The 69,645-nt window shown below is 45.5% G+C and overlaps 6 protein-coding genes and 1 long non-coding RNA gene across 8 annotated transcripts in view; 4 read left to right on the forward strand and 3 right to left on the reverse strand.

The window, feature by feature from the left end:
- Positions 1-6,719, forward strand: part of calm3a (calmodulin 3a (phosphorylase kinase, delta)) — a 7,144-nt gene extending 425 nt beyond the window's left edge. Inside the window, exons 2-6 of the mRNA XM_076141276.1 lie at positions 3,674-3,704; positions 3,832-3,975; positions 4,447-4,553; positions 4,763-4,898; positions 5,005-6,719. Of these exons, the coding sequence (XP_075997391.1) occupies positions 3,674-3,704; positions 3,832-3,975; positions 4,447-4,553; positions 4,763-4,898; positions 5,005-5,033 (447 nt within the window). The 3' untranslated portion in view covers positions 5,034-6,719. The remainder of the gene's footprint in view (positions 1-3,673; positions 3,705-3,831; positions 3,976-4,446; positions 4,554-4,762; positions 4,899-5,004) is intronic.
- A 7,021-nt stretch (positions 6,720-13,740) lies between these two features.
- ptgir (prostaglandin I2 receptor) lies at positions 13,741-34,720 on the forward strand. 2 transcript variants are annotated; one of them, XM_076141296.1, is made up of 4 exons: positions 13,741-14,020; positions 14,438-15,402; positions 23,187-23,298; positions 32,975-33,064. In XM_076141296.1, the coding sequence occupies exons 2-3, from the start codon at positions 14,581-14,583 to the stop codon at positions 23,286-23,288; spliced, it is 924 nt and encodes a 307-aa protein (XP_075997411.1). In that variant the 5' UTR covers positions 13,741-14,020; positions 14,438-14,580; the 3' UTR covers positions 23,289-23,298; positions 32,975-33,064. The 2 variants fall into 2 exon arrangements, with proteins under 2 accessions (XP_075997411.1, XP_075997403.1); XM_076141288.1 differs by lacking the exon at positions 23,187-23,298 and having other exon boundaries at positions 13,755-14,020; positions 32,975-34,720.
- Positions 15,731-17,949, reverse strand: LOC142991245 (uncharacterized). Its single transcript, XR_012960876.1, has 2 exons — positions 17,522-17,949; positions 15,731-16,382 (listed from the first exon to the last, which is right to left on the reverse strand). It is a non-coding gene; the product is annotated as an uncharacterized LOC142991245 (long non-coding RNA).
- Positions 34,721-36,033: 1,313 nt separating the features above from the next.
- On the reverse strand, positions 36,034-38,937 carry LOC142992532 (amino acid transporter heavy chain SLC3A2). The gene is made up of 8 exons (XM_076143004.1): positions 38,559-38,937; positions 37,702-37,866; positions 37,539-37,614; positions 37,341-37,416; positions 37,204-37,262; positions 36,941-37,133; positions 36,761-36,868; positions 36,034-36,525 (listed from the first exon to the last, which is right to left on the reverse strand). The coding sequence occupies exons 1-8, from the start codon at positions 38,935-38,937 to the stop codon at positions 36,142-36,144; spliced, it is 1,440 nt and encodes a 479-aa protein (XP_075999119.1). The 3' UTR covers positions 36,034-36,141.
- A 2,720-nt stretch (positions 38,938-41,657) lies between these two features.
- Positions 41,658-46,308, reverse strand: ppm1na (protein phosphatase, Mg2+/Mn2+ dependent, 1Na (putative)). The gene is made up of 6 exons (XM_076143017.1): positions 45,903-46,308; positions 44,867-45,441; positions 42,341-42,458; positions 42,115-42,229; positions 41,961-42,024; positions 41,658-41,690 (listed from the first exon to the last, which is right to left on the reverse strand). Exons 1-6 carry the CDS (start codon positions 46,306-46,308, stop codon positions 41,658-41,660), a joined length of 1,311 nt encoding a protein of 436 aa, XP_075999132.1.
- A 2,274-nt stretch (positions 46,309-48,582) lies between these two features.
- On the forward strand, positions 48,583-58,944 carry rtn2a (reticulon 2a). The gene is made up of 10 exons (XM_076143028.1): positions 48,583-48,613; positions 50,126-50,179; positions 50,314-50,850; positions 51,565-51,795; positions 56,364-56,571; positions 56,655-56,793; positions 58,364-58,433; positions 58,566-58,612; positions 58,712-58,770; positions 58,869-58,944. Exons 1-10 carry the CDS (start codon positions 48,583-48,585, stop codon positions 58,942-58,944), a joined length of 1,452 nt encoding a protein of 483 aa, XP_075999143.1.
- A 3,100-nt stretch (positions 58,945-62,044) lies between these two features.
- On the forward strand, positions 62,045-69,234 carry rhoub (ras homolog family member Ub). The gene is made up of 3 exons (XM_076141316.1): positions 62,045-62,470; positions 64,348-64,406; positions 65,906-69,234. The coding sequence occupies exons 1-3, from the start codon at positions 62,245-62,247 to the stop codon at positions 66,359-66,361; spliced, it is 741 nt and encodes a 246-aa protein (XP_075997431.1). The 5' UTR covers positions 62,045-62,244; the 3' UTR covers positions 66,362-69,234.
- Positions 69,235-69,645: the final 411 nt, after the last annotated feature.

A 69,645-nucleotide genomic window follows, 5' to 3' on the forward strand; every position in this document is an offset into this window, starting at 1 on the left:
CTAGCTCGTCATTTCATCCGTAATGTTGCGCCTGGCGGTTTAAATCACATTAACAGGCAAACACCGGGGGAGAAGTAGATTTTGTTGTTACCATTTTTGGTCAAATTTTCACATTTGAGTGTTGTGGTTTCTACGTGGACAACAGCAGATGGCAAAAATCGCAAATTTTTTATTTTTTTATATTCGGAACCGTCAGTGCGCAACGCGGCCGTCACGCTCCGGGCAGCGGATTGTGTAGTTGCGCCGCGTTATCCGCCACCTCGCTCCTCTGGTGATCCGCTAGTCAACACCGATCCATCGTAGTTTCAGCTGCCATGCTCCAATCGGGTCTTGCGGCGTTCATGTTCAGAGCGGAGAGTGGGCGTGGCGCTGGTGAAGGGGCTGCCGTGTAAAAATAGTCCCTCCGGCGTTAACGTGAGCCCGAAGCCCATCTTGTTAACGCCGCAAACCCCCCGATATCGCCTCCCGCTACCAGCTCGTTCCCTCCCGTGTCTCCACAACGCACAGGCCGGCTTGGTGCACCGTCTTCGGTCGCGGTGTGATTGGAGTGCGGTGTGTGACATGCGCAACAAGCGAAGACGCCTGTAATCACCACCGAGAGCGATTACATAAGAGCCCAGCTAACTGTGATGTGTTGAGGCTGTAATGGGCTACAATCGCTTCTCGGGAGCTGCTGTGAAGTTTGTGGCTGTGCTTGTCTTATCGCCATTGTGGTGCCCTCGTTCTAGCCAAACGGACACAATGACAGCATCTCCTCTGTTACGTATTGCGCCATAACGTTGAGCCGCATTCTGCTCCTCCTGACTGATCCTCTTTGCTACCCCCTCCTTCCTTGCCTCCCTTCCCCCCGCATTGAACCAAACCATGCTTGGTGCAGCAGGCTGCCAGGACCCGCAGTGCACCTCCAGAACAGGAATGGATTTATTACCAGGCCCGAACGTGGGAATGATTATTGTGCCAGCTGTGGTGCAGATGAATCCCTAATATGCCTGCCAGTCGTCTGTGTGTCACAATCGTTTGTTATATTTTGGAATTGTAATAGATAAACTGCGGGAATTTCACACCTCAAGTAAAGAGAGCCGGAACGCTCCACACGCCACAACATCCTACATGACAAACAAGCTGCCAAAGTGTAATCTCTCTGTCCAGGATGTACGATGACAACAATGACTTCCAGCTTATCTGGTTTGTTTGTAGCATATGCAAATGTGAAGTGAAATCCAAATTTTATTTACCCATTATTGAAATGCCTGCAGCACAGTGAACACGTTTCACCATAGCTGCTTTAATCCTCCGACACCGTGCTGTGCTCTGATCCAGACACTGCTTGCTTCAGCACCAGTGGATTGTTTGGCTGGATACTCTGCAGTCTGTCTTGCCCCCTACTTCTGAACCCCCCCACCCCGCCCCCACTGCCCAACGCTGACTCACTGATACAGACCATCCTGAGCTACACAAAGAGCTTTAATCTCTTGATTTGACAAATGCAAGGCAATAGAAATGACAGATTTGTTTTGCCATACTATGTGGAAATAAGATTTCCCCTCCAGTGTAATTGTGTTTGCGTGATGCATTAGCTATTAAGCCTTAAAATGTGTCCTCGGGCGTCTGTAAGCTCATGACTCGGCTAACATCAATAATAGAATATTGTAGACATGCAGGGCTTTTATGCAGCAGTTAAGTTTTGTTGTTATTCCCGCTCGGAATTGGACATTCCAGTCACCCGAGCGTGTCGTAACACAAGGCAGCAAACACTTCAGAGCAACAGTTGGCACTCAGGTCGGTCTATGATAATGAACTGCGGCCTGACATCTGCTCAGTAAAAAGATACAAAGTGCTGGTTAGTGGCGGTGATATTCAGTGTGCTACATTGGCGACCCTGTTCACGTCTCCCTAATTATAGCAGGCGCGTGTATTTCGGGCGGTGGAGTATTTATACCCGTCCCTCATCACACTTTCTCAGCCTGAAGTGGGCATGATGACTGACTCAGACAGGCCTCGTAAGACCTCACGACGATGCCAGAATGGAGTCTCGGATGAAGTTTTAAAAACCATTTGGTGTTTGAACGCAATAGGGGCCTTTTACTTGTTACAACTGCAGATAGCTCCCAGGAGCGGAAGGTGCACACAGTTCTCAGCACAACCAGGCTGAGTAAATAGTTAGACATGATCTGTTCTATTAATCAATCGCACTAATAAGTACAAAGTTTCTCCCTCCGCAAATTATACAGGGCCATCTTCAATCTATTCTAAAAATCCAGTCTACAAAATTTCATATCTGAACACCTCAAAGGAGAGGCAGGTCTTGTGCGTGATAACTTGTTTAACCCTTTCAGTCTAACAGTCAAACTGTCTAATTTTTAGTTTTCACTTGTTGGCATTAGCTTTTTTAATAACTCGATCGCAATGTTTTCATTCACGCAGATTCATTGAAATTACAACTTCTTGATAGCAGTTTATAAGCTGACAGCTTATTTGACTGTTATATTTAGAATTTATGATTTTGCCCTTTGCTCACACTGAGTCACCACCACCATCTGGTAACTCTCTGGAAATAATCCTTCTCAGATCTGTCCATATTTCTTGCAAACTGGAGGACTCGAGTAATAAATTAGTTTGATTTGTATCCAGGTTGTTGTTGTTGTGTCTGTTTTGGATTGGTGTATACATCGTTGTTTTGCCTATGCATCAATCTGTCTTGGTTGTTTACACGGTGGATTCTGCTGCAGTTGTTCCTCATTAGGCCTCCTGAAGGTTTCCAGCCCTTTCATCATCCCGTTGAGATGTAATGCAAGAACTGTGACGGTCTGACATCACTGGCCATTAAGATTTAAAAGATCGCTGCGAAATTGGCAGAATTATACTTGTTTACAGTCTGACGAGGGGATCAGTGTCAGATTCAGGTCTAGTTAATGGTTCCAGAGGGTAAAGTAGCTGCTGCTTAAACTAATGTCTGGTTTCAAGTCAAAGTTCTACACATATTTAGTGACAACACGACAGTTGTCGATGCGTTCAGAGACCAATCTCTGCTCGATCTTCCCATGGAGACTTGTAGACGCGGCGACAAACAAGCTCATCTCCCAAACACACGGTCACAACCCTCAGGGTGCTTTTGAGAAATCGAATCGAGCTTTACAGGCCAGAAATGTAGTAAAAAATGAAGTTGCTTGTTCAAACCTGTTTTACTGCCACTGTTTTTTGTCCCTTTTGCAATCGTGGCAAAATAAGAGTAAACGTGTAAACGTGTATATATACATGTTAAAAATTATGAGATTCCTCCGATACATGTGACTCATTGTGCAATGGCCGCATGATGACTCCATCTCGTCTGAGGAAATGCAAGCAGATGTCTCTTACTCTGATATAGTTTTTAATTTCTTAAGTTTTGTGGGCTAAAGGTTTTCATTATAAATCACAGAAATGTTAAATGACAAACTATGCATCACCTCATTAGAGTCCCACAGTGATGCAGCAGCCAAGCCCAATGTGTTTCCGTCAGAGCAGCTTATTTGTGTGGTAGGGATCGCGGTCACTTCTCAAATTGTACCTAGCCTTTAATCCCTACAAGTGGCTGCTGAAGCCATTGAGGCCTCTATTTTGTTAGACCTGCTTCAAAAACATGGTCCAGGCTCCAGCATGTAAACTGATGTGGCTGCCCCTCTTCTCTTCACAGGCCGACCAACTGACCGAGGAGCAAATTGCTGGTAAGTGTAGACCGTAACCACGGTTGGGGCGGCTTTGATTTGAGGCTTTAACTCCGCATCCATAGTCGGTATGTGAGAGGTCAGAATAGCGTGGAGCTGAAGCGTCGTGTCTTGTGACTGTACACAGAGTTCAAGGAGGCGTTCTCGCTGTTCGACAAGGACGGCGATGGGACCATCACCACCAAGGAGCTGGGGACCGTGATGCGCTCCCTGGGACAGAACCCCACCGAGGCCGAGCTGCAGGACATGATCAACGAGGTGGACGCTGACGGTGAGGAGACGCTCTATCATATTGTTCCGCAGGGTAAAATCACGCAGCCAACGATCCTCCAGCTACAAAGGCACAAAGGAGCCGCGTTGACATCACACCTGCTTGTTGCTGTGAGACGCTGCTGTTGCTGGTTGTGACCTCGTTTGAATGCAGAGGCTGAATAATCACAAGTGCTGGAAAACGAAAAGCGTCTGATTAGTGAGTTTAACCATTAACAAGGTGCACTCTGACTGATGAATGCTCTGGCACTCCAGCACCGACCATATTTAATTAATCCTGGAAGCCAAAATCATGAGTGCGTGTGGATTAATTGTAAGACCTCATGCACTATTAAATGTAATTGTGGCTTACCTGCCTAGTGTCTTTTTTTTACTACAACTGGTAACCAACCTTTAAATGCATCATGTATACAGATGTGGGTGTAAAGGCTTCATCAGGCCGCTTGGGTTACACCGTCTTCTTTGTGCTCAGGAAACGGCACGATCGACTTTCCCGAGTTCCTCACCATGATGGCCAGGAAGATGAAGGACACGGATAGCGAGGAGGAGATCAGAGAAGCATTCAGAGTCTTTGACAAGGTACAGATGCAGCAGCAGTAAACCCTGCAAGGTGGAGGCGGCAGTCCCAGGTTTGACTGTGAGAGAGGGGAGCAGGCATGACTGAGCCTTAGAACACTGCACAGGGTCATTTAATGCTATGTTAGTTTCACTAATATCACTACAAACGTGCCGGTTTAAAATGGCCTAACTAGTACTCTGACAGTGATGCTCCTTGCTGCCCCCTGCAGGATGGTAACGGTTACATCAGTGCAGCAGAGCTGCGGCACGTCATGACCAACCTAGGAGAGAAGCTCACCGACGAGGAGGTGGATGAGATGATCCGTGAGGCTGACATCGATGGAGACGGTCAGGTCAACTATGAGGGTGAGATGTTGCTGGTTGCTTTCTGCGTTTCCAGTGTGAAATGCAGCCCAACTACTTCTAGACTCTATTACGTCATTTTAAAATGCATTCTTCTGCCCCTTTGTAGAGTTCGTCCAGATGATGACTGCCAAGTGAGGAGTGCGCTCACCTTTCTCTTAACGTTGCTTGTCCTCCTCAGATCACCGTCTTTAAGAATGAAAAAAGGAACAATTACAAAATGACAACACCCCGTCCACCACCCCCACCACACACACACGCACCAAAATAAGTATTTGTAGAGTTCAGAAATTTGCTTCGATAAATCCACCTACTTCTAAGGTCTCTGTGTAGCCTACACCAGCAGAATAATCCCTAGAGAAGTGAATGGACCAAGCTTTACCAGGGCCCGGCCCCCAATTTCAGACCAAGACCCCGCAGCTCCTGACTAAATTAGAGGAAACGGCAACACCGAAGAGGCAGAGGGACAGGAACCCATGCCACAGATCGTATAGTAAAGTCGGCTATTTGATTCTCTCCGATACATTTCAAAAAAGACAAAATTGTCATCTCACACACACCAGTGGCGGTTCTGATCCTCTTTAATACCGAATTGGGTCCTAGTTCTCTTCCTGCATGCATCGTTTCTGTGGCGACTTTCTTGTCACGACCAGGGGGTTCTGATCCATCAGAGGTAGCGGCCAGACTGTATACACACTGGAGGTATATACATAAATATATAGCTATATATCTGTACAAAAAATAATAATTTGTGTCACTATTGGTTATCGCAAAAGTATTTAAAAGAAGTTGAGTGGGATGTTCATCGGCGCTCTGTTAGAGATGAGCATCCCCGCGGCCTCGGTCGCTTTGGACAGGAACACGAGATAGAAAAGTGCAGAACTTTTTCTGTTTGTTTCCTTCGGGACGTCGTCTGGTTTGGAGCGGCGGGCTTCAACTTTGCCCGCCGCGGGGTTTTTGGGTTGTACAGGTTCAGGATGATCGCCGTGGAAACACCTCGAGGGCTGCAGTTGAGACTTTCACTCTGCAAACAGATATCCTGATCATACAATATCGATGTAATGCTTTATAAACGTGTTATCAAATATTAATGTATTAATGACAAACTTTGGTCACAAAATATATCTCTATATATTAGTGTGTCGTAAAGTTTGCATTGCCTATTGTTGTAGTAAATGACCTGTGACATGTTTTCTCTTGGTTTTGAAATGTGCCATAATACTCTAAACGCCTCAACCTTGCAAGACAACCTGTAGTTCATTAGACTAATAAACCTATTTAATATAAATGCATACTAACATACATGCAGTATGAACATATTTGCACTTTGGTGTGAACCATATTGATATTAAAAATGTTTTGTTCTAAAAGAAGAAAAAAAAGAAACCAAACTTCACTGTCGCTGCTGCTAGAACTTCACTTTTTCCGTCCTCGTTGGTGTCTGATCTTCACTTTGTCGTCCAGTGATTCAAACTTTCGATCTGCTTGCTGTTTTACTTAACAGAATGCGTATATCGTATATTCACACTCTACTTACTTGCGGCTGAGGTTGACGCGGTTCGGCGGGGGGGTTTTAAGAACGGAGAGTTTTCAGACGTGGATGGAATGAGGCGGTTGCAGTGGTTCGTGTTTGGTGGATTCAATAAGCAGGTTAGCAGAGGTTCTATCAAAGCTCTTCACTGTAAACTGCTCTGTTTGACTCACTTCAATCCTCGATTCAGATGTGGAGAAGGAAACGGTACTGGACTGTTAACTACTGAAGGTGTCTCAAAAATGTAAAGATGTGATATATTTTCCATAAACCAATAAATCGACTGAGCTTCACTTGCACCTGCTTCTCCTTGTTGTGTTTTAGATCTATGTGAGCATAATGTGCCGCCCTGGGAACATCTGTAGTAAAGTAGGATCTGGATAATGAGATCACATCTTGATACAGTCTTGACATGTGAATGCAGAACACACTGATCAGAATGTTATTGATCTGTCAGACCACACACACAGATGATGTGATCGGATCCCTGACACCGTTTTGAGTGAGAGTTGGAATGTTGTATAAATGGAAGTGTGGGCTGAAGTATTTGGACGCACATTGTTTTCCCACCCACATTCCAACAAGGAGGCGCCAGCCCCAACATCTGAAGCCCATATGGAAGAACTTGCAGTCGAACCTCAGTCACATCCTGGAAGTGAAGAAATCTGATCAATACTGAGAAGTTTGTACATTCCCAAGGCTTCAGCTGTGGTTGGAGGTAAACAGAATTTACAACTATACCAATAAACAAGTTAATGCTGATGTAAGATGCCATGGTTGTCAGATGGTTTAAATCAACCATTGATCACTCTTAAGTGATATACTCTTAAAATGCGGCAGGAACCATCACACCATCTAAAGAGTGTAACCATGGAGACCAATGAGACTGAGCACATGTCAAATGATAGAATTGAATATGACAATAAGATGGATGAAGTAAAAATGGCCAAACAAATAAAATCAGAAAAATGCAATGTACTCTCATCACGCACGTTGGGTCAAAGTCCGACTAGAAGACAGACTGTATTAAATTTGCCCTTAAATGATAAAGGACATTAAATCTGGAGATGATGTCGTGCAAGATGGAATAGCGAAGAAATTCCGATTGATGAGAGGAGTTTTAGATTTATTCCATGTACAGTATGAATGCGGCGCAAACACACAGATCTAAAAAGGCGTTCTGTTCCGTTCCTTTCCTTTCCCTGCCTTGCTAAAGGAGCGCAGTAATCCCCAGCAGGAGCGGACGGCCTCAGCTTGGGTCAGGGCAGGTCGGCCTCTTCCTGTGCTGGAGCACTTATCTCATGGCGCGGGCTTTATTTAGTCGCTCATGGGATTGATATAGAAATCTGTGGTAATCCAGGTCAGCCAGGGTCGCGACCTCTCACCTACACGCTCCAGACACAAAGGCACAGGCAAAGTCCAGAGCCAATGAGGCGACGGTTTATGTGGAGCGGGCGGCTGTGATTGGTCTGCGCGTCCACTCTGTTAAGTAGATTTATTATTATTATGTTAATGAATTGGGAAACTCAGCAGGACGCCGTGATTATCTCTCTGTAATAATGGACAACTCCCACAATGCAGTGCAATAATCTGCAAGGGACGAGAATAACGGGGGAATATTTAGTCGTGACACAAATCTTTTTAACACACACACATAACATTGTGTTACCTGTCGGCCCGACGGTGGCGCTGCAGTTACCACTTTTCCCAGCATTCCTTTTTTCTATCCACATCCGTCCATCAAGACCACGCCCATAAGATTTCCTCCAACCTCCAACAATTTTGGCACAATTGTCACAACATCTTACCTGTAGAACATCTGGACCAAGACAGACACAAGTTTTAGTTTCTTGGCTTTACTTTCTGTTTTTCAGTGATTGGCTGTCAGAGCTGAAGGGGCGCGGCTCATTCTTCACCTGCTTCGTCTCATTAATGACTCATTCTGCCAATCGGATCGAGGAACAGCGTCTCAGCACAGCTTCACCACTAGGTGGCGGTGTTTCCTAAGTGTTTTTTTTGCAGGAGTCAGGGCAGCGTGGCTGACATGAGGGAGGATTTACTGTATGTGGTTCTCTAATTAAACCAGCTGGGCGCGGGTGTGAGTGTGTGGTGTCACCCGAAGCTCAGTAAACACACGAAGAACCTGAAATACTGGTTATTAATGATATTGATCAACTTAATGAAAGCAAACATGATTTAAGCATGTGTGTTTGCGAGCGTGCACCACACCCACAGCTCCAGTCACAGCCACACACAGGCTAAATCTTAAATTAGACTCAGATTAAAGTTGATTTGTCAGCGTGAATTAGCATGAATGAGCATTAATTAAATCGTGTTCACGTTGAGTTACAGTTGGATTATGTGATTGGGACCTCGATCATGTGAATATACGCTGTATCGCCAGAGAACCACATAAATCCGATTGATTAACACTCAACCATGAGATGAGTGCATGTAAATATAAGTAGTGTGGGTTTGTGACCTTGAACGCAACTTTGACTCAGTCCATTTTGCTTATTAATTCATGAGTCATTGTCTTTTTAGTTGTTCTTATGATTACATTGTATTTTATCTAGACTTATACTCATATATAATGTATTTAAAGGCTCTAAAAGGTCACTGGTCGGTATTTATTTATCACTGCAGCTTTTATCCACACGCAACAAGATGTTCAACCGTTTTCCTCCCCTCTCTGTTTGGCAGTAGCGTTGTGTTGTGTTGTGTCTTGGTTCTCTTTAGCCCCTCATGAATGCTCAGCTGGTTTTCTCTTCTGCCCACTCAGTAATTTGCGGTTAATTCTATTCACCTTGCACACATAATATAAACCAGGTCCTGATTAGAACATCCAGCAGGCCAGCAGGGATCAGAGGAGCAGATTTAGAAAACCGCAGCTGCACAAGACCTGCAAATCATCTTCCGCCCAGTCCAGATGAAACCATCTCGTGTTGGTGTTTCCCTCCAGCACTTGGGATCCCTTGGGAGCAGCCTGGCCAGGGAAGAGGAACACCTGGGCGGCCTTCCCTCACCGTGCTTCCTCTCCTCCCTGACCTGCGTGTGGAGACGCAGCGGGAAAGGAATGGACGCATGAAACGTGATAATGATGATGAGCCTGATCGTCAAACCTGATGATTCTATCGCTCCAAACTGTGACTCGGACAGGAAACGGTTAACTGGACCGCCGTTGCCGCAGGGCGTGGACGCCAGCCGCAAATGTGCTGACTCGACACGACGCAACCCTGGACCACTTGCAACACATCTTTGAGTTTGTATCTGCTGATGTGTGTCTTGACTTGTATTTGAGCTTTGACCTGATAGCTTAAACAAACCAAATATTATGTTTCATGCTATTATGCAAATCCAACAAAATCTGCGTAAATCAATTAGACTGATTGTTACCCTGGCATCCGCTTAGACAGAACGTGTTTTATTATGACTGCTTCACCTGGAGCGGAACTATTTGTCTCAAACATAAGAGCTTTCCTAATGACACAATTATGTTTTCAGTCTAATTTCTCTTCTCTTTTGTGTTTTTCCAAGTGATAGGTAGTGAAAGCTGAGATGGTGATTCACGACTCCAAACTCAACACATGTAGAATTTGAATTGACATTGATTTGTCAGTAAAAGTGAGTTTCTGCCTATTCAGGTTCACACAGGAACACGATGTGAGGAAAATAGCTGATATGAGACGTTGACACATCTCTTGTCTTATCAGTCGTTGTTCTTGTGCTGCTGATGAGGTGGACAGACTATCACAATGATGTCATATCTGTGACCGCCATGATATGTGGTGAAAATCGAAGCAGCTGACGTATACAAAGTCTGTTTTGATGAATCAGATCAGATTCAGTTCGGATCAGATCCTGCACAGAAACAGATGAGAGGCGTCTGAAGTCTAAACCATTCGTCCTCTGAAGGACACCGTCTTTGGTTTTGCTTTCAGAACTTTATTACTTTATCAATATGAATCCATTGAGCCGTAAGACTTTCTAATTACAGACACACAAACACACACACGCTGTAAATGCCGGGGAAAATCCCATTAGAGCTGCAGAACGTCAGCCTGTTGTTGAGCTTTCCTTTGAGATAAAAGCAGTGGCGTGATTGAATCCAAGCTAAAACAGACGGCAGAAACGACAATGTGTTGGAAAAGCAGAGTGAGGTTGAGACACACAGAGTAGTGTGTGTGTGTGTGTGTGTGTCACAGTTAGATTTCATTGCAACATCAGCGCCGGTGTTCTCTGCAAAGAGGAAGCTGAGCTGAAGCCTCTAATTCGCTTCTTCTCGCCCTCAGTGCACACAGCTCACACACACACACTTATTACCATAACAATGTGAAGTGTGAAGACGCCAAAGCAATACCTGTTTAATATATGAATGAACACACACACACACGCACACACACACACACGCACACATACACACACACACGCACACACCGCACACTCAGCATCTCTCTCTGCATGTATTTGGTTGTTGTTGCAGTGCAAACCAGGATCCCGCATCTCATTAAAAATGCATAAACCGGCCAATCTGGCCCCTGTTTTAATGCTTCATACTCTACACGTCCTCATCACAGAGACACAGCAGAGCCGACAGTGGAAGAGGACACTGGTGCCACCGGTGGTCTGTGGACATCCTGCGATGGATGGATGGATATTTTCATGTGATTCATGCTCAGTGTCTCATGTTTTCTGTATTTGCGATTACTGAAATAAGAATTCTCCTTTGCTGTAATGACAAATGTTCAGTGTTGATGATGGAGTTGTTTGCGAATGATTGTGTGTTTGGTTCCTTGTCTCCTTTGCTTCTCCATGCAGCTGCTGGCCTGTATGAACACAGGATTCCACATCTGGAGAACATTTCGCAAAGAAAGCATCCCCTAAATTCCATGACAGGTTCAATGGCATCCAGACAGGTGAGCCGCAGCAGCCTGGCTCAATAGCTCTGCGGTAGCGCTCACTCACAGGGTCGGGAAAGCCCACGCTGTCTCTGAGTCACTTCCTGTTTCTGGAAAAACAGGCTGTAACCTCGAGGCACTATATTCACCATTCTGACTCGTCCAACATTGGTCCTGGTCCTGGTCCTGGTCCTGGTCCTGGTCCTGGTCCTGGTCCTGGTCCTGGTCCTGGTCCCGGTCCTGACCTTGTCCTGATCCTAACACACCCACACAGACAAACATGTGCATGCTGATTGAAAACTTTCCCTATTAACATTTCCATGACTGATATTCATCTCCAAACAAAACCGCATTGGATCAGGGAGGAAAAGCTGCACGTCAAGACTGCGTGACCTGAACGTTTGTTTCTCTGTGTCTCAGTCTCCGCATATGTATGCAAACACACGCACACACACGCACACACTCACACCCCATAACTCATTAGCTGACAGTTTTTTAAGATCTAAAGGCAATCGTACCTCTCTGCTTTCAATTAGGAGTGGAATTCCCTGGAATGTTTCATCGGCCTGGACTTCACACGCTCGTCTCCTTGTGTCTTTGACTTCCAGCGAATCAGTAAAACTTTCAATTCTGCTCTCAGCCCTGCGCATGTGTTCCATGAGGCCTTTCAAGGCAGAATCTGGGACCAGATGTTGTCTGGTGGCACCTCGTTCATTTTGGAGCAAAGTCCCAGTGTTTTCCCAGAGATCCAATGCAAGCAGGAAATGATGCTGACCACACTGAACATATCCATCTTACACTCAGACAGCTACAGACCCAACACACACACACACACACACACACACTGCTCACTTTACCAGACAAAATCTATGGATCATCTATGAGTTTTTCCTATAATTTCATGTAATCGGCATTAAAGTTCCCAAACTGTCAAGCAGTTATGGATTTCATTGGATTTGACTCCAGTTATCAGCCAACTCTCCGTATCCTGTCACCTCCATAAATCATACATATCGCTCTTATATCATCATATCATACTGCCGACCGCTATGTGAGTGTGTGTGTGTGTGGGTGTGTGTGTGTTTCTTTAAATGGATTTGTGTTTTTAGGTTCTAATCTGTAGTTTGGGTGATTAATTTGATCATTACATCACCACTTTAAAGGTATTGTGTGTGTGTGTGTGTACCTTCAGTTTTAGCTGAATGGGGAAAGTGAAGAAAAGAGTATAACAATTATAACAACAGTAACAATGATAATGACATCATCCTAATAATAACATACTACTACTACTAATAATAATATGTGTGTTTAGTATCACATTCATCACACACTCAGCATTTGATCTCCACTCGGAATTGATCATTTCCTCTCTGCCGTTATCGTTAAGCTGCATCCCATTACAGGCGGCGGCGGCGGCGGCAGGAGGAAGTCATGATCTTTGCAGACGTTCTTGCTGAGCAGTGACTGGAGCTCGCGGCTGCTTTCTGAGCTGCGACGGCCCGATTGGTGCGACAGTGAGTCTTCATAATGAAAAGCAGCCATTAGGGAGCATGATAATGGCTTTGCTTCACAGGAACCCCATCATTATTACTTCCTGTCTCTGTTGTGATCTGTTTATTGTCTCTCGAACGTGTGTGTGTGTGTGTGTGTGCGCGGGAGAGAGAGAGAGAGAGATTGTGTCAATTTAGCTCACATTTCTTCACAGCCATTTGCCTTCAGTTCTGATTTTTTTAGAGTAGAGTTTGGGTTTAGATTGTGTTCGTGTTGCTGCTCCAGTTTGACTCCTCACACACTTTGCACCATGCAAACTTAAATGGCACACACACACACATACACCTGTAACCGGACTCCTGATGACGCTCACAAGGGTCCATCAGGTCTAATGGAGAAGTGATGAGTCGCCTCGTCCCCTCTTTCCCAGCTAAATGGTCACTAAAGGTCAACAGGGGTCAGGTGAGGTCACAGGAGTTTCCATGGCACAGGAGCAAAGTCGAGGAGACGCTTTCACCTCCTCTCAGCTCTGCGTTTCTCCATCACGGCCCAGTTGTTACAAAGCTGCGTGAAATGTAAACCAGCTGAGATGAAGAAGACGGAGCCAAAACAAATACTGAGCCAGAGGAAGACTGATTGAGCCGCATGTTTCTGAGGTCACGTGAGAAATGAACCCAGATTAGCTGAGTCCTGGATCCAGTTTGAGCACCAAAAAAAGCAAGAAAAATGTCCATTTAATTCTGTCCATGATGTATTTGTGTCCCTGAGTTCCATCTCTAAACAAGAGGAGAGGATCAAGCAGAGAGAGAGAGAGAGAGAGAGAGAGAGAGAGAGTGTGTGTGTTTATCACCATGGAGATCCTCAGATTAGGGACGTTTAGAGAAAGTTTATAGTAAAATAAGACAGAATCAATTTGGTTGGAGTGTGTGTTTCATTGGTGTGTGTGTGTGATAGTGTTGTGGGCGGGACTATAACTCGAATGGGAGGTACGAGAGAGTGAGAGAGCGAGAGAGTGAGTAAGGGAGTGAGAGTGTGTGTTTGTGTATACCCACACTCGTGAGCTATCGCTGCCGTGGATCAGACCGTGTGTGACAGTGTTCTAGTGTGTGTGTATGTGTGTGAGAGTGTGTGTGAGTGTGTGAGGGGTTGATGTTCGGGCTTTGAACGCGCGGAGTAAGACGGAAAAGAAGCTGAGAAGCAAAGAGGTGAGAGATTTGATACTGTACACATGATGCGATGAAGTTTGACGGCGTGTGCGAGGAGCGTGGACACACACACACACAGTTTGGATGATGTGATTGATGTGATCTGCCGCCATTTGTCTAAAGTGTCATTCTGTGCTGTTGCTCTCTGACTCAGAATTCAAGTGTTTGATGTGGTTTTTGAGTATTTTATTATAAAAACATGAATATGGAGGAAGATGAATCAGATGGTTTTATGTGAGAACAAACTAATAATGAGTCTGACAGGGTTTAGTTTAGTCTGTTTGTTCTGCTCAGGGCCACAAAAAACTCCCCTGCTGATACGGATCAATAAAGCATGAGTCTGTAGTGTGTGTGTGTGTGTGTGTGTGTGTGTGTGTGTGTGTTCCAAGCTGACTCTGACATGGTTCTTCCCCACAGGGACTTTTCCGTGTGTGTGGGAGGGAGTGTGTTAGCTCCATGGCTCCTGTCACACTGCGGAGACGTCGCCTCTCGCCCCGTTTGTCCTGCAGCTCCTTGTTCTCTCTCTCCCACTGAGCGGGCGAGTTACGTCTCCCCTCGGCATGTCTCCCAACGCGTCCTGCGACGACATCACCGTGGTGAGCTTTGGCGGGAAGCCCACCATGAGCATCGCCATGTTCGTGGCGGCGGTGGTGGGGAACCTGCTGGCCCTCTTCATCCTCGGCGTGCATCAGAAGGAGCATCGCGCCAAGTCGTCCGTCTTCTGCATCCTGGTCACCGGCTTGGCTCTGACCGACCTGCTGGGCACCTGCCTGCTCAGCCCGCCCGTCTTCATCTGCTACGCCCAGCAGATGTCCCTGATCGGCCTGACGGGGAACCACCTGCTGTGTGACCTCTTCGCCTTCGCCATGACGTTCTTCGGCCTGGCGCCCACGCTCATCCTGTGTGCCATGGCGGTGGAGCGCTGCCTGGCCATCAGCCACCCGTACTTCTACGCCAAGCACATCCGCCGCAGCTTCGCCAAGGCCGTCCTGGTCTTCATCTACATCTTCTCCTCCGCGTTCTGCCTCCTGCCCGTCCTGGGCTTAGGCCGGCATAGACAGTACTGTCCCGGGACGTGGTGCTTCATCGACATGAAGGCGGCGGACGACGAAGGTGGAGATTGGGTGCTGGCCTTCTCGCTGTGCTACTCCTCCCTCATGGCGCTGCTCATCCTGGCCGTGTTCCTGTGCAACGGCTCAGTGATCGTCAGCCTGTGCAAGATGCACCGCAGCCAGGTGACGCGGCGAGGCTCGGTGCCGTCGGTCGGGAGGAAGAGGAAGATGAGCCTGGCCTGGTTCGGACAAGGGGAGGAGGAGATGGAACACCTGGTGCTGCTCGCGCTCATCACGGTCATCTTCGCCGTTTGCTCCCTGCCGCTCACCGTGAGTGCAATTGACCTTTCTCTAATGTGTGTGTGTGGGAGAGGGGATAATTGACCTCTGACCTGTTCTTTATGTGGTTTTCTGTGTGTGTGTGTGTGTGGAAGCTGTACTGTTTGCATGTAGTTACGCGTCTCAGCCTCTAGTCCGTCTCGCCTGACTGGTCCGTGTTTGTCTGCGTGGAGACGTGAGTGTTTCCAGAGACGCAGCGGGAGCGTCCTTTAGTGTGTCCTTATAAACTTCATTCCTTCCTCAGATTGCGTAATTGCCACCGCACTGCAATCCTCCCTCCTCACGCAGGCTGTGTGTGTGTGTGTGTGTGTGTGTGTGTGTGTGTGTGTGTGTGTGTGTGTGTGTGTGTGTGTGTGTGTGTGTGTGTGTGTGTGTGTGTGTGTGTGTGTGTGTGTGTGTGTGTGCGCGCGCGTGTGTCCCTAACGGCGATTCACTCCGCCAGCTCTGATAGCAAAAGGCGTGTCTGCCTGTAGCCTTTACACACACACACACACACAGAGACACAGCAGGCCTGAGCTTGCACACACTCGGAGGGCGGGTCGTGACTCGACCTTTCCCACGCGGCAAAGCTCGTCTGTCTGGTGAAGTTGAACCTGAAGACTGCAGGATCAGAGCCTAGAGGCCTGATGGGAGATGAACCTGTTTAATCCTGGTTCTTTACTGGCAAATCCAGGGATTTGGTGGTAATGTTTAGATTCTGACGTCCAATAAGAGCATTCCAAGTATTCCTGAAGTGCTCTCCACAATCTACACGCACAGAGAAACCAAGTCCAGTTGTATCATCAGAGAGAGAGAGACTCTGTCCTCTTCTCTTCTGTCCCCTTTGTCTCTCCGTTTGCCTCCCTATTGTTCACTTCTAACGAAATTAGTTGGATTGATCCTGAATGGACGCAGGTGCATTCTGTCCATCCGTCTGTCTGTCTGTCTGTCCTGAGCGCAGTAGCCATAGTGACAACAGTCCCACATTCTACCTGCAGCAGCACACAAACACAACAAACACAACAGACACAATCACTGCAATCGAGTTTTGCCTTAACAGGGAAGCGAGCACCCAAACAGAAACATGCGGTGATCGGGGGGCTTCTGGTCCACACACACACACACACACACACACACACACACACACTTTCCCCCTGTGTGGGAGATGTTTCACAGACAGAAGATGTTGTTTTTCTGCCCGAGTGCTCATAGATTCATCTGAAGGTTTGACAAAACCCACAGGACCTGTGGTGGTTTTTGCTGAGAGGCCTGGAGCAGCAGCGATGACACACACACACCAACACGCACACACATTCTCTGGAATCGAGACCCCAAGAAATTGAAAGTGTGTGTGTGTGTCTGTGTGTGTGGAGCTGCTGTGTCGGCGTGTTGGAGCTGCAGCTTGCAGGTTCACTATGTACCAGGAGAAATGATTTGAAACTATCTACGCAACATTGAATAGTCCAGTGTGTTCTTCTTGCGGAAACGTTTTGATGGTTGTCGTTTAGAAAGAAGAATTTGTTTGTTGTTTTGTGGGGAGGCAGTAGCTCAGTGGGTAGAGCGTCCGCTTGTGAACTGGAGGGTCGCCGGTTCGAGTCCATGCCAAGGTGCCCCTGAGCAAGGCACCGAACTCTCAATTGCTCCCCCCTCTGCGTAGGGTGGTAATGTAATGTAAGTCGCTTTGGATAAAAGCGTCTGCCAAATGCTCATAATGTAATGTAATGTGTGAAAGTTCACCTGGAAGTGGTGTGACGTCGCGTGAGCAACAAGACAATGAGCCACAGAAGGGAAAACCACACCCTCGTCTACTTGCCGCTGCAGTTTGAAATAAGGTTTTGGCTCGCGGGGGGGTTTTCCGCGTCTCGGCTGAGGACGAAATCGAGCGGCAATCGGCGCTGAGCTGCAGTTTCACAGCCCTGAATGTGCCATGTCGCCTCCCATACATGTGAGCTGGAAACAGACAAGACAGTGATGTCGCCTGTGACATAGTGCGAACGATAACGACTGACATTTGAAGTTTGGAGCTCATGTTAACAGCTGCGCCTCCACCAAGGCGGATGAGCACCTCTGTTAAATGATGAAAGTGAACAGGTTATTGATCAGCTGGTAATCAATAAGATTCCTCACCCACATGAGTATTTGAGTCCAGGTGCAGTAATTCATCTGTCCTGACGTAGAACAGAAACCATCCATCTTTCTGTCTCTCTTTCTTTCTTCCTCTTTCTCTCCACATCAATTGGTTATTTATGATCCCGGGCACAGGTTTACAAAGCCCCCCCCCCCCCCCCCCCGACCGCTGGCTGCTGTTCCCACGGGAACCATTGACGCCGTCCAAGGCCCCATGTGTCACAGATCAATATCCAAATTAGTGCATCAGAGGCCTTTCAGCAGCACTGAGCGTCTAAATGGGTTTAGATCCAGATGTTTCCCATCAGCAGCTTAGGCATTCGTTTGGACGCCAAAGATCAAAACCTCTGGGGGGGAAACGAGCGAATAGACGTGTGGGCGAAAACAGCAACAACTTCACATCTTCACCATAAATAAGTATAACACTGATCACACTGAATGTGTGTGTGTGTGTGTGTGTGTGTGTGTGTGTGTGTGTGGGGTCGGGCTGTTACATCCTGTACTATGTTCCTGTTTGTGTCACAGCAGCAAGGCGCTTCTGGCTGTAAATTCTTCAAAATTTCCTAATAGACATTGACATGGTTGCAGATTCCTGTTGTTTATAAGCTAATAAATGAAATTTCAATACGCCTACAGACGCCATAAAACCTCAATTGTACCCCGATAAAGGCAATAAACCACAATTTGTTCTAACATTACGTACACGACACACTGAGACTGAGTAACGGCTCCAATGTTGCACATGGATGCACTTTAATGGCAGTGCACATGAGTCATCAGGAGTATCGAGTGCGAGCGAATGAAGCGAGCAGTAATGGCTCAGTAATGAAAGTTTTGAAAAAGTGCAGCTTCCTGTCACTCACTCAACAGTCCGATACTCGGATGTGTGTGATAGCAGATCGTCAACACAGAATATCGAAAGTATGAAGCATCAGCAAATTCACAATCAACTACAGACACTACTGCTAATATCTGTCTTTAATCTTGCCTAAACATTATGTGTGTGTGTGTGTGTGTGTGTGTGACACCGAGGCCTTGACCATTCTTTATTACCGTGCGTAATGGTTTTAGTTTCTATGGAGATGCGCTAATTGTTTTTCGCTCTCGTTCTGGGGAAGAATCGTCTCCGGATTCTCGCAGGCTACAATGAGCTGATGCAAGTCAGGGAAAAGACACAATACCGGTGTGAAGGTCAAGGCTGAATGGGATGGAAACGATGAACGCCTTCACATCTTCAGCCTCTTATATGTTCGATTGTACGATGGAGGTCTGAATGTGAAATGGGCTCATTCAAGTATCCATACCATGATTGGTGAGAGCCTGAGTTGTGCCACAGTGTCTGAGCTTAGGGCGAAACTGACTCAAGAGACAAACCTGTGAAAGGAAGGTCAAACCTCTGTATTGACAGGAGGACAAGGGCCCCACGGTGAAAGGTGGTTGCAATAAGCTCTGATAACATTTACGGTTGTAAGGTGAGATCTGCCCGGAGACAAGTTGGCGCAGCTCCTCGCATATTTGCGCTGCACGCCAGACTGAACTGACACAATCCACGAGGAACCGTCAGTCACCTAGACTAGATAAACATCCAACGGAGCCAAAGGAGCAGAAATCACATAGAGGCAGACGAGCGTCACAGTCAACAACGCCATGATTACAAGTCAAAACTCAACATTTTCATGCCATTTTGATAGTAGGAGGCAGCGTTCACATTCACAGACGGATTGACGATGAAGGATCTGAGAAAATGTGAAGCGAAAGACCCTGTGACCAGTCTCTGTTTAGTTTCATATATTCAAAAAGGGAACGATGTGGAAATGTACAGTTCACAGTCACAGAATCCCCGGTGGAGCAAATCAGCGTGGAAGAATGAAGGGAAGTCCCCCAAATCCAGATGGACGTCCTGATAAACCAAACCTGTGGTCCCTGTAAAACCAAGCAGAGACGTCTACAACCTGCCTGTGAGTGTAAACACTGTGTCGGCGTGGTGTACTGAAAGTCAGATGTCAGATTACACGTCACGCCACCGCAGACTTTCAGACAAACAGCGGCTTTGTCTCCCGAACTGTGGATCAGAGAAGGACTCACTCTGAGCTCTGTCCAGGTTTCCAAAGGTCCTCCTCTGATGATTGGCAGCCGGCTTTGTGGACCGAACAAAGAGGACTCGCTTTGCGCAACACGCGCAAACATACAACTGTACGGTGCACACACACACGCTTATGTAACAGGTGGGTTTGGTCCTTGGTCTAATGATGAATACTCCTATAGAACCACGAACCAGACATTCCTGACATTAAACTAAGAATTATGAGCTTAACTTGAATGGAGCAAAGATGAACACAAACTACACTGTACGTTACAAAATCATGGCTGTTGTTACTTTATCAACCTTTATGCTAACATGGGAAAGTCCCATTGAGATAAACAAACCTCTTTTTCATGGGAGACCTGACTGAGATGCAGCAGCAGAACGAGTTTCACTGCAGAGGAAAACGCAGCGGAAAGACGATCGCTCAACAAAACACAAACCGGGACAAGATTGGACAAGAACCAAGCAGGCAAACTCAGTCTGTAGTCCGGACCAGCAAAGTGAAGAACTCAATGGCTCTGTATGAACAATGTTTCACCTGGGCGGGTTAGAAACGAATAGACGTTGGATGGGTGTTTGGGAACGGACAGAAAAAGGGCGTTGGTCAGGTGCAACAGGAATTCAGTGAGACCTGAAGGTGGAGGTAGGTGGGACGCGAGCACAGCAGGGTGTAGTTAGTTCACGCTTTTAAATTCTGTGAGATTATACAACTTTGTGACGCGGGTTCAACAGGAAAACGTGACACCTTCCTTTGTTTCTGTAGTCACACGGGCCTGTAAACTCAGCTGAGAGCAAAGTGGACAACAAGGCTACGTGATGTGTACAGTAGCGGGAGAAGAATCGTTAACCTGTCATTAAAGCATGTGGGCGCCACGGTAACGTTGCCTCTGGCCTCAATCAGAGCGCAATAAGAGGAGGAGGTGAGACGACCACAGCAGAGGTCTCTTTCACATGAGAAAGGTCAGGAGGAGCGACGAGATGTCTCGGTCAACCAGAGGTCGGAGATGAGTTCTGCCTTCAGGAGATTCCTCGCCATTACTTCCCATCACGTTCTCTTTGACGAGGCAATGTAATGCTGTGACCATGAACGTGAATCTCTGCTCAGTCGCAAAGCCCGACGGAAAAGGTGGTGGGATTTGAAATCGATAGAATCAAAACAATGTTTAGGAGCAGAACAAAGAACAATGTCCTCTGTGGGGGTCTGTGCCTTTATGTTCCCTGTCCTCCGCCTGATCCCTCGTCTCCTCTTGTCACATTCCTTGGCGCGCAATTTTTGTTGAAACCAATAAATACTCCAGAGAGAGAGAGACAAACCCCAACTAAACGCTCAGTAACCTTTAGATCATGACTCAAAACAAAGCAAAAGTTCTTCCACGTCAATTCATACGTTCTGTTTCCTGTAAATGAATGAGAACTGAATCCATCACAGTCGTGTGGTTTTAGGCTCATGACTCTGATCGGAAGATGACGAGAAGGTAAAGTCACAGTATTTACATCTCGAACATGATTCTTTTGGGCCGATAGCATTGCATGCATCATTTTATCACTAAAAAGGTGATTTGATGTGAGCTATTTCTTCATTTTGTCACTAACAACACAGATACCAAAGGATGGAGTAAATGTATCTTTAAATATATTTTCAAAGCCGACAAGAGATATTTGTGTCAGGGTGTGTGTGTGTGTGTGTGTGTGTGTGTGTGTGTGTGTGTGTGTGTGTGTGTGTGTGTGTGCGCAGGATTGTTTTAGTACACCGACTGGATGATAAAATCAGATTAAATCTCCGGAATAGCATCTTATTTATCTTAGATGCTGTCATGGAGGCTTTTAGCTTGTTTCGAGCCTGCCAGATTCAATGTGTGTTATCTAATAGATCAATGCTTCCAGTCTCAGCTGCGGTGTGTGTGTGTGTGTAGGTGGACAGATTGAGGAGCGTCTCACATGGGAAACACGTTTAAAATAAACACGTTTAATAAATGATGGAAGACGGCTGGAACTCTTTTGTGTTCCACGTTTCCGTCGTAGTTTGTTGAGTTTGATGATTTATGTGTTTGGTGAAATAAAGGTTCACTTCGTAAATTAAAAGTCTGGTGTCACGGACAATAAAACTCTGACATGATTTATTTTCCGACCGTAACATGAAAAGAGGAAGTGATGAGTCGCCAGGGAGAACAAGACTCACCTCGTCTGTTTGACTCATAAGATGGAGTCTCTCTCTCTCTCTCTCTCTGTCTCTATTTCTTTCTTGCTCTCTCTCCCTCTTACTCTCTTGTCTCCCTCTCTCTCTTTCTCTCTCTCTCTTTCTCTCTCTCTCTTTCTATCTAGCTTTCTCTCTCTTCCTCTTTCTCTCTCTCTTTCTCTCTATTGCTCTCTCTCCCTCTTACTCTCTTCTCCCTCCTCTCTCTCTTTCTATCTTTAGTTCGCTCTCCTCTCACTCTCTCTCTGTCTTGCTCTCCCTCTCTTTCTCTCTCTCTCTCTTCCTTTCTTTCCCTCTCTTTTTTTGTCTCTGATCTGCAATGTTTGGAGGGATAGTGTTTGATAATCACTGAAATTAAGTTTGTTTTCCCACACACAGGAGGAAAAGGGAGTGACTGTACGGATGGATGGATGACAGATGACTGTGTTGGAAGGAGGGGTGATAGATGTTTATGTACATGGATGAATGGAGGAAAGTCCTGGCTGAAGCTGAAAGTTGAACTTGATCTTGTTTTTCTCTATTAGTTGTTTTTCTAACTGCTTCTTTTGGGATTTGTTGTCCCAGGCGTCCTCACATCATATCTTGTCTTTCTTCTGTCCTCCTCCTCCGCTTGGGCTCCAAACCCAGGAGCCGCTGACCTACACGTGACGGCCATTAGCCGATTGCACAAAGTCCGGCTCATTCCAGAACATCGGATCGTTACATGGACCTTGTTTTGCACTTGTCCACTTTGAGTGAGAGAGAGAGAGAGAGAGAGAGAGAGAGAGAGAGAGAGAGAGAGAGAGAGAGAGAGAGAGAGAGAGAGAGAGAGAGAGAGAGAGAGAGAGAGAGAGAGAGAGAGAGAGAGAGAGAGAGAGAGAGAGAGAGAGAGAGAGAGAGAAAACATTTGTAATTGTGTTGCACATTGTGTCCAAAAAGAGATTGCCCACATTCGATGCCAAGAAAGACAAGAAACAAAAGTAAGAGAACGTTGAGCGAGTGTTTTGTAGTAAGTACTCCCTCACAATACAACAATACTGGCTAAATATTTGCTCTTGATCAAGGAGACAGTCAGTAATTTGACACGTCCTGGAGTTCAGTTCCTCAATTGTTCTATTGATTTTTATTTATTTATTTTGGCGGGAAAGTCCCAGTGAGATACAGCAGTTCCTCCTCTCGTTTGACACACATGAATGCAACACACACACACAGTTACTGGGGACGTTTGTTAGTTGAGGGCATGAACACTCCTGGAGCTAAGAAGGTGTCAAGGGCCAAACATTGAGAAACCTAAAGCCTCTTTCGTTGTTTGTGCTGCAGTAAATACACTTCGTTAATGAATGTTTGTTTATGCAGATAACTTTAAACATATTTATCTTCATTTGTTATCTGTGATTTGTGAACTGCCAGGTGTTACCCTGCCGACTGCTTTTTCCCGGATGTGTTGGCAAACAGAGAACAATTGGATACTTGTTCCTTACTCCACATTGCATGGAGTCTCCGGAGATGTGACCTAATAAAGGTTGGGTCACGCACACACACGCACACACACACACACACACACACACACACACACACACACACAGAGCGATGAAATGCAACACCCAGTCATCAAACAAACTCCATCCAAAGCAGAATGTGAGGCTCATGTGTTTTCGTGCTTTGCTGCGTGTTAAAAGCCAACAGACATCAGGTTCAATACAGTCCTGATGTGGCAGAATAAAGCAAGAATGATCCGGGCGATACCTCGAGCTGGACGGCGCCTCAGGTCGCTGACGCCTCTGAATTAACTCGACAGAAGGTTTTGTCAAATTGCTTTGTTTTTTTTGCAAGGGAAATTGAATAATTTATGGTCTAACGCAATCGTCAGAAACGGGAACATCATCATTTGAACCCAGTCATAAATTTCCCCGTTTCCCGGCCCATGAAGTGGACATGAGTTGGCACCGCAGAGGTTCTGACTCAGCCTTTGGTTTGAAAAACATGTCAGATCGTCTGTGGATTCTCTGTGGCTGCACACAAACACATTAATCATCAGTCAGCAGCACCAAGCACTCGGCTCTCTTTTCACTGATTGCCATCGCCTGTTGACAACAGCAGGAAATGCTGCGTTTTATTTTAGATCCAATGATTTACTGGGTATTATATTTGGGAAACATTAAATCGTGTTCATGTGAGCCCGAGTGAAGCCTGTAAGCAGAGACTTCACTGTCTTTAATTGGGATTTGTCTTTCTTGACTTAGGACTTAACTTGGACTTGACTTAGGACTTAACTTGGACTTGACTTAGGACTTAACTTGGACTTGACTTAGGACTTAACTTGGACTTGACTGAATGAACTTGCATTTGGACTTTGCCTGTCTTAAATGAAGACGTGTCTGTCTCGTCTTAGAACTTGACTTGGTCCTGACTTGGGACTTGTCTTTCCTGATCCGGGTCTTGACTTGGAACTTGTCTGTCCTGATTTGGTTCTTGCCTGTCTGGACTTGAACAGACAACAGGGCCTGCAGCATTTCCCTGATAATTGGAACCATGCAGCAGCTTTTACTCTGCGGTTTGGCTGATGTTTGCTAGTGCACACAGGGTGGGAATGGGAAGCTTATCCCATTTAAAAAAAGAAGAAAAAACGTTCCTGCTCTATAAAATCACTAGGCATGACATCAGTAAACACACGAGGAACAATGATTTTGTGTACCGACGCTGACAAACGCTTTGTCCCCTGACATGCCTCCACCTCTATGGCCTCCATCATTACCTATTGTGTGGCCGTTACCGTCGCTGCGTCTTTTATGTGCTGAAAATGTGCGTTGTGTTGACATTGAGGCTCCGCCCACAGGTTTTACGAAAGAATCTCACAGTGGGATGATGACATCAGGGAATGCTGAGTAAAACCTGAACGAGGCTCAGCGCCACCAAAAGATCCGCTCCGTGTTTTCATTGTGGTACCACAGAGGGATTTTTCTCTCTGACATACACACACATACATCACTGCCTGCTGTTTATGATATACGCTATGTATGAATGAAAAGCTTGTATAGTTGTGTAAAAGAAGTTAAGTTATTCTAGTTCCTTTTCCCCTTGATAAATGAAAGCCAAACTAATACAATGGTTCTCAAACTGTGGTCTGCACTCCGGTGGTACATGCGATCACCGGACGTTTCTCAAGAGAACAAGAATATTTCATTCTGTGGGAATTGTGTTATTTTTGCAAATTGCTCTCAGATTAACTGTGTTCCAAAGAAGAAGTCTCAGAGGGAACATACCATCTTAACAAAGGAATTACTGCGGCTTTTAGGCACAGAGTGAAATACTGTAGCTCTTCACTGTAACAGAAAAGATGCTCCACGTGTGTTTGGGTGACATAGTTTGGGATGTTCCTTATGTATGACCACAAAAACCTAGGGGGAGGATTCATTCAAATGTACAAAGAACTGATTAATCAGTAAAGTGGGAGAGGAAACTGTATGTTCTTAGCTCGTAAGAGAAGCAGATCATGCAACTGAAGCTTTGCATCGTGTAGTGACGACACAATCAATGAGGTCATACTTTTCACTTGTCTCTCCCACGCATTCATTACTTTGTGGGTAGCTGATCCTGCTTCATGTATACATGTATTACATATAGATATTTAATGATGGTGGTGGGGATAATAACTCTTCCATTGCCTGTGTTGTGTTGTTAAAGTGTGCAGCAGCTGATCCGTATTAGCACTGGATATCAACAATTGCCTGTCTGCACTACAGCTGTGCCTACTTACATCATCAGTGTTAGTAAATACCACCACATTCAGACATTTTAATGTCCCTGGCAGCTGTTTGTAAACTGAACTCACCACAGGCGTTACATTTTTGTGCGACGTTTAAACAAGCAGAGATGTAGTGTTCAGGTAATTTGGATGAAGTGTTGCTAATAATGATCGGCTTCTGTGGGCTTTTAAGACCCGAGTACAGGCGTGAAAGGCAACATGTGTCTCCTCACCATGCTGAGGAAGTGAAACGCTGTTCTGCACGGATCAACAGAAGGTCAGTAACTTAAGACTTCCTGGAATTCTGAAAAGTCAGTCTGGGAGATATTTGACAATTATGGCGACATTTAAAATAACACGATATGAAGGGAGTTTGTGATTGGCTGCTTCCATGTGCAGGATCACAGTGTAGAGTAAAGTGCCTGGAAATTCACTAATGACAGACAAAAAGGAAAAACAGTGTATTTTTAGTCATTGGAATCAACAAACTAAACACATGTCAGAGGTACTTGGGTTTGAAGAGTGCAGGTTCAATTTAGACGTTTGCGGGTGTGATTGCTCTCAACTCACTGTCAGAATAAAGAGATGTGGTGATTTATTGGCACAAACGTTAAATTATGCAAAGTGGCCCAACTGAATTGCTTTCTGTCAGTTGGATGTTTACTGTACATTTGAATGTGACAGCCACACTTAAGGCCTTAATCTTCGCCGCATGCAGCCGACGGCGTTCCAAAGATATCAGATAAATGCAGTCTGCCAGGTGCTTGTGGTCGCATTCTTCCTGTTCCCAAAACAAAACCGGCGACGTAACGCTGCCGGCATGTGTTACGACTTGTAACATCTGCTATGTAAAGTGAAAGTGTAAATGCTGCAGAAAGCTGTTTGCTTGCATTCAGTCCATTAGAGTCCATTATGGAGCAACATAAGTGGTCAGAGGCTTGGACAGGTTGTAAACAAACAAATATTTTAACCTAATTACCTTTTCCTTTGTTCCTTTGTATCATGCATTATTTATTTTTCATTACTGCGAGACACGGTTGTAATGGACCATATGGCTGCTTTCACCTTAATTGTTTTGTGAGGTGAATGGGTTGGACTGGAGGAAAGATTACTTGCGTTTCTTCCCAGATGTCCCAGACCACAGCATTGAAGTTTATGATTCAAATGTTGGAAAAATAACATGAATTCCCCATTTGACACCAAAGTGATTGGTTCATTGCCAATACAAATACAACACTGTGTACAGGCAAGCTGGGTCAGAAAAGTGGTGGCTGCAGTCCAATTCCATTTTCTAAGAATCCAGCTTTGATGTGGTGACCTAATGTGAAAGGACGGGTCACAACCTGTTGTTTTTGGCCCTACAGCAGGGGGGAAAGGATGTTTAAAACACAACCCCAGTGATGCTCCCAAGTGACCATAAAGGGTTGATTGTGCTCGTGGGCCTTTTCCCTGAGCTTAGCAATACTAAATATTATTGTGCAATTCCTTGTTCATTTGAAATCCAAGCTGCTCGTTGATGCTCAATATCAATGTGGCCATTGATCTACTTACTTACTTCACTTGGTCTCCTTCAACTATGGAGTAAGTTAGTGACCAGGTTTCACTCTGCACGAGGGGAAATTGCATTGAAAATATGGGAGAAAAGGTTAAAAGAACTTCTGTTGAACTGGTGATGTTTTAAACCTTTGCTGATACATTGTGAGCATGACGCATATGTCAAATCTGTATGGTCTCTGTAAAGTTCTTCCAAAATCATAGCTAGAATTTCCATCCAACAGTCGCAGCAGTGGTGGTAGTTCATCAGTGTAGAGGAGGGACCCGAGTCAAGCATGTGCCTCTTGCAACAACTCAAATGTCAGGCACTTTGCCCCTGTCAACTCATTGACACATATCGGCCACGGAAAGGCCTCATATTCCCCTGTAGCGACTTGAAAGATGGGTGTTCACCCTTTCAACACAGTTGCTTCCACTTCCCCTTTGTGTGTGTGTGTGTGTGTGAGTGTGTCAGCAGTTCTCCTTGTTTCATTTACTGTACCCTATGGCTCTTAAACAAACATTTCCACTGTATCCGCAACATTCAGGAAGAAAAACTATGGTCATGTATGCATAATGTATACATACATACATACATACATACATACATATTTATTTATTTATTTATTTATTTATTTATTTATACATTTACTCCTTTACACCGTCAAAACGTATACCCACAACTGGGAAAGAGAGTGATAAACAAACAAAGAGTGACATTTATAGTCAAAATGTGTTTTGTGTGTCTTTTTTTTACATTGGTTATTAACTGCAGGAGTGAAGACAACGGTCTGGAAATTCTCTTCTTCACATTCTCTTTCTCTCTCTCTCTGGTACACTGATGGTAAAAGGTCTAATGGCTCCAGGTAACTCCAGCCTGTGGTGCTGTTTATAGAGGAAACTCACTAATGGACTCTCAGACAGCTTAATTCCCAGGATGACACTCATCTGAAGACAAACAGACGCTCTAATCTTTGGTGTTTTTTTTGGAGGGGCTTCAATCCAGACCCTGAGCAACATTCAAACACAAATGAGTATGTTTGGGAATCTAGACAAATAAAAACACGGATATAAATCCAAGAATGATGCACCGCAGAGGCCCTGGTCTGCTTCCCATTAGTGGTACTGTACCTCCGGTTTGGTCAGGTATCCTACAGACACAACTGGCCGCATCCGTGGGCGGGAGGAGGACTTTTCTCTCTGTTTTGCTCAAATATGGCCGTACAGTTGTAAGTTCAGGCAACATAACTCTTACCCGAAAAATGTATAAACCGTAAGTATTCGTGAGTTTTGTTCCACGAACAGACTTCCTGGCTTGTTGTTGAATGTTAGGTAGGAAAACAAATAACTTGACCCCTGCTGGGGCCTGTATTACGAAGCACGATTAAGGGGTTAGTCAGCTATGTTGTTGACTCACTTCTGATCTCACTCGGTAACTTATACTTCACCACAATCCTGGTCCAGAGCAGCATATTTTGGATTGAAGTCGTGCTGAAACATAAACCAACGCCTCAATCACCTAGTTTGGAAAAATAGCAACACCGTTCATGCAGGATTCCCCTTGATCGCCCCTCCTTCCTCGTACAAGGAGGGGTGAGGTGTTTAGATAGGGGCAAAACCCCCAAGGACATTCTTTACCAACACACACAGTCTTTTCTTACGCTTCACACGCGCTTTGTATAAGTTATTTGGGGGGATGATTAGACAGATTTTGTTAGGAATGGAGTTGGGGTCTATGTCTTGTAAATTTGAGTGTGTGTTGGTGTGTAATGGATTCAACTGAGAGGAGAATGTCAGAAAAGCCCCATTGTAGGAGGTATGAAATCTAAAAGAGATAAAGATCGGGAAATTCCTCCAAACACATGCTCATTCTTCCTCTATCTGTGGAATTATGTCTAACACACACACCACCTACTCATCACTCACAGGCCCTTCTCCTGCTGACCTTTACATTAGATTGCAGGCGGCATGTGTGACTCACTGGCCGGCTATCATTAGGTCCATCAGGAACTAAACTGGGGACCAGAGGTGGGGGGGGGGGGTCAGTCAACCCGGGGCCAAACGCATACTGAGCTCTTTTCCTCTGAGACGAAGCTCAGGGGAAACATTTGCAAGGGAACGACCTAATACGAAAGAACAATCTTCCCGTAGCCATTATTAATTAACTGTCAGTGGCAGGTGGATGGAAAATCTAATCAACTCCAAGGTTCTCAATCAATACAGCACTGTGCAGCTTCCTGTGTTGGTGTGAAGCAGCAACAAAACAAGACCGATGCTCACTCAGATGCTCACTCAGATGCTCACTCAGATGCTCACTACGGTCCCGAGTACTAAGACTTGAGGATTTGCTTTTGTGTGAGCGAGGTGCTTAAATGTGTTTGCTCAGCTGCAAGTATTTAAACATGTGCATAGTATACGTTTGAGGTTTCTTTAAGTAGGTTACTATAGGTTGACTTACAAGAATCCAGGGCTGAAGAATGGAAAGTGAGATGCGTTTTTGCAAGGCGTGTGAATGTGTGCATGTACAGTGGAAAGTGTGAGTAAAAGCAAAGTGAGGCATGATGGTAGAGGAAACAAAGAAGCATCATAAACCAAGCCGCTACTGCATTTACTCATTGATGTTATCAATACGCCACAAAACTCACTGCTCTCAGAAATGCACCTAACGAATCCCACACCAGCGTGAAGGTAAAGCCCCACATGCTCTGAACCGTTATCTATAATTTGGCCTCACAGCATTAAAGACTTTTGCGCACACGGCCCGTCCCTCCGGGTTCGTCTCTGTAAACAGTCGTCTCTGAGAGGCCAGTAATCTCCACTCATCCCCTTTGTAATGATCCACAGTGAAACAGGATCAGGAAGAGAGAGGTGAGAAGAGTCCTCCAGGACCTGAGATGGAAAATAATGGCTGAGAGCAGACATCCATTACAGGGTCTGCTTCCTGAAAGTCACAGCCATCACCGACCGCGAATGGCATCCAACGCGTCCACGCCAAGACATGCCCATGTACAGCAGGCACACTTTGCACAACTGCAGATGTGTGTGTGTGCTGCATGTTTGTACTTGTAACCCCAGCTGACGGTGGACATAAGCATCTGTCTATATGTACAGATGCAAACGTTCATACATTTACTTATAAGCACACTGCCGATATTGTCCTCCCCATATTGGCGTTGCTTTAACACGCCTCTGTCCTCTCCTAAATATTCGCACAGATCCTGTGCTGCTGTGTACAGTTTTACGGCCTGCTCTTTAACCACAGGCTCATACATTAATAAGCCGCTGTTTAAGAGAGAGGCAGACATCTCATCAATCTGGGCCACACAGCCTGCAGGGCTCGGATATGACGGCCGGGTTGATTTGTGTCGCTCTCCGCGGGGCTCAAGGTCTGCTGAGACGACCATAAGAGGCAGGGTGGCACACGGCAACGAGCGCTAGGGTTAGGGTGGCAATGTTCAACCAGACAAAGAGGGCAGGGGTTTGTTTGAAATGTTTCTGGAAACGCCAGCTGATTTATTAAGTCCAAGATTACATTGTTAGTGTTTTTATGCCATTGTGATTAATTTTACCCCCGGGAGTTAATTCCAGTAACAAATTGTTGCCAGCCTCTTTCTTGTCCGTGAGGCAAAGCAGGTGAGGAGGCTGTGATTCCTGTGGCAAGTTCAAGTCTTACATATTTGTATAATGTTTCAAAAGGCTTTAGGAACCCTGATTGATCATTTAAGATAAGAATGAAAAGCTACACTGAAAAGGTAATGTAGGTCAGCAGGTGGACGCGACTACATTTGTGTTGTGTTGGCCCAAGTGCAGAGCTGTGAGAAACACTAGACCTTACTGAATAGAGAGGTGATCTGACCAAATTGGACCGGTTTGTTGCTTCAAATAATCAATACAGCCCCTTCGGTTGTATCAATGTAGTCTGCTCCCATTTCCAAGAAGCCTGACCAACACCCAACAGCTCATCGCTGGTTATGCAATTTCAAGAAACTCAATTCCACCTCAAATAGACTGACGACTTCCTACAATGTCAAGAACATCTGGTCATTGTTTTGTTCCGTTTGAGTCTAAACTATGTGATCATGCTGTTCTGGGGTTAGGAGTTGTTTTGCCAGAGCTCAGACATCATATGGTCATCGGTCATGTTTGGCTTTGCATGCATTCTAGTCTTTCTCCTCCGTCTCTCCCCTGTGGGTGTATCTGTGAATCAAAGTGCATGTGTGAGTGACCGCATCTGGGTGAGTTTGGACCAAATTAATCAGCGCAGCCTCGGCTTAGCCAGCCTCATGTCTGAACCCTCTGGTAGTCTGGTTGGTCCGGACGCCTCTCTCATCGCTCTGTCTCCAGTTTATTAGTTTTCCAATCCAGGCCCTAGCAACAGGGAAACATTTACACCAAGGCACGATCACACTCAATCAGCACAAACCATCAATTAGGCTTCTGTTTGTTGGATATTTCATGGAGGAAATAGAGAATTGTTGATAGAGCAGAGGAGTGAGGTGACAAAGCAGCTTCCTGAGCCAGCTGAGGCCTCTGTCTCTGCTCAGTCAGAATGAGTACAAGTACAGAATGAGTACACCCCCACAAGAAGTGTCTGGGGTGAAGGGTGGCGTCTTTTTGCGGTCTGTCATACCTTAAAAGTCACTGGTGGGTTAGACATGTGACCTTGTTTACACTTGTATTCAGGGCATTTTGCACCGCTGCACTTGAAACTGAAACTTTCTCAAGCTGATCTTGTTTCATGAAGAAGATTCAGTGTTTCCAAGGCTGGAATCGGATACGTAATAACAGTCTTCAATCAAAATAAACGTCCTAAAAAACCTGTATCACTAAATTACAAACATTCGATCATAACTAGTGTCAAAGTGTGTCCACCGAATCATTTAATAGAGAAATACTCGGAGCGTCGGAAAGAGAGGAATGCTTATGGGAGTGAGTTAAACAAAAGGGAAAAGCTGGGGATTGGCTAAATATAGAAGATGGGAAATGACTGAGAGAGTGTATGAGACTGTGCCGTCCAGGGAGTTGAGAGTTTAGCAGCGTGCAGTGTCAGAATGCAGAGCACTCGCTGCTGTTCAGGGTAACAGTAGACTGATGAGTGCTGTCTTTGTAAATCCCTGTGCAGGCCTGGGTCACATTTACAACCTCCATTCAAATGCTGCCTTGTTATCTTTATTGGTTATCTAGATACGGAGATCAGGTGTTAATCCGTTATAATGCAGTCTTATATAACATATTGACACGGATCAACGGCTCTCTCACACTATGTCAGTAAAACCCAACCATTATCAGCTTCACAAAGAAGGGACTTATAAGCAAGGATGTTATAATGGATGGTATTTGGATTACACAAGTGAATGTGTTTGAACAAGCCACCTCCAGAGATCACAGGCGGCATCCAGGATGTCCTGTCATGTCGGTGAGATGGCAGCTGAATGCATGCAATGTTTAATGGTTTGGGATGAGGTCAAGGGCTGAGGGATGAGGGGCTTTTCTAGATGTCTCAGATTCATGGCAGGTCTGAATCAGCAGATGCAGTGGGCAGTGACGGCCTAAAGGTCAGAGGAGGGCAGCAGGATGGTTTGAGCAGCTGTGACCGGGCAGAAAGCACCCCTGCATTATTACCATTACTGAAATTCCCTTAAAGGAGGAGGATGACAAAGCTGCTCAACAACTTGTCTCTCCCCTTTCTCGCCGGTGTGATACTTTTTAGGTGCGGTCAAAATGCTTCCACACGAGCAAGAATAACAAACAAGGCAATGTATGATTTTCGAAATCAAGACTGTTATTGCACCAGTGGTTAAACATTCATTAACCACATCAAGGACCCGGGTTTGAGTCAAAATCCAGCCCCAATTCCACATCCTAATAGTTTTCTGTTTATAAAACCAACTCTAACCTCAGCCTTCTCTTTCTTTTTCAGATTGCAGGCTTCATCAATGCTGTTGACCCGTTTCCCAACGACAGAGAGAACCTGGCGGCCTTCCGCTTCTATGCCTTCAATCCCATCGTGGATCCCTGGGTATTCATCATCTTCCGCAAGTCTGTGTTTCGCCACCTCTGCTCTCTGCTGAGCTGCCGTTTCAGCAGAGGGGCCATGAAGACGACGGCTCACTGTGCCCTGTCTTTGCACGCCGACAACCACATACAGCGAATGTCCGCGGAAGTGGCGCCTCCGCAGAACAACGCATACTCCAATTTACCCCTGTGACACAGCAGAAAGGTGTGTATGTGTGTGCACGGTGAAGGACTGCAGGGTGAGGAGGTGTAGAGATTCCGTGGTCTAATCACACGTGGGAGCAAAGTTGTGGAGAGAAACATTTGCCTTTTAGGAGTGTGAACAATGATGACAGGACTCCTGCACTGATTAAGAGAGACACAAAGACTGTTGCCATGGAAATATTGAGATGTGGCCGTCAAGAGTTTCTCTCTGATTTAACTTTGGGAAAACTATTGCACTAAACTAATCTGATGCTGACTGATGGAAATTGCCGAGGATTGTGCCATAGAAGAAACAGCGCTGTAGCGTCCCAGTGAGGAACACATGAAACCATATCATACCTATAGATGATGATGATAATAATCAGAATTAATGCAGATCAGTAAACGTATATGCATGAATGTATAGTGCTTTAACCTTCTCCTGTGGACAGGCAGGTAACTCGAGTCCAGTTTGAAACGCTGGTCACGCTCAGGTCACGCTCACCGTAATGTAAATGACACGCCGTTATCTCGCAACAGCTGTCATCCTTGATGGATTAATCTCAGTTTCCCTTAGTTCAAATATGTCCCCAGGGCCAGAGGAACATGATCCATACGGAGAATCCTGTTTTCTCCCAAGTTTGAGTGAGGACTACACTGAAATGTTGTCATAACTTGTCCGGCAGCGCTGCAAATTTTCCAATTCTCTCTGTTCTACGCATCCTTAAGGATCCAGATTGAGAATCGTTGGTCAAGATTTCATTGGATCCTCTTTTTTTGGCTCCCATAGAGTCTGTGATTCTGACTACATAACCCCTTACCATAAGAATGTTTTTGGGGAATGAAGATCAGAAAGGAGGGCAGAGGATTGTAGAGACAAATATTTGTTCACTTTGGTTGGTTTACAGTTTTGGGTTTACAGTTTTCTACCACTGTCAGAATTTGATCACAAGCTTTCGTCTCTTGTAGTTAAAGGGTCAAATCTGCTGACCAGGACGTGTCTGCGACTGCGATCTATAACAATGTTCTTGGCGTTTCTCTCTCGCTTCATCATTCGCCCCCGCTGCCGTCCGTCTGCAGGAGCCGTTACTCCTGCGATTGCTGTGTAAGCGACCGATAGATGTTCCTTTAGTGGTCTTCTGTTTGCATGATGGTTCTTGGAATGCAAAATGCACCAAGGGCCTCTTTGTTGTTATTGTTGTTTGTAAATACATCCAAAATGTATCTTATCCAGCTTTAATCTACTGTGGTGCTTTGTAAGCTGCAAATTGTGTTTGTTTTGCTGTTGTGCAGTGCAGCTAGTTACTGTACGAGATAATAGGAACAGCTGATGTGAGTCAAGTGTTGTTGTGTTGCACGTTCACTTTATGCTTTGTGGTCTTTGACGCTCATCCAGCTTGGCCGAACTGAAACCAGACGTCGTACTTGCACATTTTGTTCTCTAAGCGTGTCAGTGTTTGTGTTTAGACACCCCCTGAAAAAGACTGAACGAGTAAATAAAAAGGGAAGTTTCACTTTATTCCATAGTATACATCCTGTTCATGTGAATACAAAGTAAATGAAAATACTTAAAACGGGAAATTGTTTTTCACAATGTATTTATGTGTGTTTATGTTCACACAGATTGTGTTTATGGTTATGTGATGTTTAAATAAAACAAGACAGCTACAGCTCTCTAGCGCCGATCACTTTCTTTACATTAACATTCACGGTGTTGACATAAAATGTGACAATATAAAAGTGTTTGTTTAACTTAATACCGAATGTTATTGTCTTGTGATTGTTCCAGTCTGCTCCATGTACAACTTGTATAAAGCTACAGAGGAACATTTCACATGCAGCAATTTGTTTAATACGTTTTTGAGCCATTTGGAGAACTCCAACACAAACAATATCAACGGGACTACACTACATTACATTATATACCGTGTAAACTCTTTTTTTGTAACTTTGGTGATGGAAAAACAGCTTGATAAAAGCCTTGATTGGAACACGATGCTACCCTGAGAAACAACGGCAACAAACAAATCTCTTCTGGACTCTCACTGCATGTTCACCATCATGTGGACAACTTGGCAGGGAACGTTATTGCATTAACTGAGAAGTCTTGGTGTGCATCTCAATAACAGGAAGCTAATGTGTTTTTGGAATTGTGCTGCGTGGGAAGTGAAAGGCTCCAGATGTCTAAAATGTGACACATTACTAATCTTTCATCACTGAGTGCTTGGGGGGAAATTTTATGAAATAAGCACTAATGAAAGGGCTGATGGTGAAATGGATATCTGACCAAGAAACACTAATGTGAATTTAGTGTTAAAGGGACTTCAGTTGTCAGCACTTACAGGTGAACACAATCAACCTTAAGTTGAACATCTGAATGTATTATCACTGTTTGCAATTCTTAATTAGTTGAACATGGACGGCTTATTAGAAGGCAGAGCAGCAGCACTGTGACTGGTACTCTTGCACCCCCGTGTGGTTAAATTGTGCACTTTCCAAGCATTATTTTTGGATGAAGTCAGTTTCTCCAACGGCAATCATGGCTTTGAACGTGCACTTTACACAATAAAACGTCAGTTAGAAATCCACTGGAATGACAGATTTGTTTGCCTCCTCCTCATGTCTCAATCTTATGGGATTGAGACATGGGTTGATCAAACAAGGATCACTCCAAAGAGTAAATGCAAGCACCAAATGCATGCAGAACGAATTGCAACTTGTATATTTAAATTGATATAACACATACTCTGAAGAAAAATTGTGCTACCATGATATCACAATTTTTTTATTGTCAGAACTCAATCCGTACACTGTAAAAATACATTTGGCAGACATTTTATTCTGCGAGAACTGAATTCTCAGCACGGCTGCAGTCCCTTGGTAAAAACTTTACGAGTAGCTTCCTGCCTCGAACAGTTTGATGACGATGGCTTCATGTGGCCTCAGTTTGACCACGGCCAGATCGATAGCCCCAGAACGGTCCATTTCTGTGCTAGTTACAAACACGCCACCCTCTGGCAGAATTGGGAGCCAGGTCGGGTCCAGCTCTCGAGGCTCTGACCCGAGGTTGAGCAGGACTAGGAAGTGAACACATCCCCAGGAGCGCAGGAAGGCCAGGATGGAGGTAGGCGAGGGAGGGAACGTGGAGTTGGACAGAGATGAAGAGTTGAATGGGAGGAACTTTAAAGTGCCATACAGAAGCGTTTCCTCTCTGGATCTGTAGTGGCTGAGGGAGGTAAACAGAGCTATAGATCCAGCCTCGATGACCTTGCCCTGGGGGGGTGGATGAAGGAGACTGGTGTCAGAAAGTGCATAAACTAGCAAAGAACTTGTTCAGGTACAACTGCCTCATTGCTCACCGCATGAGGATCGGATGATTTGTTGGTCTGCTCTCCATGGGAAGAATCAACACTCGACGAGGCATTCTGTATGACCGAAAGCTTTGACTCAGCAACTTCGCCTTTTGAAACTGAATTATTTAGCTTGAGATCTCAAGCAAGGACTTTACCTGTACTTCACCAATGCCTTCACCATATTGGATTGCAGGTGAGCCTGGCAGAGTCATCATCAACACCAGCAGCAACTTCTTCAAGTCATGACTTGTCTTTCCTCCAACCTATTAGACACAAACCATCAGTACCATGAAAGACAATTCTGCATATTTGGCTGTCACGCTCGTCCAACTCACAGTCCAACTGGGCCATATATCTTCGGATGTTTGCAAGTGTGTCTCTATGGATACAGCCACTTCCTGCGGCGACAAAAGGTGATTGGTGGACTGCAGTATTGACCTGATGACCATATGCACCAGTGTGACGTTGGTGTGTTCGGAGGTGTTGAGAGGAAGGAGAACGTCTCCCATCTGTTTCACCACCACAATCCTGAAAAGAAAGAAAGACTGTCCACCAACACCAACCAAAGTAAAACATCCCCATGTGACCATACACACACCTCTCCTCATCCTCGTTAGTAGTGTACTTCTTCATCAGATCTCTCCACCTCAGCAGCGTCTGAAATGTATACATTATTGAAAAAAGTTAGTAAATGAAAATCTTGTTTTCCTGAAGACCAGTATTTTGCGAGTTTACCTTTTCTGAATACACTGCATCTGTGTCACAGATTGCAAATCCTGTCACACCTTGGTCCAACCAGAACTTCAATGCACTCTGGGGAAGGAAATGTATGCATGTGGTGTGTTTGAAGAACTTCAAAGTCTCACTTGAGGACATGTTTAGCAGTGTGATCTGAAAACACATTTTACCAGCATGTTGGCTGAACTTTGCGACTGCTCCTCCACATTTCCCGCTGCAAGTCCAGGTCCCAGCAGATCCAGTTCACAGAGGTCCAACACCACTTTGAGGTCTGGAGGTGTGGAGAATGACCAGTAAATATCTCAGTGAGAAAACATAGAATACATGCGAGTCCACTCACCCAGGACCGTTCACTCACCTGCTTTATGGCACTCCATTAGCAGATGCTGGATCTGAGGTATCGTCCCCACATTCTCATCAGTCACATTGAGGTTTGCAGGAGATGCCTTCTTATCAAACATGTCACTCAGGATCAGGACCCCAATTCCAAGAGACTTGAGGTAGGGAAACTGCTCACATATATCTTGGACAGGACAAGGAAGAGATCGAAGTAACAATGATAACATTTTAGTCACCTGTATTATAATCTTATTTTCTGAAGATAAATGCAAACCACAAGATGTGGAACATTGCCAAAATCCACAAAGCCTCTTCCATCCAAATGTTACTTAAATGGAAACTCTTTTGTAGATATATAATGGACTTTTCTTCTTATGCTAACAAAATTGGCAGCTGGGAATGTTTCATCTGCTTGGCAGTTTTATTTTCTGACAAAGGAGCCAAAAACCATGTGGGGTTTTTTGTTGACCTTCTTGCAATTGTAGAAACATTTGCAGACACCACACATATTCTCAAGCTGGCAAAAAAAAAAAGTGAAGTCTGAGATATGCAAAAAAAAGGAATGTTAACCTTAACCTAAGTCTAAGCCCCGGTTACTTCAGCCACACCAAACAAAGATGGTGGAAATGTCCTTTGGTTTTATGAGACTAATATACAATGTGTATTTTAAGATACACATTTTCTTGAAATGTGTGAGCAAAATTAACGACATGTCATTTCCGGTGGCCATTTTTGTTTGGTTTAACTGAGGTCCGGTATTTTGGACGGGGACTCTAAGGTAGTTTACAGTTTCTTTGGGAAGTCTTTGAATGTGTCTTTTCTAGACGTTATCTGACCCTAGATAGACAGCCTTGGGTTAAACCTTCGCCGCCTCACCGTTTATGTCTACCGGCCCCTCGCTGGCTATGAACATGGGGGGCTGCAGCTGGTAGAACAGCGACTTCTGCCACCACTTCAGCGGCGTCGCCACCGGCTTGGGGCTCTTTATTATGATGGCCACGGCGGTGCCGAGTATGGCCAACCAGGTCAACCAGAAGAGCAGCACCAGGCGGGAGCGAAACTTCCTCCACCCCGGACCCCCCGCGGCCAACTCCAGCTCCTCCATGCTCAGGGGCTGCCATCGCGTCACGGGCTCCAGCTCGGGCTCCGGGATCAGCAGCGGGGCCGTCTCCGTCACGCCCACAGTGCCCGGGAGGCCGTGCACTGGGGCCGCTGGCACGCTGCCGTAGCCCGGGTCTCCAGCGTCCAGAGGCATGCTGCCTGGCTGCAGGTTAGTCACACAAATAGATGAATGAGTTTGGTTTCAGTTTGGATCGCCATGCTGGCTCGGGTTATAGCGGGCACAACTTGTTGCTCGTTAACACGGTGTAAAAGTTGTCTGCGGCTGTTTGATGCGTATCCATACCGTGGTGTGTGTCTCCTCTGGGGCCTCTTTAGGAGTTGGCTCCACGGGTAAGATTACAGATGGCACCAATGGCTTTAACTTTATAGAACTAGACTGCCCCAACAACACCCACTACGTGGCTCTGTTATGATCCGGGTCAAAACCTGCTCCAATCTGCGTCCAACAGGTGTTTTTGTAGTCAAATGAAGTCTTAAGTCTCGTTAGAGCACAAGGGGCGGGGCCAGATTTCTCACTTGAAAGCTGATTGGACAAACCTGCTACTCACCTATGGAAACCTTCCTTAGTTAAACCAAAGTTAAGTTCTCTCTGTCTCTCTCTTCTTGTCTCTCTCTCCCTAGGTGTCTTCCTTTTTTCATTGTACATTAAGGTTTTCTCTGGAGTTTGTCCATGTCTTTCTAGAATTTCCTGAAATTGTGGCCTGTAAAGTCCTTTGAGACGTTGTATGTGATATGGAGCAATACAAATAAAGTTGACCTGACTTGACTGTGATATCTGGAATTGTCAATCTTTAGCAATGGCAGAAAATTTGCCATTTAGAATACATTGATGAGAGCATAACATTTCTGTTCAATCAAGGCCTGAAGCAAGCTGAGGCAGCTCCATGCCTTAGCTCAGAAAAATAGTTTTTCTTGAATTGTCGAGGAAAATCATCTTGTCTCACTTCTTTGTTTTCTTGAGATAATTAGAAAATGATGACATTAAAGACTAAAATAATAAGAATATTATCAAAATGATAAAGCTATCGTGATCTCGTACCTGTACCCACCGACGCTTCTGAATAAGAAAGGTAACCCTGAAATATGAGGGACGGATCTGTACCATCAACTAGATTGATCATTGTGCCTCTCTATGTCTTAAAATACAGTACTCTTGAGTTACATTGAGAGATGTTAATTTGACAAAACTTTATATATTTCAATATAAATTGATGCAACCTAGGAAAACCATTAACTGTGTCCTCAACCTGAACAACATCATAAGTAAAATGGGATTGCGGGACATGAAAAAGGAGGACAAACTCAACACTGCTGCATACTTCAGTTCCATTCACACGAGACTGCACTCATTCCAGTACTATGTAGATCAAGGAAGTCACATGTGTCTTATCTAACACACAAACTGCATAATTCACCAACATCCCTCCTATGTGTTACTGCAAACCCCATTTCTACTCACAAGTTCTCTCTGAGCTTTCTTTTCTTCCTCTTCCTCTGGTCCTTTTCAATTTGTCCACCTTTTCTTCTGTATCCCTCTCCACAAGTGCTCTCAGCTCTGCTGTTGCGCTGTTGATTTGGCGTGCCAGGAGTGAGGAGGTGAGAAGGCTTCTCCTCCATAAAAACTCTGCTGAGTCAATTAATACAGAGGTGCGGAGCCTCACCACACCTTGGCAACACATTCTGCAGAACCCATGACTGCCAGAGTGAGCCCCTTCTGTTTGTGTCTTTATCCTTCCTCTGACTTAAACCATATTATTATTATTATTAGTATTATTATTATTATTATTATTATTTTTATTATTATTATTAGGTTAGCATTAATAGTCAATATAAATTAATAATAATAATACATTTGCATAATGTTCCACATCAGTCTGACTAATCACAGATGTTCCTGTGTGCTTGGTGTCCACACAATGCGGGCAAGTTTGAGTTTAAATGGGATGAAGTGTGAACTCACTTATTCATTAACATATTGAAACTGAATGGCTTTTATTATATTATCATATGTTATTGTACAATCTGTCTTCTTAAACATTTAAGTTGGAACAAGCTGTTCCACCAGAAAGCTTAATCACTCCACTCAAATCAATTAACTAATCTGTTTTGTTCAATAGAACACGTGTCGCATATCCACTCTAAAGTGCAGCAGTGTATATTTAAGTAGGTATGAGTGTTAGTTCCTGGGAACATCTCACCCCTTACATTGAGTCTCTCTCTCTCTCTCCCTCCACCTTTGATCTCTCACAGGATTGTGCAAACTAATTATTTCCTGAGCTATTGCATTCCATCATCAGGCTGTCTGGTTTAATACACGGGCAGCATAAATCATGCCTTAGATTATGAACTTAAAAAGGTCTTTATTACAATAATAATATATGCAATGATAACTTATTTTGGAAAACATCATTCCAATATTACTACAAACATCAGCAACAGGTGTTTTTATGTGATTTACACATTGCCTTTGGGTGTCATCAGGAGGTGGTAGACATCAACATCTTCTGTTTGAGTGCTGCTAAGAAAAATTACCATGACACAACAATATATACATGGCATAAACATCGAGGTAAAGTATTTTCTCTAAAATTGACACACATTGTACAATTTATCTGCATGCCATTTTTCCCCAATTGAAAATGTTTGTTGTTGTTGTCCATCAATAATTAAGAGTGTTAGCCTTGTAAATACGACTTGGTGAGGTGTTTGATGAAATTTCCAAATTATTAATTGGAATTTTCCAATTTTCAACACGACTCAAACGCAGCATTAGTGCTCATCTACAACATGAAGCCTCCTGTTCGAGCAGGTCGCTATGGAACTGTTGAAGCTGACAATTCCATGGAAACAATTTCATTCTGACTCCACCTTCTCCTCTTCAACGTCCTGTAAATGCCACAGAACAATGAGGTTAGACTCATGAAACTGCTATATGTTCTCCACATAACTGTATTTTCCAGGTAATACTGTCACTTAAAAATAGAGGAAAGCACGACTGTGTAGTCAGAGTTCACAACGTAGTATTTGTCAAGAGACATTATTTTCATAAATACCGTACCAATCCTAAGGAAACCTATTCACATAAATGAGGCTTATTACTAATATGGCTCAGTACAGGTCATTGTCATTGCTTGAGTCTAATGAAACCTGGTTTACCATCGGCTCCTGAGATCTTTGAATCGTTGCATGTTTCTCAAAAGCAGAGATGATGCATTCTCGCCTGCAAAGAGAGAAACAGCGGTATTATAACTCTCAAAGTTTATTCCACTGTAAACAGATCTTGGGGTTTGGAGCTTGATTGTTTGCTCACTTGCTTGTGATGCCACCTCCTGGTGGAAGCCCAGGTATTCCCTCTGCTGTGAGGCTCTTAATCACATACAGAAGGTCAGGCTCCTCATCACTGGACCTCATCACATTGACAATCTCTGTGAAGGGGGACAGAGATGTATATTAATTTAGGGAGGGGTTGCTTTGTAATCTACTTTCTGGTTGGGTTTGAGTAAAGCCTTTGGCAGAAAATCTTGGCAGAAAATCACCTCCCACTCTCCTGTCAAGCGTTTCCTCTAACGCGCTCTCCTGTTGCAATGCCTCTTGTGACACCTGGGGGGCGCCAGGGAAACAGATAATGATGATGCTCATGTTATCCAAGCTGCCCTGTGAAGAGGAATAAACAAACAAGAAAGAAGTTTAGTAGGAAGCATTGTTATTGAGGGCGGACAATTATTATTATCGTTGTAATTTTAAAGCAATCTCAATATTTTTCAATCAACTTTTTAACAGTGTCAAGTTCCCAGGGCCCAAGATTGTGTTTTGACTTGTCTTGTTTAGAATGAACAGCCCTTAAAAACCACACAAACTTAAAAACCACTGAAATAAATAATCAAAAAATAAGATTTCAGAAATTTCTTGATAGATGATAAACTGCTGCTACCTATTAATATGTTCAGTTAATTGTCTCTTATTTGACTGATCGATCAATTGATCAATCAATGAATTGGTTTAGCACAGCCAGAAGCTTTCTTTTGAATTGTCATGAAATAAACACAATCGTTGATCATACAATCATACGGGTGAACTTAATATGACCATGTGGTAAACGGGTTAGTGGATAACACAGGGGATAACTATTACACAATTAATATCAAATGTGTGGAATCACCACTGGATCTTTGATCTTTTTTTATTTTTTATGAAGATGATTGTCATAAACAGAAATAATATAACAAACTGATAATAAAAGGAATCTTGGTTCTCTGAAATAACCATCAGCCAGACTGTCTATTCTGTGGTGCTCAAGCATTGGGCAATTAAAAGAAAAGAAAGGGGGATAGTTACTGTCATTAGTCATCATACTGATGGATGAAAGCTGCTGTCCCCCCATAATGCCTTTAATGGCATAGCAAGAGCCCCCTACCCAGAGATAGAGAGCTGTAAAACAGCACCAAAGGTCTGCTCCACTCTGGTCCAGGCTCCTAGAAACCACCAGAACTTCACCACCACACAAAACACCTGAAGGAAACTTCTTCTAAGGACACATTTGAGGTAAAGTTGAGAAGGATTTTTAGTTTCGAAATTTTGCCTGCTAAATCAAAACTTCACTGCTCACAAATCAGGTTCCTCCAGAAAAAAATATGTATTATATGCAACGCTGACTGCCAGAATGAGCTCAGTAGAACATGAAATATGTGAACAGTGTAAAAGATGTATTTGTTTAACACATTTACCTCAAAATAATAATGTGTGTGTGTATGTGTGACATTGTGACATCACTGAGCTGAAGAGTGACGTTCAGTGTGTGCAAGAACATGAAGTTAGTCTATCTGAAGCTGCTCTAAGCCTTTTTCTGAGAAATAAATAGCAGTGGTTCATTGCCAGACTAAAGCCTTTCTTAGCTGGTGTCTACTCAGCTCCGATCACACTCACATTCAGTCTTAATCCCAGTCATGTGTAGCCTTTCTTCTGCCCTATCCTATGTCCTGACACGCCCTGATCCGTCTATTTATAGGCCCAGCTATTCTCTGCTCGCACTTCAACGCACACGTCTTCAGTGTTCAGATGGACAGTGCTAACAAGCATTAGGAGGACCTGTAAGAGACAATCTACTTACATAATCGCAATCGACGCCATTCCTTCTCACAGATACCCTGCTCAGAGTGTACACCTGCCACCTCCCGCCCCCTCCTTCTTAATGTAAATCTAGTTGTTCATAAATGAATTTGCTGTAATATTATCTCTAAAAAACTGAAATCCAGGCAGCTGAGGTCAGAATAATGGGTCGGATTTCAGCTCAGCCAAGACTACAGAGTGACAGCACTGAATGTGTGATATACAGTATAATGTAGGTGTCGCCGCAAAATGAATGTTGTTAGTTTCAGTATTCCCAAATGACATTTCCATGAGCCAGCACATTCCATAGTGTCTTTGTATATTATGTATACTGAATTTCATTAGGTAGCTGCCCTACATGGCCAAATGTATGTGGACACCACTACTACCTAAATTGTATTTTCAGGATTTTCATTTATACATGGAAGCTGTGAATGAAGCAATTTATTGGATTAAAATGGAAAAATTGGAATCCAGGAAAAAAAGGAAACAGTCTGAGAAAAAGTTACCTCTCATTAAATCAACAAAATCTAATTGAAACTTAAGGGCAGATTGACCCTATATGACTGAGCGACATGGTATGGTAGGGTGCCTACACACTTTGGACCAAAGAATGTTGAGTCTACTGATGGTATATTTGGACATGCAAAATACAAATTCTCAAAGGTTCTGTTATCACCAGCAGATAATCTCAATCTTTTCTATCTTCATTAACCCAGTCTACTGTATATGGGTTTGTAGGTGTCGTTTAGGATATTCTGCTCTATTCCTTCCACCACCTGTGTCAAAAGCATGATGGAGCTGGATCAGATGCTTTTATGTCGGGCTTTAAGGGTTTTAGAGCCTAAGAGGCTGCATGAATTGTATTTGAATGGAAGTTTCCCTACCAGGACGCAAACATGCGTTTCTGTAGTAGTGAATACTTTACCCCTTCGCCGCCCTTCTTACATTCTCACCTTGTAGAGACAGAGGTCGATGACTTGGGTACAGATCTCTCTGAGGTCTTCGCACACCTGCAGACGGCTGCGCACAAAGGCACACAGTTCCTCATTTCCAATGGCATCCCACACGCCATCGCAGGCTAGAATCAGGAACTCATCCTCAGGCATCTTCTCCAGCTCGTACACCTCTGGCTCGGGTGACACCAGCTGCTCTGTCTGGGGCCTCCACTCCACCCCTTTGAAGTCAAAGTCTCCTAATGCCCGGGAAACAGCCAGAGAGCCGTTTACTCTCTGCAGAGTCACTGAACCCCCGGCGTTCTGGATTCGCTCCTTCTCTCTGGGGTTGAAGGGCTTATGGTCCTCTGTGTAGAAGACCACATGGCCGTTGCGGCAGAGCAGGGTGCGCGAGTCCCCACAGTTGATAAAATAAATGTACCGCTGCGAAAGCATCACGGCTGCTGCGGTCGTGCCACTGCGGTCCCAGCTATCCTGGCGAGCTAGCTTGTGCATATGGCTGTCAATGTTCAGGAAGCCATCACAGATCCCCTTCTTCACCTCATCAGGGTCCTCATCCTCAGCTTTGATGCCACCTGTGGGCAATGACAAACATATGAGGTTCTCCTATGAACTTTGTAACGTGTATAGTTTCAGACTTTGCTGTTTGCTTTCAGACCAACACGTTACGTTTTGGAGTGCATGTAAACGTAATGACTGACAGAGCTTTCATTTACGAATTGAACAATGTCACCGCAGCCGTATAAATCATTTTTTGCTTCCCATGTCAAGTTGAAGTGGTGCTGTTTATCTACATTGTGTTGGTGAAATGATAATGATAACAATTCAGGAGAATCAGCAGAAAACAATGCAGCTCTGATGAATGCGTTTGTGTAGACGACATTTACCTAAAGAGGTGAGAGGAAAAGGGATGCTTGCTGGGTCATGGTAGTGGTGGTTGAAGGAGTGGTGTGTATGAGGGTTCAGTGTCAGTGTGATCAATCTCTCCACAACTGAATGATTGGTAATGGTCTTTAATCAATCATTCTTTGATTACCTGTAGTCAGAATGTGATCCAGTAGGTGTCTGGAGCAATAGTTGGCCACCGTGGTGCCAGCGTGTCCATCAAACACAGCAAAATAGCCCCAATCTGCCCGCTCGCCTGCTAACTGGGGCATGCAGGTGTGGGCGTCCTCCATCTGAGCCCTCCAGCCCTGCATGCTTGCCACAGCGTAGTTCAACCCACAATGGGACCCCCCCTCTGCCACGTGCTTCTCCAAGATGGGGCGGCCTAGGTACGGGTTCGGCAGTAAGTCATCCTCGTCAAAACTGTCTTCCTCCTCTGACTCCTTTTCGCGGGATCCTCCTTTGAAGAAGAAGGTGACCATCCTCTCGGTTTCTTTGACCAGCTGGCGGAGGAAGGAGGGCACCTCCACGTTACTCGCCCGCCTGGCCGTCCTCATGACTCTGCGGAGCCTGCGCTCAAGCCTCCTGCTCGACCTAACGGCGGCTCGTCTTTTCCTGGTGCCCCTCTTGCGGCCCTGTTTTTTCCCCAACAGGTCCAGGGCAGCTGTCAGACTGTGGCACTCCCAGCAGTTAAAAAGCAATTTTTACTTTATTTACTTTAAAACTCGTTAGTCTCTCTATTACAAATGATCGCAGCCATTTTTCTCACATCATAGTTTCAGAATCCGTCCCTCTATCCTCTATGCTTTGTCTCCCTATCTCCCTCTCTTTCTCTGCGTGTTGCCCTTCCCTGAGTTTGTCCTGCGCTTGCATTGGCTTGGCTATTTGTGTCATCTTATCCTTCGGCCTCACCCACTCCCTCCTCCCTCCTCGCTGCATTAACCTGATAATCACCTGCTTTCGGATTATCAGCATTGAGCTTTTTACTCAACATGGAGGGTTTCAATGAATCAGTGTCTGTATAATACTACACTATACTACTACTACTACTACTATACTATTCTACTAAGTATACTAATAATCTTAATATGTTCCATAAAGTGAATGTAGCTCCAAGTGTGTTTATGTTTGAGAAAAAATAGGTAAAGAACAACAAATTGACATATAAACAGAGCTCAGACTGAATATACGTGCATAGTACAGTATGTTTGAATGTATTTAGCATATAAGCGGTGACCTATCATCACGATTTGTGTAAGATGTCACAATACAACAGCGCACATAGTTATGTCCTCATATCAGCATATTAGTGATTGATCTTAATATCGGTGAAAGTTCTGGATACTAATTTGACGGCATGATACCATCAGAATTGGCATTCTTTAACGAAAGCAAATATTTTGCAGCACCTTTTGTCAACATTCTGTTTCACAGTAACTCATAGAACAAATATATAAAGTTACCAAATATAAAATGTCAAAATACTAAAACTAGCAGCATTCAGCAAAACCACAAACATTTAGTGCATAGTGTTCCAAATACAATTCAGAGCAGCAAACCCTACCTTGTGCTATATGTGGCTCTCCTGGTCCTCCTAACATCATATCCGTGCCTCCTAAGCTTATTACCCGTGTACCTGTGTGTATTTGGAGCAGCTGACCTGGTTTAATAGGTTTAAGTACGTTTTGAGTGGAAGTTTGTTCTTAACCAGCTAAAAGTAGGAATTAACCTTTTATCAGCTGGTTAACAGTAAAGTGTGTTTGTTTACCATTATTTATTCAAACCAGACTCACTCATCACACACACAGATTGTGCTTATCTTATGGCTATATGAAGGAGCTGCACATACAGTAAATCTACGCATGCACAGCCTCAAATGGAAAATGGCCTCAGCTCTCCTGAATCGCACTCTTCCAACTTTTGTCAAGCGATATCCCTTATAAAGACCTTTGTCAGTGCCCCAGCAACTTGAAAATATATCTTAATTCTCATGCTACAACTCTCAAGTGCAAGATGCATGATGATGCCCCCTGGTGGACGACATTTTTAAAGGCCTGAGGCTGCAACAAATGGATGTAACACAACCAGATTGTTTTGTAATGTGTCCCATAGTCATATAGAGTGAACTGTATGTTAAAGAGTTCCGTATAGGATCTAAATTAAATCATAATGGAATTTAATGTATTTGTATCGCCCGATATCACATCCCATCCACTCTGCACGGTGTATTATAGAGTTATTGTATATGTACAATTAATTTACTTATGTAAAAATATATTTATAAAACAAGGTAAAGCTATACATATAAAGTATTTTGTTGTATTGTTGCTGTAGCAAACCGGGGCAGTGGACCCTAGGTGGGGCTAACGTCTGGATCGCCCGTCTGCACATGCGCCCTTGCATGTTTATACATTTTTAATGATTGGTTTTGGTGTAATTTGTCCAGGCAATAATGGCAGTACTTCTATGATCCTGAGGTGAAGTGACACAAGAGACCTTCCCCGTATCCTACACTCCTCCGCTGCAGTCCTAATGATGCTGGACCAGATGAGGAGAGAGAGGGAGGGAGGGAGGGAGGGAGTGAGGTAGCATGGTACAGGGAGGAAGGGAGGGGCTGCTGAGTGATGGAGAGAGGGAGGGGTTGCCATGACGGAGCGGGGAGGCCGGCAAAGCTGCGCAGCAAACGACACAGAGAAAGGAGGGTGGAGGAGGAGAGAGAGAGAGAGAGAGGTAGAGGGAGGTGCATGCAGAGGACGAGAGTGCCGGCAAGAGAGGAAGGAGGAGGGGGGGGGCTTCCAGACTGGCCGAGCCCAGCGATGCCTTGATGGAGTATGGGCCAGGTTTTAGGATTCTCCCACTGCCGTGAGTCTGCTTTTGTATTGTTGCCTGCTGGTCGACGTGTGTGCGTCTGTCTGTGTGTGTGTGTGCGCGCATGTGTGTTTGCATTTGTTTTTCTGTGTGTACGGTCGACACGCATAATTGCATCTCAGCATCTTCTTCTTGCTAACTGCTGTGAGCATTGTATGCGCGTTAGCCGACCCCCCCGTCATCCTACTCTCCTCCCTCCTCATCTCTAACAAACACATGGCTGAATGCATGGAATATAGTATAGAAACAGAGCGTCTCTGCGTTTTCTCACTGATGTACAGATGTTTGTGTTGTTGTTGTTTACTCATGTGCAGGTTGTGTTTGTTTGCAGACAACTTATTTTTAGACGTAGGGAGGTCGTAACCTACAACTTCTCCTTTTCTTTTGTCTAAATAGCTACCTTTCTACATTTAAGCTGTTTAATTATTGTCTATGTGTGCTTATACAGTGTGGGTGTATGTTTGTGTGTGGCAAGAACATGCTGCGCTCATAGTGTGTGTGTTGATTTATGAGCCACTTCATGTTATGAAGGCCTTGCTACTGCCAGCAACTGAGCAATGATTCATTGAACTACAGTGTGACAATAAATAATCAAGTTCTGATGGATTTAAATTATTGTACACATTGTCTACTTTACTCAGACTTATTGTTGTTATAATAGATAATCCTATTAATGTTTGCTGTTTAACCACCTGAAAGGAAAACAATCTGGGTGCTCGATCAATTTTTATTTACATGAGACTGAAATATAAATGATGGCTGTGAACAAAGGAAAAACTGGATGATTAAGGGGATTTCCAGGTTCACTGAACTTAAAGCCATTACCTAGACTGTCCACTAAGTGACGCTAGAATAGTGAGGCAGAGCAGTAAACATAGATGGAGGAACGCTCTGCTCTAGACCACGCTGCTAGAAACCATTTACACAAACACCGACATGAAAGCAGAAAACACCCAATGGAAACTTCCGTCTCTATTATGCGTGAAGTTATGATTTCAAATATGCGTGTTTCTCTAGTTTTTGCCTGTAAACTGAACACATAGGGATCAATCATTACGGTGAATGTTACCATGGCTCTCCGGGAAAAAAAGAGGTATTATGTGAGATGCTGACTGCCAGTATGAGCTGCGTTGAACAAGAAAAATGCAGACAGTGGTTTAAGAGCTTAATTTGATAAGTGACTGTGTAGAATACAAGGGCTCTATACAAATCACTGAAAAAATAATGACATTTTCAAAATGGGTTTTCCCCAAAATCCCGCAAAAGGCTTTTGAAAATCATTATTAAGATTATTTTTATTACCTTTTATCAAGTTCTAAGTGGTGTGTGTTTCCATGGTGCCTGTTGCTGGTTTTATCTCGTCAACCTCCATGTTGATTCACCTGGGTTGTTTGTTTCTGTAGGCGCCATCAGGATCAAAGAGAGGAGTGATTTGTAGTGAGTGTGTGGTGCAAACAGTTTTGTTGTTGCTGCTCTGAGTAAAATGTGACGTTTGTTGTCTTACAGAGGAATATGGCTCTGTGGCGTCCACGCCGGACTCCACGCCTCCCTGCACCGACGGTACCAAAACAAAGCTTAAATAATGCTTTTAAATGAGTATAGTGTGATTATTATATTGTTATCTTTGTAAGCACTTACTTACACTTACTTTACTACTCTGCCTCTCTCTCTCTCTCGTTTTTGTCTCCATCCAGGTGGAAATGAGGAGTCGGAGATGTATGAGCTGCAGACAGCCAGGGAGTGGTCCGAGGATGAGGAGGGGGGAGATGTAGATGATGACGATGGACTGACTTCATCGCCCTCCATCTGGGGCACGCCCCGTCAAAGCTCCTTCGAGCAGACTTTCTCCTACATCGCCATCGCTGAGGCTGAGGCGGCGGGAGCCTCGCGACACCTCCGTGACCGCCGCAGGGTGGGCTCCAGGGGAAGCCGCTCTCCTCTGATCCGTACGGACACACTGGAAACTCTGTTGGACTCTCCTGATGTAGACTGGGATCCTCAACTTTTCCTCTGCGGAGAGGAAGAAGAAGAAGAGGGGACGTCACAGAGGGAGCAGCATGTGAGGGCGGAGGACGTGGTGGGCAGCAGGGAGCAGCACAGACAAACTGAGACAATCACTATCCAGCCCTCTACCCAGAACCCTGACCCACATGAGGGTCAAAGCAGTTGGCCTGAGACTCCCCAGACTCCCTCTTCATCCCCGTCCTCCCCCCAACACGGTCCCCAACAGGGTGAGACAATAAAGAGGGCAGGGGTGGGGGAGAGCACCTAAAGGGGCTGTTATGCGTCACTGCCTGCATTTTAAGCAAACACGTGCACATCAGTGATGTTCACCTGGGTCCTCAGGGGCCGGTGTCACGTTTGGTAAACCACAATGTAGAGGCCATAAAAGAAAATGGAATTTCAGCGTTGTTTGCTTAATACTCCTCTGTCTGCTGGTTCCTTTGTTTTCCTGTGTGCTCTCCATTTTCTTTTCCAGTTTGAACATCTCCATCTGCTGACATGCCCAGACTGAACAATTCCCGGACGATACAGTATATCTTGTGCATGCTGACATATGTAGGAAGCCAAATATGAAATTGTAAAGACACGAGGCAGTTGTCTTGTCCGATTTATGATAATCTAGAGCGTCTGAGAGTTGAAACTGATGTGATGTGATACAGAGATAGACACACGGTGAATCACAGTAGTCCCCAAATTCCGGACTCAAAGGTTGCAGAATACTTCATCTGATTCAGTTTGACCCCGTCTTAACGATTGGAGATGAGATGGCTAGTTGTGCACATGTATCATACTTTCATTTGAAAATAGTTCCTGATTTGCCTTTCTGTGATCTGTGTCATCAGTCGTTTGAGCTCAGACTCAGGAGTCAGTGGTGTTGTCATCACATGGTGACATCATGTTCTGTTTCCCAGCAGCAGCAGCAGCAGCAGCAGCAGCAGCAGCAGCAGCAGCAACCTCCTCGCTTCTCCCTGAGCCAGAGTCTCCCGTCTCCAGGGAAACCATCTCAGTCAAGCTGCTCACATCAGTGCGACCCCGAGGCGGGCTGAGAGGAGACACAACGCCTGCGTCGTCCGCCGCCATTGGTCTAAACTCTCAGGAACAGCTGGTCAGCGAGCACTGGTTTTCAGCTCTCGACCTATCAGAGGACCCAGCAGTATGCACCCACATAGCAGGTACGCTTGGAGATGTTCGTGTTTTTGACCCCTGACCACCTCTCCCTCTTGGTGCTGAGTAAGACGCACACACACACGCACACACACACACACACAGTCTCTCCTTAAATCAATACTGTAAAGGAAGCAAATATCAGATTTCCCCCTCACAAACGAGAGCAGGCGCGACGCCAATACGTATAGTCGACGCAACCCCCTGGAAGTCTTGAGCACTCAATAGCGTCTCCATAGTGACGCTCTACTGGGAGTTGGCGAAGGATTGGTTAAGTGTGGGGCGGGGGGGGCAACATTCCTGGCAAGTAGCTGACATTGTGAAGACGCAACATCACTGCTTTGTCAGAGTGTATCACACACAGAGAGAGGTGTGTGTGTGTGTGTGTGTGTGCTATTCATTCCCTCCATGTGTATGGGTTCATCACATTGAATAACAAGGGGTCATGAGGTCATGAGGTCATTGCGATATTCCCAGATGCTAGAAAGTGGTTAAGTTGCTGTAGGAATCGACAATGTTTTTCCAGCAACAACTTTGGAGGAAATCCTGGACTGTTATCGACTGTGTCTCTCCGATCTCGCTGATTCTTCTGATCTCTCCGATTCTGCATTTTTCAAGGAGCTTTCAAGGAGAAGCTGGCCTCAAATTTATCTCTTTCACTGCAGCACAGGTTTTAAAACTATGGGAAAAGAACAAAAATAGGCTACAGTAACAAACTCCCTCGTCCTCTGTGATTTCAATTGTTGTCCACTGAAAAGAGCTTTCAACATGCACACACACACACGCACACACACGCACGCACGCACGCACGTGCACGCACGCACGCGCGCGCACACACGCGCGCGCGCGTACAACATGCATGCAAACATAGAGAGCAAAGAGAAGGTCCAGCTCCATTATGATGATAGCACTTTAAGGGGAAGCATCACTCAGAGTGGAGCCTGGTCTTATTTTAGTGGGTGGGCGGCTGCACACACACACTAAACCCTCCGACCGTGATGAATGTGTAGCTCGGACCGATGACAGAGGATGAGTTTAGGGTGTCCTGAAAAAAATAGCACACAAGCCGAACCCTTCATATAGCACCGTGGTTTATTAGCTCTGGTGAGGTTAACTTTAGAGCAATGTCTTCAATTCTCGGATGAACGGACAAGAAACCTCAATCAGAATAAGTTATAATCGCCCATAAACGCATGAAGTTCAGTCAAACAAGTGCAGTTAAAGAGTCCTGATTTTTCTGCACAAGGCTGCAACGTTCCTCCACGCCCTGATCGCAATCCAATTTCGGGACGGTGTTGAGCTGCGGGAAATGTTTGCGCGATTGGTCGATCTGTGTCAGGTGATACCGAAATACTACATAACCCCCGACCCCAAAACTTTGACTGTTTTGCTAGAGTTCCTGCGTCTCTGCTCGGCTAAATGCAAATGTTCCAGGCCTCATCAATATTGATGAACCTTCTCTCAGGTTGGACTAATTACAAGCTGGCCCCTGTTCCCCACGAATCAATCTGGGAATGTTTTTAAAGGGTCACAGGAGGACGATTGCCACGACAACTTGGGATAATAGCAGGAAGTCTTCTTGACTAGAGTGCATGTGTGAAAGTGCTTTAGGTCTTTATCTAAAGGAGATAGCGCACATTCTTTCTGCTTCAAAAGGCACATTTGCTTTTCACGTAAGGAGATCCCGTGATTCTGAAAGTATTGGGTCATCTCTTTATGTGTGAACCTCTTGGGGCTCTTGGGGGTCTGAACAGGGGGGCTGGGCTGGGCGGTGCTGCGGTTTAGATTATTTTGGGAGCTTGGTCCTTTGGACTGCTGAGCGGGCACGGGGGAGAGAAGCCAAAAACAGTCTGTTGGGGCGAGGGAGCACAGCGGCGCGGAGAGAGCGAGAGGGTGTGAGCGGAAACACCGGAGCAGCAGCAAAATGTCCAGCAAAGGTGAGACCTCGTGCTTAAAACCAAAAGGTGACGATTGGAGATGTCGGTGTTGGCCTACAACAGCAGAGGCTGCTTCAGGAGCTGAGTGTGACCGCAAAGTGTGCAAGTGTTTGGTTTCACCGACCCGCAAGCAGGGGAAAGCCACAAATCCCAAGTCTGGATCGGAGTTGAATGCTGTTGGTTTGAAGTCGTGGGCCGTTAAGGGTTGTGTGTTTGCGGTGGCGTTGTCTTTGATCGTCTCGCTACTCGCAGAGTTGCTGAAGACGGTCAGCTGGAGGTGCGTTTGTCTTTTTAACCTGATGAGTTGTTTGCATGCGTGTGAATATTTGGTCCTTGATTGTGAATCTCAGTCGTCGTGGTTTAATTTGGTTCAGACGTACAAATGAGTGTTGCGTCCCGCTGTGGCATGCAGATAGGAAATTATGGTACTAATGTGTGTAATGACTTAAGCGGCGGAAGAGTTTGCCGCGCTGAGACGCGTTACACAGCGTAGGACTGCGAGTTTCCGGAACAATCTGACTCAGCTGCTCTCTGCTGGCACACATGAGATGAATGTTGATGATAAAATGCGATGATGTCAGACTGGCTGCTGGTCGCTCTGCACCTTTTATGTTGCTTCAGCTCAGGTTTCTGTTATAAAGTTTGATGGTTAGGGTTCTGAAAAGGTCAAGTCATCACGGAAAACATGAGAAGTTGCCAAAAAAACAATTATCTGGGGACGGTGACCACACATGTGGTAATGGGGTCAGAAGTGATCTGATACCTCCTGGTTCAAGAAACAACATGAAGGTTCAGAAGATGAAGGAGGAAGCTCCAACTCCAGATCTACACAGTCTATTGCCTTGTTTAAGGGCGTTCATAGCAGTTTGACCTAATTTACTGTACATGCACCTGGGGGTGGGGGGGCAGGGTGTGTGAAAGCTTGTGTTGGGGACAAAACTAAGGGGCAGAAGTTGAGCTCTGTTCCTTCTGTTTTTTTTATTATTTAACTATTAATTAAACATTTGCCTTTATTTGACAGGAAGAGAAAGAAAATGCCAAATCTGAACCACAATGATTGTGATCACGTGGGCTCACTGATCCACCTGGATCATCTTTAAAAGCAGCCGTGGGGATGAACTATGTATCGCTTCTTCTGCAGATTCATCTTCTGCCTGTAGTTTGATGCAGTTTTTGTGCAGTCCTCGAAAAAGTAGATTTATATGTCAGATTGTTTAAACCAGAAACGTTTGGTGTGCGACTTCAGTCATGACCTGAAAACGTTATTAAGGATGTTGCGATTCTGAATCAGAGTCTCGGGCAAGTCCCAGCAGGATGTGGACTCTTGAGCACGTGTCTTTATTTACAGTAAAGTAGCTTTCATGTGGGCTTCCAACCTCCGGCCTATTGTTCTTTAGTCGGTCCAGCGTATTGAGTCAGAGGCCCCCTGTGGCTCTGTGTGCTGAGTAATCCTGACACAGCCCGGCCACAGGTGCCTTCCAGGGGCAGCGTGGGGATTAACTGTCTGCAGTGATGATTATTAATAACCCACCTGCTGTCTGTGCACTGTAACCACACAGGCCTCCTTCGTTCTAAAGCTGGATTTACACTGATGACGTGTTCACAGGCCTCAGAGCGAAGAAGACAATGGAGTGCAAAGGATACAAAGGCGGCCAAACCTCCCAAATCCAACGTGTCCAAATGATCCGATTGGTACTGACAGACTGACTACTAACAGAGTGAAGGAAAGAAGCTAGAGGTGGACTGTCACTTTATGAATGTGACTGCACTGACTGTAGAATTTGTAAAGTCTATTGTTTGTTTAGTCAGAGCTTGATGAGTGTGATCCAGGCTCAGTCATTGTCCGTCTAAAGATGTTACACAGTCTAAACACCGTCTCTTTGAGGCGTCTGTCTCCACAGCAGCTGTTGCCGGGTGACAGAGGGAAACTAGCCGGGTGTGGAAAAGGTCTGAAGTTTGTCAGCAGGTGCTACCAGAGGCTGCATTTACATTCAGGGTCCCTCCTGCGCCAGTTCAGCTTCCCTCCTTCACCGGGGGGCTAAATTTAGCTGGTAGTGGAGCTCGACGTGTCCTTGTAGCTCCTGAGTGGCTGGAAATCAATCTGTGCTCCGTGTCCTCCCAACCACCTCCACGCTCCACTGGTGAACAATCAGCCCTCCGCTCTCCCTCTGTGCCTGCTGCCCCCTTCACTTACTGACCTTTTGGTCAGAGGTGAGCTGAGGCGAGCGAGCATGAGTGGAGAATGAGTGATGGTGCTGTGAGCGACGCCAAACAGGGAATGAGGAAAGATCTCCCAAGATCCTCTGCTGCCACGTGTGTGTCCAGCTTAAACATCTACGCAAGAATGTGGAAATGATGAAAGATTGGAGAGTCCGTTCATTCATAGTACAGTGTTGTCCATGTTAATATGATGATGTAATGTCTCTGAATTGGCATCTGAGTTCACTGTGGAGTGGGCGACACAATCCAGTCGCACTTCTTTGGAATTCCACCAGAGGGCATCAATCGCTCAGCCCGGCACCCTTTCCCTCCTTTTCTTCGACTTTTCTCTCACTCTCGCTTCTTGTTCTCCTTCGTCCCTCCTCTCCTCCCTTCACCTCGTCATCTTCTCTCTCTCTCTCGCCCTCTCTCTCCCTCAGTGATGGACCTGATCTACTGGAAGGAGACGGAGCGGACGGGCATAGTGCTGACGGGGCTGGTGGTGGGCCTGCTGTCCCTGTTCCAGCTCAGCATCATCACCGTGGTCTCCACAGTCTCCCTGGCTCTGGTGTGCTTCACCATCTCAGTCCGCATCTACTACCAACTCCTCCACGTCCTCAACTGGGGGGACGGAGTTCACCCATTCAAGTAGGTCGCGTTCGGTTTCAGAAGAACGTGGGGAGCTTTGACTAAATGCCTCCTAAACGCTCCTCCTTTCTGTCGTCTCTCAGGAAGTATCTGGACCTGGACATCGGCTTTAGTGGCAAGCAAGCGGAGCACTACATGCAGAGAGCCATCGTCATGTTCCTGGCTGCTGTCGACGCTCTGAAGAGACTCATCTTTGTGGGAAACCTCCTCGACTCTCTCAAGGTGAGCTCGGCTACTTGATTACATCATTGTTGTTACTGTTAGTGAGGCTGTTGGGGAGAAAATCACGTCTTCATTCAACCTTGTAGCTTGTGTTTACCCTCGTCAGACCTCATGGCCTTCATATGAATCTATAGGCTTTGCTTTGTGTGTGTGAGCTCAGTGTGTGTCCTGCTGAGGATCAATCGGTCCTCCATCTGCAGTCTAATCAGCCCATACGTCAGCACACACTACATTCCTTCACTCAGTGTTCCTAAGCTGACTTAAGACTTGTACCAGGTGTCCTGCTAAACATCTGACTGCTGGACTTGCACTGTTTGGCTGTTTGTGATCTGCTGCAGGTTTCTATCTCCATCTGCAGCAGATCGCTTCCCTCTCTGCTCGGGTGAAGGCACAGTATCACTTTAATTTTGTTAGGATCGAAACACAGAGGAGAGAGAGAGTGTGTGTGAGAGAGTGAGAGAGAGAGAGAAAGGCACGGCACAGAGTGATGAGGAAATTCACTTCGCTATGCAGTTCTCTCTCTCTCTGCCTCTCTCTCTCTCTGCCTCTGTGCCTTTCTGCCTCTCTCTCTCTCTCTCTCTCTCTCTCTCTCTCTCTCTCTCTGCCTCTCTGCCTTTCTGTCTGTCTCTCTCTCTCTGCCTCTCTGTCTTTTTGTCTCTCTCTCTGCCTCTCTGCCTTTCTCTTTCTCTCCCTCTGCCTCTCTGCCTTTCTCTCTCTCTCTCTCTCTCTCTCTCTCTCTCTCTGCCTCTCTTTCTCTGCCTCTCTCTCTCTCTCTGTTCTGTCAAGCTGACTGATGCTTTTTCCATTTCACGCCTGCATGCCTGCTTCTTCAGTGCTCCATTGTTTTGTTTGTGTCTCTGTTCTCCTCTGTCTTTTGGCTGAGACTTCCTCCTCCTCCTCCTCCTCCTCCTCCTCCTCCTCAGTCAGGGAGGTGAGATTCTCCAGTTAACACTCATCCGCAAACCTTTTCCCTGCCAAATTTTCATGCCTTTGTTAGTTTCATTTTCAGTAACAATCTATGAAACGCTTCAGTGTTGCAGCGCTCAGCCAACATTTGTTTCCTTCACACTTCTGTTTCAAGGTTTACATTTATATTTCACACGGATCAACATTGGAACAAATCTGATGCTTAATAGCAAAAGACAAAACCTTTTTTTCCCTCACAATCAAAAATCGCAGTAGGATTCAACCTGAGCTCTTTGCCGTGCTTCTCCTTCACCACCAACATCACACCGTATCCAATGACAACGCGTCTCACACACACACTGTGTCCTCCCCCGGCTCCACTTAAGGGCTCAACTGTATCGTATCAGTGTTTGCTTAAAATCTTACCTTAAACGCATCAGATCGATGATAATGTTTAGTGTCTAAATCTCCTGAGGGATTCTCTCATTACACATCCATCCTCCTCCTCCTCCTTCCATCATCGCTGGAGACGAAGACTTCAATCCCTGTCATGGTGCTCTGTGGCCCTCTGCTGTATAGAGAGTGTGAGAAGCTTTTTCCAGGTTAAACGTAAAGCAAGACGTGGGTTTGTTTGTTGATGGATCTTCTCTTTCTCTGCTCGTAGTTCCTGGCTCTCATGTACCTCGTGACGTATTTGGGACATCTGTGCAACGGCCTTACTCTGCTCGTCATGGGTAAGAACTCGGACAACACAGAATCCACAGAAACACAGTGTGCTTGATGAAGAGGAGCTGTAGCTGTACTGACTGTGACCTACAGATGTTTTATGTGTTAATGGTAACGTTTCCCTCTTTGCTGTGGTCCAGGTGTGATCGCCGTCTTCTCTGTGCCACTTTTCTACAAGCAGCGGCAGGTAAACGCCTCCACCTGCACGTCCACACATGCTTTACATTTCACCCTTTTTGTTTGTTTGTTTTGTATTCACTTTGTTTCTTCATGGGCGTTGTCACAGGAACAGGTCGACGCCGTCATCGCTAAGATCACCGGCCAGTACGACAACGTGGCGGACATGTGAGTACGGCGGCTCAGTGACACGACTCCAGGTGCGCTGTTGACCCCAGCTCATGAACCCGTGTCCCCTCTCTTCTTCTTCTCTTCCTCTGGTGCAGCCTGCAGAGACTGGCCCATGGCGGCAGCGCCCCAGCAGACCCCACTCCCGGCGGCGCCAAACCCAAAACCCACTAAACAAAACACGTCGACAAGAACTCGGCCAAGAGTCGTTACCAGGGTTACAGGCTGTCACTCAGATGTCTTACCCAGCAGTCTGTGCTCCCAGCTCCAGAGACTGGGGGGGAGGGGAGGGGAGGGGTGATGATGATGAAGATGATGATGATGATGATGATGGGGCTTACGCATGGTAATTTACACTAACTGGGTTCTTAAACAAAACAAGATCGAGGTGTTTGGATGGCGGATGAGACTCTCGAAGATATCGTCATGGAAACGCTGAACGATGCAGCTCGTCGACGGAAATGCTTGTTGTCCTTATGGTGTAAAATGAAGTAGGAAGTTTTCGTAGCTATAATCCAAATGAGGCACTGAGGGCTGGAACAGGAGCTCCAGTGCCTCACACACAGAGTCTGACAAAGAGGTCAGAGGTCAGAGAGCCGGAGGTCATCGTTGTACACGGCAGCATTACAAAGCAATTTAGAATGCATGCGTCCATGCCACAGCACGCGTACATGTCAGGATGCTTCTTCATTTCATGTTTGTGTGTTCATTTGTATGAATGTGAGCAAAGTGCGAGTGTGTGTGTGTGACGTCTGACCTGCTGCTCGCTGAGATGAAACTTAAGATCACATTAAAATCACATTTGTTCTTTATTTTACATATACTTTGGTTCTGTTCATTCATTCATCGCTTGTTGAATTTTATGTCCCCGTCTTAAAGCAGCACTCTGTGATCTTTAGAGCCCTGTAGCGCTGTGTTGTTGTCTTTTGTTTACATTTATGTCAGGGTCGCAAAACTCCAAATCCAGACCACAGCGCTGCTTTAATAAAGGTAAATTAAAAAGGTTTAGCGATCGGAGCATAACGTTACATGTGCAGAGCTTTTGTTACTTACTAGTGAAGTAGGAAGTCTGTTAGTTAGTCTGAAACGGGGCTCCGACCTCATACCCCTGGTTGATATTGAGAGTCGGGGCAACGGGAATTCTGAACATTGCTGCACTCGATCGTCCCCAAAGAACTACAAAATAGCTACAAATAACGGTGCAATTGTTTATCCGAAACTGAAACAAACGCGAGCCACATTAGGGCATTACTGAGCAGACACCGGACCAATCAGCTTCACCCAATACTCTAACATACTGCATACTGTACGTTAATATGAAGCATTTTCAGGTCGACACAGTGCCGCTTTAAGTTTCACACCGCTGCTTACTGGCTGTTGCAGTTTGGATCTCCATCGGTGGAGACAAACCCGGATTCGCCATCTAGCATTGCTCTCACTTATCAAAACGAAATGACGCTTATATTCCCCGCTGAAGAAGATGAATACTAGACATTGGTTTTATTGAGTAACACGGGACGCTTGTGGAGGATTGTGGGAAATACAGACGGTGCCTTTCTAACCACAGGTTACACTGCATGATCGCACTTAGCGAACGACGGCTCACTCACCACAACTTCTCCCAAAACAAACCACTAAACGCATATTTACCAGACCATTGCCTTTGTGAGAATGGTATTTTGTATGGTGTACAATACTTGTCGGGTTGCACAAGTGTACTATGAGCAGGTATCTTATACTGAATTGTAATATACTGTAGGTACCAATTTTAGAATTAATAAAATTCAGGATACGATGCAACTGAACGTCCACGTTTCCCGCTTGGGCTGTTGTTTTTGAAGGCCTCACCAGTATGTGTCTGCTTCATTGCCTTGTTATCGTACGATTTAAGCTAAAGCCTTGTTAGGCTAACAGACGTAACACGACGCCCAAACATTGTGGCCCATTTCATTTCAGTTGTGTAAGGTTTTCCCTGCACTATTCAGATGTGGTCTCAGTGCCACACTTCATCGGTCAAAATCCATATGAACCCTGTTAAAAGTCATGGACACCTTCCATTAACAGAGGCTGTAACGTGAGCGTCCACAATTAGAGAAACTGACCCCTAAACGGGCCCCAAGCAGAGGATTAACGGCTGGGGTTACTTACAGTTACATAAGAAGCAGTTTGCATTCTTTGGTGCGTTTGAAGACCCGGGGCCCTCATTTGATATCGATTTTACCTCCATATACAGTATTTCATGTTTAAAATGCACCGACGTACAAAACTCTGTTCACATTTTATATTCACAGCAAGTCTCAACCCGACCACAAGGGGGCGACAAAAGCCAAGCCATGATTTCTAACCACCTTTCTCCACCGCTCCCCTGTGCAGATTGGACCCTTGTCGCTCTTAAAAAATGTGTCCATACGGGTCACAGCTATAGTTACTACTCACTTTGCAAATGTCAAGTGACTCAGCTATTTTAGATCAGGAGGAGTGAACTAGTACAGACCGAGCTGCTCCTTTAAGGTTCACATACAGCTGGAACTGGGCTTGAGAAAGTAGGTCAGGGGGTCTCTCTGGGTTTGATATTTCAGCACGTAATGCGTCATGTTCAAAATGGACATCTGAGCTTTGTCTCCAGGTCTCCTGCTTTATGGAGAGGACACGCCTGGACATGTCTTCATTTAGTTATACACCACACTGAGCTGTTCTATTCTATTCTGTTCTGTATAACCAACCGATCCTATATAAACTCATATTTGCATACCAAGGAGTGGTAGCTCGTGGGGCCATGCATTGTCTGGTGCATGTTTACACACTGATTTTCATGATTTTCATTACATCCAAACTCAGTCATGAGGTCATTGTTTCTTTGTAAGATAGAACATTTCTGGTGATATTAGACATTCACTTACCAGATCCACAGTCCGTAGAATGGATCCTTATGGATCCATGAACACACGTTGAAGCCTCTAAAACCTTCGACCTGTGACCTTTGACCCTAGAACCTCTATGTACCTGTGTCCCGGATCTCTCTCCTATAGTGACTTCCTCACATCAGTTCTTGCCTCAGGCTCGGAAACCTCTTTTGTTTCACATCTAGATCTCAGCTTTTACCTGCGGTAACAATCAATCAATCAATAACATCTTCAGGTAGGACAGGGTGAAGGAAGGGGCCCAATGGTGGGCTTTGCCTCGGCCCCCAAATCCTTACGCCCGCCCCTGGCGATGAGGGCGGGATTAGTCAAATCAGTGTGAGGGTATAAACCGTTAGCCCCGCCCTCCAGCTGCTAACTGCATCGCCCGTATGTTTCTGAGCCCGTGACGTGTGTGAGCCTCACTGTGTCTGGCAGCGCGCAGAGGCAAGAAGGTTACGCAGAGGTTCTACGCTCTATTAGTCCCGTTTACGAGCTCCTTAACTCGGGTGAACTTCCCTCTCATGCTGGGTCCTCCTTCCCGGAGAGGAGAGCGCAGACGCCGCTTCGCTGAATGTCCCCTCCGCCTCCAGCCGCCATGGATTACAGCGGCGGGACCATGGCCCCCCCGGTGCCCCCGCACAAGCCCCAGCCCGCCGGGCCGGGACAGGCGCAGGAGCGGCTGCTGAAGTGCGTCCTGCTCGGGGACGGAGCGGTGGGAAAGACCAGCCTGGTGGTCAGCTACACCACCAACGGATACCCGACCAAATACGTTCCGACCGCCTTCGATGACTTCTCGGGTAAGAGAAGTTGGTTTATGCTGTTCAGTCAAAACAAATGAATGAGAAATGTTTGAATTTGTACTATTATTAGTATTAGTATTAGTATTAGTATTATTCGTTTTATTATTATTATACTTTTGACTCCCAACTTTTTCAGCATTTTTACAATTTATTTTATTTTTATTTTTTTAATACATCTATTGCAGCTGTACAAGGGGATGTTTATTGCACATTTCATACTGTACAACTCAATTTTATTGTTATTCGGTGCTTTTTGTATCTCTATCTATCCATCTATCGATTCAACTTCTCTCTGTCTCTCAACTTTTACTTTTTATTTGAATTCTTCATCTAATGTGGCTCTCACTCTCTATCTGCAGAGTAGAGTGGAGTCCCTTCATGTGTGTTAGTTCTACCTGCCTGCCTATCCTGTTTGTCAAAGCGCCGCCCGTCCTGTCTCTCTCTCCCCATTATTCCACTGTTATGTTAGACGTGTTTATGTTTCCTGTTATCTTTCCTCCATCGGTGTTGATATACACTGGCTGTCCTCCCTGCTTAAGTCAGGTTTCTATTTTCCAAACGGCGCCTCCTCCCTCGCCCACAGCGGGCTTTGTTCAGTGCAAAATAAAAGGTGACCAAACGTGATCCCGAGTTTATTTTCATGTGCGCTGTAACAATTACATTATCAGTAATCAGAAAGGAATTTTCAGTCGGGCACTGCGAGTGCCGACATCCTTGGCCTCTGAGTCACATGATCGACTTATTTATTCTTGGATGAGCCATAAAAATGACATGTTTGGCTCCCCGCACCATCCTCAGGAGTGTGCTGAGAGAGAGAGAGAGAGAGAGAGGGTGTGTGTGTGCACGGGGTTTCACATTGCACAACTCCAGCTATTGTTGTCAGCCTTGACCCTAAAGCCCTCTGTTCTATACTGGAACGGCCACATCTGTCGCCGCGGCTCTGAGGCAGAGATTGTCTTTCGGGCCTTGACAGAGACCGATTGTGCTGCTGGGAGAAGGAGGGGGGGCTTGGGGGGGGGGCTCTCGCTTAGTGATGTCGTCATCTTCTCGGTGCCCGGAATCGGAGCCTCCTCTCCAAATCTAACTTCTGAGCAGTTACGCAATACCACAGGTGGCAGCATGGGAACAGGCCGGGGCAGCAGTGAGGCCGGCAGAGAGAGGACGACCGAGACAGAATCAAAGGGGTTTCATGTGTCGGGGATCAGGAGGAGATGATTACACAATGGCAGCTCGCTCACCTTCCTCTCTCTTCCGCTCTCTCCTTGCTTATTGTTAAATCAGGGCAACATGACGCGAGCGGTTTCCAGCAAACTCTTTGATCAGGGCGCTGTGACGGACCACACACTCCAGGCGAAGGCTAAATGTTTCCATGTGCCCGCCGCTCTGCCTTGTGTGTTTCAGTAGAATAAACGACCCCGTAATGATGAAACGCTTTACGCCGTAAAGAAAAAAAGACTCACCCGCCTCTCCGGGCCTGCAAAAGGAAAGAACAAACACCACCGGCTTTGTTCTGAACCCCCCCCCCGTCTGACAACCGTGGATGTCTTCTGTCAGGAGACAACAGAGAGCTGGAGCTGGCAGGGAGATACGAGCGACAGTAAAGCGTTACAGTCTGAGCCGGGTGGGTGGGCGACGCACAGCAGGACGCCTCTGTGCTGAAAGAACACGCTGGGGGTCTGAGCCGCTTTGTGTTTTCAACGGGCAGGCATTTGTTTATTCCACTGAGTATTGTACTGTGTGTGTGTGTGTGTGTGTGTGTGTGTGTGTGTGTGTGTGTGTGTGTGTGTGGGTGTGTGTGAAATAACAAATGTCAGGTGTTCAGGCGCAGCGGTGTTGACATCTGTGACTGATTCTCTCTCTCCGTCTTTCCACAGCCGTGGTTCAGGTGGATGGAAACCCGGTCAGGCTACAGCTGTGTGACACTGCAGGACAGGTGAGCAAGCGCACACACACACACACACACACACACACACACACACACACACACACACACACACACACACACACACACACACACACACACACACACACACACACATGTATAGAAACACATCATTAACAACATTCAGTATGAATCCATGCACCCGGAAAAGCAAAAGTTATGAGCAAATAGTTCTGTTAGTTTACACTGATGAGCTTCTCCCTCCTGTCTAATGAGGGTTAGGATGGTACAGGGCGTGTGTTTGTGTGTGCAGGGGAGTTCTATTGGAAAGCAGAAGTTGTGAAATGAGCTCGTTTCATAATCAAGCTCCAACATATTTCACATTCACGGTCACGGCGAGGGCGCTGCCATCTCCGCACGCCTCTTTGTCAGAGGTAACTCGGCTGTGAAGAGGTGGATGCAGGCGTCTGAACGAAGCCCTAAAGCACCTAAAACAACCATGCATGTCGCCAACTGAACATTGTGTTACAGTAGCGCACACACAGACACACACGCTCATGGACAAGCCTGGGCAAATATGGGCTGATAAAAGAGGGCAAACACTCACTGTACTGATGCAATTTCATAAGAGGAGAACTTGTGCCAGAGCAGCAGGGCCGTGCCAAGAAAAGAGAGAGAGAGAGAGAGAGAAGGAGAGAGAGAGAGAGAGAGAGAGAGAAAGAAAGAAAGAAAGAAGGAGAGAGAGAGGGAGAAAAATTATAACAGCTGCTGTCGTAGCTGATAAACACACTCGCTCCTCGCTCAGATATGTTGATATTCGTGTGTGTATTCTGCAGATGGACCGACGTCATCAGATCAGAAACACCTTTTAAGCAAAGCCAAGGCTTGTGCTGGGAACTAGATAACACACACACACACACACACACACACACACACACACACACACACACACACACACACACACACACACACACACACACACGTTTGCGGTGCCTCCACGATCCACATTTCAAACTTCTTGTATTGTGGCTTTGTAACTTAATGAATGTGAAAAGGAGCTGCGACAAAGTCAAGGAAAGAGGGCATCAGGAGACGGGAAGGAAGGGGTTAAAGAAAAACGTCTGTGCTGAGCTTTAATCTGTGTGCTCAAGGATGTGGGAGAGGCCCAGCTGGTCAAAGCTGCCCGGCTCCAAAGCGTTAATTTAAAAGATTGGTCTGGTAGAAATGAAGGTGTGTACGAATTACCTCAACATCAACGACCCAGAATGTTTGTTAGTGAAACTTCTGTCTCAGTTCTGTAGGATTGTGGCCGTAGAGTTCAGGGTTCAGGTTACAAAACCCTCAAACATGAACCCTTAACCCAGGAAAGTATACAGGGTTTAAAGGATGCAGTGAGGCTTCAGTCATTTATTTGACCTTGGGCCGCAACATTTCATTTCCTCTTACATAATCAAACAATAACGGGAGAACTGGGAATTTAAGAAAAATACAAAAAGTGTGTGAGCCTTAAGATCTGTCGCTCAGTATTCCTCTGCTTCTGTCTCCATCAGGATGAGTTCGACAAACTTCGCCACTTCTGCTACACCCGGACCGACGCCCTGCTGCTGTGCTTCAGCGTGGTTAGCCCCGCCTCCTTCCAAAACGTCTGGGAGAAGTGGGTGCCGGAAATCCGCCGCCGGTGCCCGCTGACGCCCGTCCTGCTGGTGGGCACGCAGTGCGACCTGAGGCAAGACGTCAAGGTCCTGATCGAGCTGGCCAGGCGGAGGGAGAGGCCGGTAGCGGAGGAAGACGCCAGAGCGCTGGCGGAGAAAATCGGGGCGGTGACGTACGTAGAGTGCTCGGCACTGACCCAAAAGAATCTGAAGGAGGTGTTCGACGCCGCCATCGCCGTGGGGCTGCGGAACTCCGACCGGAAGGTGCGGCGGGACAGGAAGGTCCGCAGCACGGCGGATAAGATGAAGATGCTCTCCAAGTCATGGTGGAAAAAGTATGTGTGTGTCCAGTGAGGAGGAAGAAGGAGACACCGCACGAGTGACTGATGAGATGTTCAGACGGACTGCGTTGATGCTTTTGGATGTAAAGGACTTCAGCTTTCAAGACTTTGAATCAGTGGATCAATAATGCAGTGAGGCAGAACTGAGCTGAGCCTGAGCTGCATCATGGCTGAGGCTGATTATGACTGAGACCAGCATTCAACCAAAACATATGGAGTTAATAAAGTTTTATGGCATATGGACTGCATATCATCATATTGGACTCAGACACAGGAAACATGAGCTGATGCGGTGGGAAGGCGTTGAGATGATGTCGTTATGTAATCGGCCTGTGCGCCCTTACGTCCGTCTGATTTGATTCTTTATGTTTCAATATGCTGTAATTCAGTCAGCACCACTTCTGACAGATGTTTGATGTTTCACTAACAGAATCAAAGCAAAGGTTCTGGCCATGTTAAGCCCTGAGACTTGGTACCTGGTATCAGTCCTACTTGGTACCGGTCCTACTTGGTACCGGTGCTAGTTGGTACCGGTGGCCTCACATGCCCACACGGTTCAGTACGTCGTACAGGTGCGGGGTTGCGGGGAGCAGGAGGTGATCGTTTACATCACCAGACGATGAAACAAACTCAAAGACACCTCTGAACGCTTTGGGAAGAAAATAAGTCTCAGTGTCTCAGAGAGCAGCCGAGTGTGGAAACAGCCGGCGTCGGCAGTTTTTTCCCCTGTAGGTCAGTTATTCTTACTTCCACTCCCACCTGCACACAGATTCATCCTTTCCCACTCTCTCTCTCTCGCTCTCTCTTGGGACGGTCCAATTCCCAAGCCCTTGCATTCCTTACCACTGATTGGTTCAAGCGTGCTTACCAGATTCTACCTGCCGGAACCGTCTACAACTTATGTAGACTAACATTCTTGGTGTGACTCGTACATTGTCATGGTTGTTCGCACATTTCACTTCGCCGGCCTGTCCTCACTCAGTTGGCGGTCCGTCGGCTCCTCGCCAATGCAAACCAACCGTACCGGCGCTGTTCATGTCAGAGAACATCCTCTATCTGCCACTTTGTTATTCCTCTGAACTCTGTGTCACTGTTCCAAGTTGTGACAATAAATCAGGCGGTGCCGCTGTACGAACACTTGCACTTACACAACACAAACACACATCACAGCCATGGGATGGCCTTTGGACCTGGTGGAGTAGCAACTGGAAAAGTGGTTTGACCCCGGGTTCCTCCTTTAACGACAGGGTGTTGGTCGGTACGTTTATATGCACATTCAACTTTGGCTTTAAACTCCAAATATGTCAGAGTAAGATTCTGCTCACGCTCCGATTCCATCCATGTGTACATCTTACACACATTCTTGCCTAAATCGAGTTGTGTTTGAGTTGTGTGTTAAAGCAATAATACTTGGTTTTGCATGTTTCTCCATCTCATGACTGACATCTAGTGGTAGTAGGGGGCGATAACAGCAAGTTGACGAACGATTCCCATAATTTCATGTTAACTGGACTTAGCTAGGTGATGTCACTGATGATGAACGTTCTCTTCTATAGCTACCAAATTTTTAACCAACCAAGTCTAAACACAAACAAATAAATATATTCCCGTAATATAATATAAACTTACCTGAAGGTAATTCGCCACGTATCGCTTTCTTTATGTTCCCCGATTTCTTTTTCTTTAAACTAGACAACCTGTGCAATTTTGTAAAACAACAAAAGTCAATGAGTATCCCTTTAAGCGTTAGAGCTAAAAGTTACTTTAACCTGATCACCATCTAGTGGTAGTTCCTGTTACTGCAGTTTGCTATCACATGATCTTGTCACGTGACTAATTCCGGACGTTGGTGTGTTTGGATCATGGAGATCAGTTCCACCCTCACACAAGCCTACCACCAAGAATCCGCGTCCATCTGTGAGTTTTGTGCGAATCGTGGGAGCGTTGCCTGTACGTACGTTTTCGTTTTGTTGATGATCTTAATTTCTGCTTGATTAGTTTGTAAAAATGTAGTCACTTGAGTTTTTATAACGTAGCTGCCATTTAAATTCCCTCACCTGGCCTCCTCATACTATAATCACATAACCATGGTGATTTACATCTGAACTATGTCACTGATGTTTCCAGTTCTTCTATTCAAAACTTTGAAATTAAGCAAAACGTCAGTCCTTTTCAAAGTTCGCATTCACCCCATAATTACATTGAAATCTACACACATGGATGTAAATTTACTTACCTAGATTTTGCAAATGTGAATTGATTGACTCGTGCATGTAAACCTAATCTGAGTCAGCACCACTGGATGCTTTTCACCACTTGAGGAAATTAATTCTCTACTCTGACTGTGCAACTCTTCATTTAAATCGGCTGAAAGTGCTGAATCCCGTTAATTCCCCCCGATGTGTGTATGTGCGCGTCTTTCTGGCATCCGTGCCTTCATCGTAGCACAGCACAGACACACAGCCGGAGGCACTGCAGCGTGTATGTAAACGTACCGATTGTCTAAACTGCTAATTCTCCCTCTGTGTCGGTCGGCGCGTCAAATTTCTGTCCTGTTTTCCTCCGTAAATGATGCGAAATCACCAAAGAGTTTGATTCTACATTTGCTTCTTATTTTTCAGAAGCCCTTTCACTCAGCTCTGTTTTATTTATCCGTTCTTCCTGGGCCAATTACTGATCAATGGCAGTGCAGAGCTAAATGTATGGAATGATGTACTGTATGTCTTTATGTATGTTACATAGTAATCATCTGATGTTTGTAATGTCACCAGGATAAATCTGTGTGTGCTGTCCCTCTGAAAGGTTAACGGTACTTAACAGCGTGAGTGTTTCAGAGATGTTTGTTGAGCTGTATGAGAAGAACAAAATAAAATGTGAAATCTTTAACCCCCTGTTGTGGTTGGTCGTGTCGACTCTTCCCTGCAGATGAGCTATCGGGCCTGTCGGAGCTCAGCCAGCGTGTTGGGATGATACACACTGACAGAGCCCGTGTCACATGTGCAGCTTCAGAGGTCAAAGGCCAGCGGAGGTTTGGTGTGTGCGTGTCAGAAACCTTGTTCTTCATGTGCTTTAAGTGCTTAACATAACAAACAAGGAATCTGCTGAACTGAAAATGTCAGGTTCTTCTGTATCACCATTTCAATGTACAGAGTCTTTGCTTCCATCTATAGATCCATATTCACATTTAGACTCCATATTCATATTCATCCATATTCATTAAAGTCAAAGGTAAATCAAGCTAAATCTTCAACGGTAATGTCAGTTCATTCATACAGTTAAGTCACTAGTAAGCAGGCG

Source organism: Genypterus blacodes, unplaced genomic scaffold (genome assembly GCF_046128005.1).
Source record: "Genypterus blacodes isolate CSIRO-AG114 ecotype Tasmania unplaced genomic scaffold, CSIRO-AGI_Gbla_v1 ptg000003l_1, whole genome shotgun sequence".
NCBI classification, from domain to species: Eukaryota; Metazoa; Chordata; class Actinopteri; order Ophidiiformes; family Ophidiidae; genus Genypterus; species Genypterus blacodes.

Bases quoted from the DNA above. Each gene is read 5' to 3' on its own strand.
- LOC142992532 (XM_076143004.1), bottom strand. From the start codon at position 38,937: ATGCCTCTGGACGCTGGAGACCCGGGCTACGGCAGCGTGCCAGCGGCC. The intron at 37,867-38,558 runs GTGAGGCGGCGA...GTCCTGTCCAAG, and splicing joins GGGGCCGGTAGACATAAACG to ATATATGTGAGCAGTTTCCC. The intron at 37,615-37,701 runs GTGAGTGAACGG...CCACACCTCCAG, and splicing joins AATGGAGTGCCATAAAGCAG to ACCTCAAAGTGGTGTTGGAC.
- rtn2a (XM_076143028.1), top strand. From the start codon at position 48,583: ATGGGCCAGGTTTTAGGATTCTCCCACTGCC. The intron at 50,851-51,564 runs GTGAGACAATAA...CAGCAGCAGCAG, and splicing joins CCAACACGGTCCCCAACAGG to CAGCAGCAGCAACCTCCTCG. The intron at 58,613-58,711 runs GTAAACGCCTCC...GCGTTGTCACAG, and splicing joins TTTTCTACAAGCAGCGGCAG to GAACAGGTCGACGCCGTCAT.
- rhoub (XM_076141316.1), top strand. From the start codon at position 62,245: ATGTCCCCTCCGCCTCCAGCCGCCATGGATTACAGCGGCGGGACCATG. The intron at 62,471-64,347 runs GTAAGAGAAGTT...GTCTTTCCACAG, and splicing joins CGCCTTCGATGACTTCTCGG to CCGTGGTTCAGGTGGATGGA. The intron at 64,407-65,905 runs GTGAGCAAGCGC...TGTCTCCATCAG, and splicing joins TGTGTGACACTGCAGGACAG to GATGAGTTCGACAAACTTCG.
- ppm1na (XM_076143017.1), bottom strand. From the start codon at position 46,308: ATGAGGACGGCCAGGCGGGCGAGTAACGTGGAGGTGCCCTCCTTCCTC. The intron at 42,459-44,866 runs GTGAGAATGTAA...TCCTCTTCACAG, and splicing joins TCGACCTCTGTCTCTACAAG to GGCAGCTTGGATAACATGAG. The intron at 42,025-42,114 runs GTGAGCAAACAA...CTCTCTTTGCAG, and splicing joins GGAGGTGGCATCACAAGCAA to GCGAGAATGCATCATCTCTG.
- ptgir (XM_076141288.1), top strand. From the start codon at position 14,581: ATGTCTCCCAACGCGTCCTGCGACGACATCACCGTGGTGAGCTTTGGC. The intron at 15,403-32,974 runs GTGAGTGCAATT...TTTCTTTTTCAG, and splicing joins TTTGCTCCCTGCCGCTCACC to ATTGCAGGCTTCATCAATGC.